The sequence below is a fragment of the Rhododendron vialii genome, chromosome 10a, assembly GCF_030253575.1.
Source record: "Rhododendron vialii isolate Sample 1 chromosome 10a, ASM3025357v1".
Lineage (NCBI taxonomy): Eukaryota > Viridiplantae > Streptophyta > Magnoliopsida > Ericales > Ericaceae > Rhododendron > Rhododendron vialii.
Window position 1 is genome coordinate 32135779 of NC_080566.1, and position 71611 is coordinate 32207389.

Sequence of the window (71611 nt, forward strand, 5' to 3'; positions counted from 1 at the left end):
ATCAATTAACTATATCCGCAATATGCTGTTCTCTGGAATTAAAAAAGAGTTGGAATGGGGAAAAACTGGGCCCCGTCGTGATTTTATGATGTTTAGCTAAGGGGCATGAAAAAGATAACAAGTGATTGTTCTTTAAGAGATCGTTTGTTCGAATTTCGAGAAGGCAAAATATTTCAAACATTTAGAGTCACTGAAGAGTTTGCCTGTTGGTAACTTTCGGATCAAGAATCAGTCGAGATACGCACAAATTGATGACTTCTAGTTATAAGAAAACTTAAATAAAAAAGAGAGATCACAATTGACCCCATGGTTTCTTGCAAATGAGCGAGTTTTTAGGTCTTAGACTGGGCATATGATTATTTTTAGCTTTGTTAAAACTATGATGTCGTTTTTTTTGTCCTTTTAGTTTTTGTAACAATTTCAAAAATTAATCAAATCTTTTTACCGTTCGAAAAAAAAAAAGAGTTTGCAAAATGAAATAGTTGTATGGATGAGGCCCCGTTCCAGAACACTTTTAAAAAAAATAAGTACTCATTTTATATTTTTAAACTCAAAAATAATGTAAATAAAAAATAAATTTTCAATTTTTTTTAAATTGTATAAAAGATCTCAATGAGATCTATCAAATAAAATCCATATTGATAGGAAAATTATTTGCGTAAGCACATTATTTTTAAGCTTGAAATTAACTTCTTAAAAAATAAGTACTTATTTTCCTTTTGGGAACGAAGCCTCAGATTCTCTTCAGAATTGTACCTCCATGATTACTAAAAATCAATATTTTCAAGAAAATAAATGTTCCTTCTCAATATTTTCAAGAAATTAAGTGTTCCTTCGATACAAAATTTGGAAGAGAGTCATCCATAGAACTATTTTATTTTAATTCTTGAAAATTTGAAATGGAGATATAATTCAATAAAATACTCTTCATTATTACAGCCCATAGAGAATCTAAGAAATTTGGAACGAAAATGTAAGATTCACGAATTTGAAAAGTCAAACGTCAATCATAATGCTTCCTATGTCCTTCACAACGTAATGCGTAACGAATTCCGTGACGTATTCCTATCCAATGATTTTAAAATGATTTTTCCATTTTCCTCGTTTGACTTTTCAAATTTCTTATGGTTTATCTATTTCACATGTTTAACCACGAAAATCAATGCTTTTGCCTTCACACACCTCTTACAAATTTCACTATTTCTCCGGCTTGAATCTCGTTCAATTCAACTTAAGGTCAAACATTTCATCTCTCCCTAGACCTCAGCCATCACAAGTATCTTTCTTCTCTCTCTTGGTATAGTTTAGTCTTTGTTAATTTTGTTTTTCTCTTATCTCTTCAGACCAACGACTTGTCATGATCTTTGAGAGTTTTTTCTCGGATAGTGATAATGCCAAAACTGTTTATTTTTTTTGTGCCAAAATTCCAAGGCATAAAAGTCTTATACAGTGCACATGTACAAACCTTTTGTGTACTAAAGTTTTGATACCAACAAAAACAGTTTTGACATTATCATTTCTCTTTTTTCTCTCGTTGATTTTCTTGAGAGTTAGTTTCGTCTTTGGACAAATATTTGTTTATAAATCGAATTTTTTCAGAGACGATATTGCTTCATAATGATATCCGTGCCAACAATGCTCTTACCCTACTTGATGTTTTTTGCTAGGCAACTCGTGGTGGCTTGTCAAATCTATAATTTTTGGAAGTTTATTGGCGCGTTTATACTTGATGGAGTTCATCGTCTTGGTATTTGTTGTCTTTTATCTTTGGTTAGCACATTACTTTATTTTTGAGACTGTTGATTCTAGGTATGAATGTACAGCACATTGCGAGTGTCATTGTTTGCCTCAGGCTTAACGTTGGGGTGAAAGACATCGATTGCCTTGTGTTTTCTTGTTTTATAATAGTTAGATGATTAGTTTGGCTTTATACAAGATATTTGCAATGAAGTCCGTTATGTGATTGCTGATGTGCTTATATTAATATAATCTTCTCCATTTTGTTTAAAAAAAATCTCGTTCAAGTCAAAAACATGTGCAATCCCATCAATCCCGCACAACTTTCCAGACAACTGAACGGAGCCTAAACCTAGTTTTTCCAATTCCCTAGCTAATACTAACTCCCTTCAACAATTATACAGACTATTTTCAACCCTATTTTTTTTTATTCCACCAAATTAAAATTCAACTTCACACTCACATTCGCCAAAACAAAACAATTAGTTAAAAAAGAAGTGTGGAAATAACAATCTCATTTAGAAAAAGGTTTGAGGAACAAAGAAGAAAACTGAATTTTTGGATTCAGTAGCTATATTGAGTATTATAACCATCATATCAAGGGTAAAGGCAATATCAAAAAGGAAGAATGAGAAAAGTTCTTGGACAATCCAGATTGGAATTAATCAAAATGGAGGAAAAGAAAGAAGTGGATTTTTTTTAAGTTATGAAGAGGGTTGGGGCCATAAGGGACTAATCTCTACGGCACACCGTATTTTGGATCAATTTCGTTTAGTAGCGACGGCGACAATGGTAAAAAGAATGGTGGCGGGCGGTGGCGGTGGATTCTTGGTGGCTCATAGCATATTGAATGGGGGTTGGCGAGTTGGGTAGTTGATAACGATGATGAGACTGTGATTAAAAGGAGAAATATCGCAATTTGAAGAGAAAGACTGGGTTTCATGGTTGAAGAAGGAGAGGTGTTCATTGGATGGGATTATGTTTGGAGAGAGAGGATTATGTGGTGGGATTATGTTAGTCCAAGTTAACAAAAATCCGTTGTCAATTTATATTTGACGAATTTCAACAGTATGGGACAATTGAATAACGGATCAATAGTTTAGGTGTTCAATTGAAGTTTAGCAAAATTTGAATTTCTATTAAAAATTGAGGTCGAAGTTTGGAAGGTATTTTAAAATTTTCGCATTCCATTTTTAATTGAGTAGTCAGCAAAACTCTAGGGGGCTTTCCCATCCCGAAAGGAAAGATAAATATAATAGTCAAGGGAGAAAGAGAGATCTGTGGTTTGCGTGCATGGTGTCTACACGCCGTGCTTTGAGCATGTGAGTTTGGAGTATCGAGAATGTACAACGGCTTTCGGGGCTCATCTTTGGGTCCCATTCAAATTATTCGAACCGTTTAATTTTTTTACAGATTTTAGGATCCTATATACTGAAGGAGAAATTGAAAAATTGAATCAACCACTTACACATGTTTAACTGAACTAATTTTTTGAAAGGGCAACTTTAAAAATAGTTTTAAAATTAATGAACGATTTGAATCATTCTTGTGGGACAGAAAAGTGGGCCTCGTAATCTGTTTGTACATTTTCGGTACCCAAATAGTTCGGCAACCTTAGCATGAGTGCATATACAAATATACATCTGGGAGTGGAGAAAGTGTACATCACGAGTTGGTAAAAAAAAAATTAAAAAATTGTATTGGCAAGTATAAGCCAAAAGACTAGGTAAACGGTGAGCGTGGCTTCATATCCAGTACTCCATCTGTCTTTTTTAAAATGAAAAAAAATGAAGCACAATCCCCGGCCGGGTCGTGCCCCTTTAATTAAAAAAAATAAAAAATCAAGCCAGGGAAGTTATTTTATTATCTGGGTCAACTCGAAATAAGTCCCTGTTCCAAAATACCTTCTTAAAAAATAATTACTTATTTCATATTTTTAAATTTAAAAATAATGTAAATGAAAATTAATTTTGAAATTTTTTTTACACCGTATAAAAAAATCTCAATGAAATCTATCAAATAAGATTCATATTGATAGAAAAATTATTTGGATAAGCACATGATTTTTGAGCTTGAAATTGTCTTCTTAAAAAATAAGTACTTAATTATTTCTCTTTCGGGAATGGGGCCTAAGAGAGATATTATAGATTAGGATTTTCTTGATTAAAAAAATAAATCGTGGTGGCCGGGCATTATTTGAGAGAGATATATATTTCCCATTCGATATACCAGAATACTATTCTATATATTCTCTGTGTGTGTGTAAATTTCTAAGATAAATTAACGAAAACTAACGCACTCTCTTTTATCCTTTTTTTTTTTTTTTGCCTTTACAAATCCATTTTGTTGAACATTTAAATTGGTTGTCATGATTTTGGAATTCATTTGTGGCGGTGGCCATTTCAAAAGTCATTAATACCTACATGACTCTTCAAATGCAGTGTGAGATGTAAAACCACATTTTGCTACCTCCAGATATTCTAACAATCCTTTTCTCTCTTCTCAATCTCATATTTATTCCGCTCCCTCCATTCCATTCCATATTGATGGTTCATTTTCAACACACGTGCCTTCAAGAAGTTGTCTATATTTTACGATCTATAATATTTTTACATGATTTTGTAAATTTTTTCTGATTAAAACTAATTGAAAACTATCAAACAAGATTCATATTGCATATGAAAATATTCTAAGTTAAAGCATATAGACAATTTTGTGAGAGGTCTCAAATAGTGAAAGTGGACACTTTGATATGGAACGGAGGAACAGCCTTACAACTAGGCCATTAAATGGACCTGATTAGGGCTTATTGGTTTGTTAGATTTTTTGGTGATCCCTTCCCCTTTTCTTTTAGTGTGTTTCCCTTGTCCTCTATATTCTTTTTCAGCTCCTTTCAAAAAAAATATTCTTTTTCAGCTGGATCTTAGCTAATCCATTCTAAAAAAAAAAAAAACTTGAACTTGCACAGGGCAATCCTAGTGTAGCCCAAAGCATATTCTGACGTAGAGTATGGAAAATGTGAACTAGTCATCCATTTGAAAGGTTGTACATGTTTAATAATCAAGATATTAATTTCTACGAAACCCATTTCTTGACTTGTAAATACAATATACCAACAGATATCCTTGTTTGTGTTAGAATTTGAAGACATTTTGACCCATAACAAACTAACAATAGTGAGGGAAAAATAGGGTAGTCCTATGGTACACACTCCTTATTAGGGGGTGTGCCATACGCACCATGATTTTAAATTCTTGGATTTAAAAGTGAATAACCGGACCACCCATTTATTAAATCAATTAATAAAATGAAAAAATGGTTTAGCGGTAATAGGTTATTCTCTCTTCCATGACTCTCTATCCCTCTCCCTCATTTGTAAACTACTGCAAATTATATAACATAACCATAATTGTTATGACAACACAAAAAATTGGCATTTTGTTACCACAATGTGTCGTATCATAAGAACATTTAGAATTGTGCATTTAATATACTTGATATAATACCAATTTCTCTGTTGTAACTGAATGTACGATTGACTTGCAACCGCGACACAATAATGACGATCAAAACCATTGATTTCGTTATATTTGTTGATTAAATAATCCACATAATTTTTTGGCTTGATAGGGTTTAGAAAGCCCTTTCATCGGCACCTGAATTCAATTGTAAAAGGATTTTTTTTGTCTAATTAAGGGTCTAATGATAAGTGATCAACTTCATTCTTGTATTTGGATACATTAAATTTTTTCGATTACGCAGTTATTGATATATAATTTTGGTGACAATGCTAAATATCGCATGACTTGATATTCTAACAGTTATGATCGATCATTCTAAAAATACTCGCTAACGACGTTTAGTTATGGTATGGTATTTTGCCGATTATAACTATCGTTAACTGAATATTCTGATTGAATTTTTTTATACAACACATTGTGGGTATAAAGAAGTTAATTTATGGTGTTGTCAGAACAAATTTAGTTATATTACTGAATTTATGGTTTTATATTTTGTGGATTATAACTATTGTTAACTGAACATTCCGATTGAATTTTTTTCATATGACACGTTGTGGGTATGAAAACGTCAATTTTTGGTATTGTCATAACAAATTTGGTTATATTACTGAATTTGTGGTATGTTATTTTGCTAATTATAACTATCGTTAATTGAACATTTCGATTGAATTTTTTAATACGACACGTTGTGAGTATGAAAACGTCAATTTATAGTGTTGTCATAACAAATTTGGTTATATTACTGAATTTGTGGTATTTTGGTCTTGTTACGGAATATTTTAATCAATTTCCTTTGCTACGACAGTTGTGGGCATGACAATTATGGCATTTTCAAAACAATTATGGTTTGTTATATAATTTGTAGTATTTAAATATGTTTTCTTTTGATACGACACGTTGTGGTAAGAAAATGACAATTTTAGGTGTTGTCATAACAAATTTGATTATTTTTCTGAATTTGTGGTATTTTACAAATGTATTTTGTTTGGGTATAACAATTATTGATTCTGGTACGACATATTTTGATTTTGTTACGGAATATCATACGTGTCAAAGAATTTTTGGTACGACTCATTGTGGTAAGATAATGTCAATTTATGGTGTTGTCATAACATTTGTGGGTATCATTATTTAATTTGTGATATTGTACACATATATTTGGTTAGGATATAAGTATTATGGTTTCTGGTATAAATAATTATGGTTATATAATAACAATATTTTTTAACTATGGGTAACCTACTAATGACCTGTTCAACAAGTAAATTTTAAAGTAGATGTTGTAACTAGCATAAAAAATATGAATTAGAAAACCAAAAATTGTCATAATAAAAATCACAAATTGTCATAATTTAGACATACGGTATACCCTGTGTAGCATAGTTTTGTCCGAAAAAATAAGTACCAAGGTTCAAAGACTTAGACCCTCGAAACCATCCAATTCTGATACTGTATTTTCCGAAGCATCCAACTCAAAACTAATTGGCCGTGGACGGTGAGGCCTTACGACTCTTATGTACCAAACTTCTTGTGGGGTAAGCCTCTAAATACCCGAAAAGAATTTTCACTACTTACAGAATAATTGTCAATTTGAAGTATTTTAGAAAGGTTTCCTATCGAAGGGTTTATGGCCTACGGAAGCCTTTGGTATCACCACAGCCCGTAATAGATGTTGGATACCTCCCCAACATCTCCACCCCTTCTTCAAACACCACCCCCATGCCCAAGTAAAAGTGAGCCTCAATGTGGCAATGGAAAGCCCAAACTCCCGGATTATCGGCCACAAACCTGAGAGCAGTCCACCCGTAAGGCTGAACAGACACGGTGTTCTTCATAATCGGATCAACAAGATTATACTTCTTTGGGTCACTATTGATGTCAAACTTGCCCTGCCCGTAGCCCATGACCCAGAAATCATGCCCGTGGAGATGCCAAGGGTGGGTCTCACTGTTGTTATCAGTCATTGTATTGGCATTTTGGAGAATGATATCCACTGTTGAGTTGAACTGCAACTTGTAGATTGAGCTGCTAGCAGTGGCATTGGTATTGTTTGGTTTACCGAAAATATCATAGTTCTGCGAATCATAGCCGTCTGGAGGAGGGGTTTGGTCGAAAACATGGTTCAATCTGTCCTTCACGGCGATTAGGTAAGGGGTATCGGGAAGGTTGTAGGAGATATTATTCACAGACCACCGGGTGTAACCGTTGATCGTGTTTTGAGTATTGAGCATGACTATGACGCGGTCCGACGTCTGAGGAGGAGGGAGGATGTAAACCTGTCGGGCCTTCATCGCCTCACCCTGGGCTAACCGTGGCGCCACATCATCCCAAGCTGGGCCGACGGGTGGAACCGTGGGAGGGGATCTTCTTGGGTGGTTCGGGTAGTAGTTGAAAATGGCTAACCCATTGGGAGTAGTACTCTTTCGGCCGACTACTTTTGAAACTGCCCAGTAGTTTCTTGTAGGGGCTTGATTCGCTTTTACCAAGACAGAATATGTTTCACCAGAGTAGATAAATAAATTTTTCACTACAAAAGGCTCAATATTGTGTCCATCTGCTTCAACAACAGTCATATTATGACCCTGCATTAGAAATACTATGTTAGTTATGATTTTTTTTTCGCTCTTGCTATTGTCAGCCCACAAGTACACTGGAAAACAAGAAAAACACGTAATTCTGTGTATTTTTTTACACTTTTTAATATACATTCGCACACTTATTATTGTCAGCCTATTGGGTTGATTTTAGAATTTTCCTCTTTTTTTTCAAGTTGATATATTATGAAGTATGAGTAGAGGTGGCAATATGATCCCATATTTTTTTAACCCGCCCAATCAGCTAACTTATAACCCAACCCAACCCAATCCGCCCGTAATATATAATAGGTTATTATGGGTTCAATCCGTATCAACCCATATTTACATTGGCTTAGGTGGGTTAAAAATAGGTTTAATATGGGCTGAAATTAAAAGACCCACATTTCTCTCCCTCTTCTTCTTTTTCTTCCTGGAAAGGAATTTTGAATTTTTTTTAGAAATTGTGGTCCATACCTTTACCAGCCAAACCATTTTTTTTTTGTCAAACAAAATGGAATCAGCCAAACCTTTACAAACCACATAGGCACACATACATTCAGTTATTCTCTTCACATTCAAGACAAAAAAAAAAATTGCATTTGTTAATTTTGCGTCAAATTTTTTTTTTATTTTTTGATTTGTCTCGTTGAGAGGAATCGAAAAATAAAAACTTCTGATCAAAATTCAGAATTATTTTAAATATTGACAAAAATAAGTCAAAAATTCTGTCTTTTTGGCTTATTTTTCTTTTTATTCAAAAAATTATGAGACTATGTTTCATATTCGATCATAATTTTTTTTCCCGATACCTCTCATTGAGACGAATCAATAAGTCAAAAAAGCTTGATGCAAAACAAATAAATGCCAAAAATATTGAATAAAAACAAAAAACTAGGAGAAAAGAAAATGAAAAAAAGAAGAAGAAGGACCGGTTGGATTGCTGGGACAAGTGGCAGATATGCATGAAAATTAGAATTTGAAAGCATTACTATTTGAACAGATTGAGGGAAAAAAAGAAAGCGCATTATCTTTTCTTTTTTGAATCTAAAATGTTGAATTCTCCCAATTTCCAATTTCTTCGAACCTGAAGGGGGTAGAAAACGGGACAGGTGGGGTTGAATGGTTTGATACCCTAAGAAATGGAAACGGATTGGGTTGGGTTTACCTAACCCATATTCAACCCGACTCATTTCAATATTACTTTTGATCCATATTTGACCCGCCCATATTCAATCCACGATCCGTTTCAATCCGTCCAAACCCGCTCATTTTTCACCTCTATGTATAAAGCAAAGAAAAGATGCATCTCCCAACAGTGAGATTTGAAACCCTAGCAACAAAGTTGCTCATGTAGTTTAAAAATGATGGAAATGTCCAGTTTGGTTAGTATTTAGAAAAATAACCTTTCAGATTTTTTTACCAAATCTTGTAAATAATTATTTCTCGTTGGCACATCACAAACATCTTTTTTTTTTTTTTGGCATAATCAGCTTTTGGATTTTTTTGGTTGCCACTTTGCAAAATAAAACCGCGAAGACAAGCTTCAAAATGTGTTATAGGATTGATTATTATAAAACGTATTCTAAAGCCAGTAAAGTAGTGAAGAGAACAAGGCATAAGTGTTACACAACAACCAAATGGAATACATAACTAACAAGTTACCTCAATTTCAAAACTAAGGGCAGCTAGAGATGTCAAGCTACCGATCCTCAGCCTATATGTCTTCTCCGGAACCACAGTAATAATATAAGGTGAGCATTCAGGATTTGTCGCGTTACAAAGGCCGACTTTTAATCCAGGAGTAGAACATTCAAACTTCCCTTTTCCATGTATCAAAAGCGACTGCAAGACAATAAAACACGTTAGCATCAACTTATAATAACGCACACAGTAACCTAGAAGACTCAAAAAAAAAAAAAATTTGTTGCAAAGAAATGTGTAGCGCGTTGTATACCTGAGATTCGTTAACCCAAACAAAGGGTATGGAAGAGAGTCCAGTGGCTAGTTCATAAGTGCTTTTGTGGTACCAATCGGTCAGAAGGATGCTTCTATCATGATCATAAGTATAGGGCTCTGATTCACCCGGTGGAAGCGATACCCGGATCATTCCGTTCAAACCGGCTTCTCTTTGCAGGCCGTAATGAGCATGGTAAAGATATGTTCCAGGCTGTAGAATATAAAAGATTGATTAAATGAAAATATCAAAACTATGCTCTCATGTTAGATATTTTGGCACTTTCCGGGGTTGTTCAAAACCTTCATTGGTGTCTTTATTATATCAACTCCATTTGATTGTAATGGGTAGGTTAATTAGGGGGTAGTTGCTCGCTCGATGCTCCTCCCATTATCTGCGCCAAATTGACCGGTACAAAATTGATCCAAGTTGACCGCTACGAAATTGATCCAATCACGTGAGAAGTAATTTGCATTAGCACATCATGCATATTTTTTCCAAGATCCGAAATTTTATTCCTGTGCGTTTCCCTTTCTTATAAAACTCTCCGAAAAATTTGTTTACCATATATATACATATGCACTCCGTATATCATTATCGTGACAATATCCTTTTCGTAGTATAAAAAATAAAGATCGCACGTTTGCCTTTTAAAAATTCGGTGATATTTTACTTTCCATTCATGCATCAGTAAAAGATTTTCGTTGGAAGGGAAAATAGTAGTATATAAATAGGGGTTTTCGTCACGGGGAGTTTTCACCACTGAGGAGTTTATTTTTTCGGCAGCAACCTTTTATTTTTACTACGTTCTTGCATCTAGAATTCTTCGAACGTTTTGGGTTTGTCTAAATCACGTTTCACATCATATTATTCATCCATTCATTGTTCATGATTTTTGGTGCCGTCTGCTGTTGTGGCCGAATCTTTTGGAGATTGATTCGGAGCCGGTTGAATCCGGAGATCGGGCGTGAAGTCCGTGGTGCATCTATTGGATCTTGAAGAAGCTCTGGGAGCATCGGAGATTGGCGAGAATAGGTAAAGGCTTGGGTAAGGTTTTTGCTATTTCGCAATATGTACTTCTTTTCGATTAATAGAATAAAGCAGTGGTATTAGGCCGTGGTTTTGGCTTAGGGTTATTTAGAACCCTAAGTTTTTCCACGTAAATCGTGCGTCTCTTGTTATAATTTTTATTCTACTGCAATACTTTATTTTTTGGTTTGGATTAATCAAGACTGTTAAATTTGGAAATTGGTAATTTTTATTAAAACTCCTATTCACCCCCCCTCTAGGAGTAGATTGAACGCTTCCGCATAATTTCAATTGGTATCAAAGCAGGTTGCTCTGTTTAGGTTTAACCACCTGAGTTTTATTCTGGGTATAATGGACATGAACACACCACGAGAAGGAGCCTCAAACTCGAGGCCACCCTTTTTCGACGGTAATGATTATCCGTATTGGAAAGCCCGTATGACCACGCATTTGAGTTCCCTAGGAGTTAGGGTTTGGAGATCTGTTAGGTACGGCTATGAGGCCCCTACCATAGAAGACACTACGACTAAACAAATGAGGGCTAAGGAGGACACTGAGTGGAATTCTGCTGACAATGAAAGTTTTGAGGCAAACTCTAAAGCTTTAGGAGCCATCTATGGAGCATTGAGTAAAACTGAATTTAGTCGTATTTCCGCGTGCACTACTGCAAAAGAGGCTTGGGATATTCTCCGAGTCACCCACGAGGGTACTAAGACTGTTAAAACTTCAAAACTCCAAATGCTTACAACACGTTTCGAAGATTTAAGAATGCAGGAAGATGAGACATTTGATAGTTTTGTCACTAAGTTGAGTGACATCGTTAATTCCTTCCACGCATTAGGAGAACCAATCCCTAATCTTAAAGTTTGTCGAAAAGTGCTTAGGTCACTTCCTGAGAGGTTTAGGGCTAAAGTAGTTGCGATCGAAGAAAGTGATAAAGTTGATGACATTCTTTTTGAGGAACTTGTAGGTAAACTTCAAACGTTTGAATTGAATCATCTCTCAAAGAAACCTACATTAAAGCCTAATAAAAGCATTGCTTTTAAATCTTCTAAAGAAGAATCTTTTGTGACACATGAGAGTGATGATGACCTTGACGAAGAAGAACTTGCTTTCTTTGCTAAAAAATTCAGAAAATTTGTCAAATTCCGTAAAAATAATAATTCTGGAAATTTTTCTTCTTCGACTAATGGGGGCAAGAATTTTAATTCTGGGGATAATGAAAAGAAATTTTCTATTGATAAATCCAAGAAACCCCAAGGTATACAATGTCACGAGTGTCATGGTTTTGGGCATGTTCAAGCAGAGTGTGCAAACACTCTTAAAAAGAAAGTGACCAAGGGTTATAAGGCTACGTGGGATGACGATAGTAATGACAGTAGTGATGGGGGTTCTGAAGCTCCTAGATATTCTGTGCTTGTTGCCAACATTAAGTCCCCCACGTCCCCCAAATCGGTTGATCTTTCTACAACTCTTAGCGATGATAGTAAGTATGTCTCGACTGACGAAGACTGTGAGAATAGTGATGATGATATAGATTCTATTCATGAGGCCTATAATCAATTGTTTAAAGAGGGTGTAAAATTGAAAAAGAAAAAGAAGGAACTCATGAGTGTCATCGAGAAAATTAGTGGTGAGAGGAACAAACTTAGTGATGACATTGAATCTAAGAACATCGAGCTTAAAGAATTAAAAACCTATACCGCTAATTTGAAAGACAAGTTTGCCAAAATAGAGAGAGAGCATGTGGATGCCTTAAAGGCTCTCGAAGGGTCTAAGGATAGGATTTTTGAATTGGAGCGTGACCTTAGGGAGGCCACTGAGGCCATAAAGCGTAATGAGTGTGGCGCAACTCGTATTGCCGAAATGACAAGTACGTTTAGAAATAGAAGCAGCTTAGGGTTTATTGATCCACCTTCATTGACACCTATGGCTAACAAGGTCACAAAGAACGAAATCAAGTTTGTGAAATCTGATATTGCAAAGAATGAGGTAGTGAGCGATAAACCTGAATCTTCTATTAAATCTCCCACCATCATTAAGAATGCTTACAACAGTAATCATGTTCCTGAAAAGAAAAATCTGTTTATTTGTCACTACTGTGGTGGTCAAGGTCACATTCGACCTTTTTGTTATACACTTAGAAGGGACAATCAGAGAACAAAGGGGAAACTGTTTGTAGCCCCAATTAATAAAAGTGTTTGGTATGGTCAACCCAATGTGGGAAAAGCTCAAGTTGTGTGTCAGTCTCCCACAAACATTAAGAATGAGAACTTTCAAAAGACATTGAGTCAGTTGGCGAATCAAACTTCTCACCTCGTCGAGGAAATCAAAAAGTTGTCAAATTTGGCTAATAACAATGGAGAGACTAATAGGATTGTTGAAAGACATATCACACACGGTCACACATCGCATGTGAACACCAAACCAAAGCAAACATGGAAGAGAGTCGCTGTCGTTTGTCATGTAGCACACACTGCTTTTCGGACACAAGATGCTTGCGCTTGGTACTTAGACAGTGGATGTTCTAGACACATGACCGGAAATAAATCTTTCTTTGCTAAGCTAGAGAAGTATAATGGTGGTTTTGTCACATTTGGCGATGGTAATACGGGTAAAATTGTAGGACAAGGCACCGTAAACGCACCCGGAATCCCTCTGATAGATAATGTGTTATATGTTGAGGGTTTAAAAGCTAACCTGTTAAGCATAGGGCAATTCTGTGATAATATGCATGAAGTAAATTTCTCTAAAGATAATTGCTCTATTATAGATGCTAAGGGTGTGTGTGTGGTTAAAGGTATTCGATCTTCGGATAATTGTTATTGTGTTGAAACTGCAAGGTCTAATGTGTGTCATCGAGTCTTGCTTGATGATGTAGAAATTTGGCACCAACGTTTAGGACACGTAAATTTTCCAGAATTGCATCGAATAACCAAGAACGAGATTGTGAGGGGAGTGCCCAAACTTGCCAATGGGCAAGGGCTTGTGTGTGGTGGTTGCATGAAGGGCAAACAAATAAAAAGCCCTCATAAAAAGACAAATTTAGTTGCAACCACAAAATGTTTAGAGTTACTTCACATGGACTTGATGGGACCCTCACGTACTGAAAGTTTAGGGGGCAAGCGATATATTCTGGTTATAGTTGACGATTTTTCTCGCTTCTCATGGATTGGTTTTCTTAGAGAAAAATCTGATGCTTATGCTTGTTTCAAAACTATTTGTCAACGTATTCAAAATGAGAAAGGGTACCCTATCACACGAGTCCGCAGTGATCATGGTCGTGAGTTTGAGAACTCCGACATTGAAAAATATTGTAATAAAAAGGGTATAAAGCACGAGTTCTCCGCACCTCGCACACCCCAACAAAATGGGGTTGTTGAAAGAAAGAATAGAACCCTTCAAGAGATGGCGAGAGTTATGCTTCATGCAAAGCGTGTCCCTAGAAACCTTTGGGCTGAAGCTATTAATACTGCGTGCTATACTATAAATAGAGTGTATGTTAGACCAGGGACTACTCTCACACCCTATGAAATTTGGAATGGTAAGAGGCCTTCAGTGAAGTATTTTAGGGTGTTCGGTAGTAACACTACAACAAAATCATGATGTCGAGGCAGTCAAAACTGCCCCAAAAAGAGACCTAATGGGGCATTTTAGCTATTGGGGCAAAATATGCAAGTGCCGCTTGTAACGGTGCAGCAATAGCTTTATGCGGCACTTTTACAAGCCTCAATAGTTCTTTTACCCGGCATACGAAAGTGCTTAGTAAACCATCATATTAAGGCAGTTTCTGGTGCATCGATAGATTATTGGATAGGAGTACTAACCATGGTTAATTATATATCGAGGCACTTTGAAGTGCAGGGACAGCTTAGTTTATGTGGCATTTATCAATGCCTTTGTAGCTTTGGTTATGCGGCACTTCTAACTGCCCCAAAAGAATCCTTTATTTAAAAAATAAATAAATTCCTTCTCCATGTTATATCCACGTTTCCAACAACATTGGCAATGTTATATGGATCACCATAAGCCACACTTTACATATCAACATAATACACCAACTAACTTTGAACATATGCATCAATAAGATCACCATATGCTAGGATACAAGAATAAAAATTCAATGAACTTGTCATTCAAATTGTACAAAAAGCTGTCCAACTCCTTGTCTTAACATATTAAACGAAAAAGGTTCTAACAAAACTTTTACAAGAATTCATGCCAAGTGACACAAGTAATACCAGCATATGAACAAAATGAAGTTGCAAAACAAGGTTGACAAATCCTTTCCCAGCAAGCCATCTCCATCGTCCAAAGCCTTAATTGGAAAAACAAGGACATACTTACCTAAGAATCTGTAGAAGTAAAGAGCTGAAGTAAATTTAAAAGTGGGAATCTGGAGAAAATAAAGAAGATGATCAAAGAATTCCAATCAAACACAGAGATGAGAGTTGCTTACCCAAAATCCATAGTTTCATGTGATACCTGTTTGAAATATAAGAACATCTTTAGATACAAAACAAATAATTTCACAATAGAGAACTTAAATACTCCAGAGAAACTAACTAGTCTAACTGTACAGGAACTGGGTATGTTATAGTGGACTTATTACTCACCATTAGCACTTTCAATAGAATTTGGTACTCTGTAGCCATGTATATGCACAAACTTCCCCTAGACATTGTTCAAATGATTCAAAGAAAGGGAAAAAAAAGTGATTGAACAACTCATGTGACACATTAAGGCCATAATCTTCAAATGAGTCAAACTAAAAATCCATATGATATGTGAATGAACTAAGTAATTCAAGACCAATTAAGCCAATTAGTCCAAGTACCAACTACAATTTTAGCAGTACACAAACATAGAAAACTACAATTTCAATGCTTAAAAAGTTGAAGCTGCAATTCCACACCAAATATCTATAGAGAGAAGAGAGACATTACCAAAATATAGTCCTCAATCAATTAAGTTTTCTCGCCTGAAAAATCGAAAAAGCTTTTTGGGCAAAAGAACTTTGTGACCATGCAACTTTTTCTGACTGTATGGCAATTACAGGGTGTGCAATGCACTGGCCCTTTAGGAAAGGCCAACACAATGAGCCTGTAGAGTGGTTTCATGCCTATCTAATTAATCAAGGCCTTAACTTTACCCCCGCAAAAAACCAAATGAATGCCACAAACGCTTGCACTGATCTTGTTACTTGGAATAGTTTAGCACTTAGCAAGAACAAAAGCAGAACCAGACAATAAAATTCAAAGAGATAAGCACTTGTGAGTTTGTCATTTACCTGGTTCATTAAGGGGCTAAACAATAGCCGCATCATCCATATATACTTCCTTCCTGCGGCTAATACGAATTAGGCTGTACATCGATTTGTCCTGTATTACGAATTGTTGGGGCCATCACCTATAACATGTTAATGAATAAAGCATAACACAAAGTTGAGGTATAAGAATATTCCAAAAACTGAAAGGAATCAGCAGTAATAAAGTAATAGAAAATATAAAAATCAACCGTTTGAAACAGCAAGAGAAAGCTACACAACTAAATGAGAATGTAACCATGCATCGCTCCTTGCAAAAGCAAAGAAGACAAGTATCTACTTCAGCAAACTCCTCCCACATACTAGAATTCTGCTTGAAGAAACTTTTTCTTTTGATTAATCACATCAACAAAGGATCTGACCACCACCAGCCATGCCCACCACTTCATCCACGCCGATCAACCTAAACCAATGGATTGAAACCAAAATTAAATTTTGTTTTGTTTTTTCCCAAACCAAACCCAGATTTGGTTCGACTTTTTCCGAACCAAACCCATACCAAAAATTACAAAGCAATTAAAAAAAACCCAAATTTCTGAGTATACCTTCAACGAAGAAGAGGAGATAGAGAGTAAATGTTCTGACCAATTTCAGTTCGATTATGATTGAAACTTCGACGACGATGATCGGAACTTCGACACTACGCCAGATCTACCTCGCCTTCGCCGTCTTAGCCACCCCTCAAGCTTTCGATTTTGAAACGGGAACTGGAACATACTAGTGCACATGAGAGAGAGAGAGAGAGAGAGAGAGAGAGAGAGAGAGAGATTACCAGTGGCAAAGACGGGGTGGGAATGACGACTGAAGTGACTGAACCCTAATTGAGCGGATATTTTCATGGGGGGGGGGGGGGGGGGGGGGGGGGGGGGGGGGGGGGAACACATAAACGACGCGGGAGAATGAAATTCCAATTTCCCTCCAACTCTCCAAGCTTTTGAGGCACACCGGAGTGACGTGTTTGATGAGTTGTAAAAACTGCCCTAATATACAAACCTTTTGGGGCACTAAAACCAGCCCTATCATATTAAAAGTAAAAAATAATAATTCAAAAATCTGCTATTAAGTTGGACTGCCCCATTAGGTTAACAAAATAAGGCACTTTCTAAGGGAATGCCTCGTCAAGTATTTGATAAGGCAGTTTTGTAAAAGTGCCCTTTAAAAAGTGCCCCAAAATCTCCTTTTTGTTGTAGTGTAAATGTCATATTTTGAGAGATAGTGAGTCCTTAGGCAAATTTGACTCAAAGAGTGACGATGGTATCTTTTTAGGGTATTCCAACACGAGCAGAGCTTTTAGAGTATATAATCTACGCACCTCTACCCTAGTTGAGTCGGCCAATGTAGTTGTTGATGATACCACTCTTGATCAGTCAGTCCCTCAGGTTAATGATGAGGATGAAGGGAGTTGGGAAATTTTTGAGGGGGAGTTTCAATCCAATGGTTTAGATGAGGGAGTTTCTTCTAAAGAGGTTGTTGACATTCCTACGGGTGTGGATGAGAGAGTTGAAAAAGATAGTGAGATTGAGGTAGATGAGCCTTTAGAAGATGAGGAGTTAGGTCAACACAACTTAGTTCCTTTCTCTGCCAAAGAACCCTCGGCTAGAGTAAAACTTAACCATCCCATTAGCCAAGTCATAGGAGAACCCAATGATGAGATGAAAACTAGGAGGCAAATTAGGAATGAGATCAATTATGTGTGTTTCACGTCCACATTAGAGCCAAAAAGGGTAGAAGAGGCCTTAGGAGATGACTATTGGATAGGAGCCATGCAAGAAGAACTACAACAATTTTTGAGGAATGATGTCTGGTACTTAGTACAGAGACCCTCTCACACTAACGTCATAGGCACTAAGTGGATATTTAAAAATAAAAAGGATGTAGATGGCATAGTTGTGCGTAATAAGGCTAGGTTAGTTGCCCAGGGGTACACCCAAATTGAGGGAATTGATTTCGATGATACCTTTGCCCCCGTAGCAAGAATGGAGTCAATAAGGTTACTTTTTGGCATTGCATCTCATTTTAATTTTAAATTATTTCAAATGGATGTTAAAAGTGCTTTTTTGAATGGTGATCTTAAGGAGGAGGTGTATGTGGAACAACCTAAAGGGTTTATTGACCCTTCATTTCCTGATCATGTGTACCGCCTTCGTAAGGCCCTTTATGGCCTTAAACAAGCCCCTCGAGCTTGGTATGAACGTTTAACCGATCATCTTTTAAATACCGGCTTTGTGAAAGGGGGAGTAGACCGAACCTTATTTCTGAAGAAAATTGAAAGTGACCTTTTAATTGCTCAAATATATGTTGATGATATTGTGTTCAGTTCCACAAATGAGCGGCATGCGAAACAATTTGGGGCACAAATGTCCCATGAGTTTCAAATGAGCCTAATGGGAGAATTGACTTACTTTCTAGGATTTCAAATTCGTCAGTTGAACGATGGGATATTTTTGTCCCAATCCACATATGCGAAAGAATTAGTCAAAAAATTTGGTTTGGAAGATTCCAAGAGTACTCGTACTCCCATGGGTTCCACCGTTAAAATTGCTAAAGATATTGAGGGCGCTAGTGTTGACTCCACGCTTTACCGTAGTATGATAGGAAGCTTATTATATCTTACTGCTAGTCGTCCTGATATTTCGTTTAGTGTTGGAGTGTGTGCCCGCTATCAATCTGACCCTAAAGAGTCTCACTTGATTGCTGTCAAGCGAATTATACGTTATGTTAAGGGCACCTCCACGCTTGGTCTTTGGTATCCTAAGGGTACTAATGTGGACTTAGCCGCATTTTCCGATGCCGATTGGGCTGGAAGCGCGGATGATAGGAAGAGTACCTCAGGTGGTTGTTTTTATTTGGGAAACTGCTTGGTTGCTTGGCATAGCAAGAAGCAGAATTGTGTTTCATTGTCCACTGCAGAGGCTGAATATATTGCCACTGGTAGTTGTTGCACCCAACTTTTATGGATGAAGCAAATGCTTCAAGACTACGGTCTATCTCAAGGTGTAATGACTATTTTTTGCGATAACACAAGTGCCATTAATATTTCTAAAAATCCAGTCCAACATTCTAGGACTAAACATATCGACATCCGTCATCATTTTATTCGTGATTTGGTTGAAGATGGGGTCGTGGCACTTGAGTTTATACCCACACAAGATCAAAAAGCGGATATTTTCACTAAGCCTTTAGATTCTCTTAGGTTTGAGTACCTTAGGAAATCTCTTGGTTTAATTTCTCTAGATTAGGTTGTGTGTGGGGTCACATGTCATCTCATATACTTGCTATAAATGTTTTTAATTTTGAGTTGTCATGTGTTGGTATGTACTTAGTAGTTTTTTTTTTCTCGATGTATTGTTTTGAGTCAATAAAAAATAAAAAAAAAATTATCGTGTGCGTGCTTGCAATGTTTTTGCGTGCTTGGGAATCATGTGATGTCTTGATATCAGTTTTACATATGTTTATGTCTTTGAGAGTTATGTATCGAATCAAATTTTCTATCATATCTCTCTGTTACATAGTGATGTTGTTCTCTGCTTTGGTAATAGAATCCCATGCTCACGTTTCTATGCACACAATCTCACTTGGAGCTAGTAAACTTACATTGTTTAAGTGGTCTCTATTGAGTCTCAGTTGAGTTTATCTTAACTCATCACTTTGATTGACCACATGTTCGTTGTTTACCTAGGGATGCTTTCCCTCATTCGACTCCTTATGAGATGGGCCGCCTATGGATTAGTGTGTAAAGCACCTCTAAGGTTTGGAAAAATCAAAATGAGACTTTCTTTTATTTCTTGTCTATTGCTTTAAAAAAAAAAAAAAAAAAGAAGAAGGAACAATACCCCTATTTAAAAAAAAGAGAGGGGGTTTATTTACATTTGTCTCTTCACCTTTGAGGTTATAGCTGCCTGGTCCTTTGCCCCACAAGGCTAGGTGTAAGTCGCTAATCTCGAGTCTAAAACAACCGATGAGGTTTGTGCTTAAGTTCCTATGTCCGAGCGTTTCTGGTTTGACTTCCTTGTGATAGTCTTGTTTAAACCTTTCTTGAGATAAGATTATAGCGCCCACTTAGTCCTTGATAAGTTTTTCTTGCTCCTCATGCACGGCGTTTACGCTTCACATTCATAGGCTTGAGCATGGTATCCTGTCCATTCTTTGATCTGCATCATTCTGCTTCATGAGTTGATACGGTCTTAAATTTTCATTCGATGCATTTCTTTTATAGCCATCTTGCCTATGTGATTCTTGTTATTGCATATCGTATGATTCTCTTGTATTCTTTCAGGTTGCATGTGTCTCACTCGGCTACATACTTTTTCCTTTGTTTTTCCGTGACAAAAAGGGGGAGAGTTTTTAGTTTTTATGGTCATGGGTTGGCGAGTAATGGAGAGTGATATGTGTCATTAAGTCTTGCATAAAGATAGATAATGTTTGAGTGCTTTGTTCATTTGGGGAGATACTTATAAGGAGAGATTTATTTTATTGATGAATCGCTGGTTAAGTTTTCATGCCTTTGGATATAATGTTGCTTTGTCATTTATTATTAAATTATGCCGACCTGTTCTACTTTTCGAAACATATATTTTGTCGCATAGTTTTTGTTGAGCAATCTTTGCAGGTATTGAAAGTGCAACTCAATCTTCATTGGATAGACCTAGTTTAGACTAGTGTTTGTCTCTTTAAATTGTATTTTTCCATTGTGTTTTAGTGCAGTTGGTTTTGTCCCGAAAATGCCAAAGGGGGAGATTGTTAGATATTTTGGCACTTTCCGGGGTTGTTCAAAACCTTCATTGGTGTCTTTATTATATCAACTCCATTTGATTGTAATGGGTAGGTTAATTAGGGGGTAGTTGCTCGCTCGATGCTCCTCCCATTATCTGCGCCAAATTGACCGGTACAAAATTGATCCAAGTTGACCGCTACGAAATTGATCCAATCACGTGAGAAGTAATTTGCATTAGCACATCATGCATATTTTTTCCAAGATCCGAAATTTTATTCCTGTGCGTTTCCCTTTCTTATAAAACTCTCCGAAAAATTTGTTTACCATATATATACATATGCACTCCGTATATCATTATCGTGACAATATCCTTTTCGTAGTATAAAAAATAAAGATCGCACGTTTGCCTTTTAAAAATTCGGTGATATTTTACTTTCCATTCATGCATCAGTAAAAGATTTTCGTTGGAAGGGAAAATAGTAGTATATAAATAGGGGTTTTCGTCACGGGGAGTTTTCACCACTGAGGAGTTTATTTTTTCGGCAGCAACCTTTTATTTTTACTACGTTCTTGCATCTAGAATTCTTCGAACGTTTTGGGTTTGTCTAAATCACGTTTCACATCATATTATTCATCCATTCATTGTTCGTGATTTTTGGTGCCGTCTGCTGTTGTGGCCGAATCTTTTGGAGATTGATTCGGAGCCGGTTGAATCCGGAGATCGGGCGTGAAGTCCGTGGTGCATCTATTGGATCTTGAAGAAGCTCTGGGAGCATTGGAGATTGGCGAGAATAGGTAAAGGCTTGGGTAAGGTTTTTGCTATTTCGCAATATGTACTTCTTTTCGATTAATAGAATAAAGCAGTGGTATTAGGCCGTGGTTTTGGCTTAGGGTTATTTAGAACCCTAAGTTTTTCCACGTAAATCGTGCGTCTCTTGTTATAATTTTTATTCTACTGCAATACTTTATTTTTTGGTTTGGATTAATCAAGACTGTTAAATTTGGAAATTGGTAATTTTTATTAAAACTCCTATTCACCCCCCCTCTAGGAGTAGATTGAACGCTTCCGCATAATTTCAACAGAATTTGAACGAGGGATCGATGATGAGAGTGTTATGAAAAACGATAGATTAGAGAAAATTCCATTTCAGAGATCGAAACAAATACACAAACGCTAGGGGTACCAACCAAGCCGTGTACATACGGCGTACATCACCTTTTGGGACCCGCTGCGGTCCTATATATGTTTGATCTGTTGATATCAGGCCCCGTTTCAGAACTGGTTTAAGAGCATCGGTGGAATAAGCAAATGTGAATAATCAAAACATGACACATTAGATTTTGATTATCCATTTAGAGGTTGCTAAAGTTAACAATGTCAAATCCCACATTTGTTATTTTTTGCCCATAATCAAAACCAATGGGCCCTCCAAACTTTTTCCCTTCATTTCATGCATGATTTTTGAAAAAGCGATTTTTGAAGGAAAAAAAAAACAGTTTATGTTTAGAAACAATTAAAAAAATAGTTTTTCGAAACAAAAAACAGTTTTCATCAAAAAACACACTTTGTTCACTTAAAAACTGTAAATACAATTTTGAGAAATTGAAAGAATTATATTTACACAAATAGTTTTGAAATTATAAAAACTATAAATATAGTTTTTTAAAAACCGATTTTGTGTAAAAAACAGTTTTCTATAAAAGAGTTTTGAAATTTCAAAAACAGATTTTTTAAAAACACACTTTATTTACTTATAGTTTTTAAAATTTTTGAAAAAATTATTTTTTGTAAAAAAAAAGTTTCTGAAAAAAAAAGAAAAAATAATCTGAAAGTTACATTTTTTTAAAATTATTTTTTGAAAACATTGCTAAGAGAGAGAGAGAGGGAGAGAGGGAGAGAGAGAGAGAAGATTTTTGTGTAATATTGGTGTACTTGATTGAGAGATAAAATTTGGTTATTGACAAAATATTGCTAGCTTTGATTATTGAAAAGCCAAAATTTGATGAGTTGTTAATAGGTTGTTAGGTTTGGTTATTCCAATGTGAGTATTTTTTTGATCCAACATTGCTAACTTCAACAATTTTTTGTTTTGCTTGTTCTACTGTGGATGCTCTAAAAACTTATTTTTTGTCTAATAATAAGGCATGTTCCACGAAATAGTGAATAATTACTTATTTTTTAAGAAGATAGTTTGAAGCTCAAAAATTATATGCTTACGCAAATAATTTTCCTATCAATATGGATCTTATTTGATAGATCTCATTGAGATTTTTAATACAGTGCAAAAAAAAATTTGAATTTTTTTTCCATTAATATTATTTTTGAGTTTAAAAATATAAAATAAGCTACTTATTTGGGTTTTATGGAACAACCCTTCTTATTTTTCTTTGAGAAGTTTCAAAATAAGTACTTATTTTTTAACAAGGTTTATAGAACGGAACCTCAGCTCATTCGAATATGTTTTATGTGCTCGATTCAATCTTCTAACTTTTTATTCAAAAGTTAGCCACCAATGTATCGAATCATTTGTGTAGAATTGGTAATAGGCCTCACATAGCGACGCACACCGGTACTAATAGTCAGAGGTTTGAAAATTAAACTGACCCTATCCACCACAAATTTGTAAACAAAGGTGTCTCCAGGCACAATTGGACATTGTGTCACCCCCGCTGTTCCATCAAACCATGGTGTTCCTTTCTGCAATCATTCACAAAATACATGTAAACCAAATCAGCCATACAACAAAAATGACTTCTGGTGATGAAACAATTCCACCGCTGAAGTATCAGATTTCGTCACCAAAAGTACCAGCGAGATAATGTTTCGTCGCCTATTCGACTTTCTGGACTTCTAAAGGGAAAAAGAAAAAAATGTAAGATATATGTATGTGTGTGTGTGTGTATATATATATATATATATATATATATATATATATATATATATATATATATATATATATATACCTGACGAATCCCGTGCCAATGAATTACGACATTCTCAGTCAGCAAGCTGTTCTTGAGCTCCACCACAACCGTATCGTTCACCCGGGCCTCGATCGTGGGCCCTGGGGTCTTCCCGTTAATGGTGATGGCCAGTTTCTTGTAACAGTCCTGAGACTTGTACTCGTACTTCACTTCCCACTTGAAATGCCGGATTCGTGCCTCTGCTGGAAATGGAACAGAGAGTAGAGATAGAGAGAGAAACAGAGCCATGATCAGCTCACGACCCATGTCTTGAAAATAAAATCAATCAAATCCTAAGCTGGAAAAAAGGGTGTGGAACTTAATTAAATGAAATGGGTGGGTCTTGATGTGAAATATATAGAAGTGCTTGATGTTTGAGTTTTGTTTTGATGTTTGGGAGGGTATTTGTACACATGTTTGTGTTTGTGTTTGGAGAAGGAATCAATTAATGGGATGGAGATTAATTGTAAGAATAGGGTAGGTAGAGCTGGGTAAATTTCTAGGTAAAGTGTCCACGGAGTGATCCATACGGTTCGCCTAGTGATTAAGGCCTGAGAGCTAAGGATTTTGTTTCATCCGAAGATCTCAGCTCCGAAACCTCTCGGATGCTTCTAACTCCAAAATCCGAAGATATTAGCTCTCCGAAACCTCTCAGATGCTATTAATTCCAAATGAGTTGGTCCATACGAAGCTTAAATCCAACTTTAATTTGGACCCCGCAAATGGTCAGTAAAATTGATCCCCTAAATTAATCGAGAAGCATGTAAGCTGTGGAGACAGAAGTTAATTAGCTAATTCAAGGATGATTCTTGGTGGGATTTTTCTATAGTTCGTTGTTTGCATATGTGAGAATATGGGTAGATTTTGAATTGTCCGACACTATAAACATTGACCTTTGAAATTTATCGGGTTTGGAACCTAATTACGTAACCTATTAAATGAGTAAAGTCTTTTTGGCAATGTGTTTGAAATCGATTGATAGATATGAATGCGAAAACTATTCTTTGTATCGTCGCGTGTCGTGATTTGTTCGATTTTTAAAGATAGAATTTTATGTACACAAATTTATATTAGAAAATGAGTGGAATCGTTTGATGGATATGAATACGAAAATCTCTATCTTTTTCGTTTGTGTTTCTCTACTTATTGTTTTCCGTGCATGTCGTGTGTCGTGATTTGTTCGATTTTTAAACAATACATGAGTTTGCGAGATGAACAATTCTACAGTACTTAAGTCTTAAAAATGTCTCAAAACGGTTGCTGAGACATTTGTCATTCAAATTCATATCCCAATATCTGTATTCAGTGCATTTTCCAACCTCGTTCCAATTGAAAGGTCAAGCTTGTCAAGTTGGTATTCTCATTTGTCTCTCCAGTGGAGGCGTGAGTTCGAGCCTCATAGGGGGCGTGTCCAGTGTCCAAGGCTATGGATAGCCTCTGAACCCCTTGTGAACTAACATATATACTAACTAACTAACCCTCAAATCCCGCTAATGTATAAAGGTGACAAAAAAAAAACTCGTTCAAAAATTGGTGCAAGATGTAGCGTAAAACCATTACAAAGGAGATCAAGAAATTTGACCCCGGGGTTTGGCCAAGTGATCGAGTATGAAAAAGTAATAAGTGTTCGTTCTTCACGATATCGCATGTTCAAATCTCATGGAGGCCAAACGTTCTATACCTTCCGGCCAATCGAAGATTTGCCGACCGGTCGTTAATTTCAAAACTCTGAAAATAATTGAGATCCGCGCAAACTGAACTGGACATCCGATTATTATTATTTAAAAAAAAAGGGAGACCACGTAAGCGGAGTAATGTTCGTATGATCAGCAAAATAGTAACACGCTAGTCTCTGGAATATAAAAGGAGCTGGAATTGGCAATAGCTGGGTCCCCATACACGTGGACATCTGATTTTCTAAGCTTCTAAAAAGGGAAAATTACCAAAATTAAAGTACTAGTATTAATTAATTCCTATCATGTCCTGCAACGTTATTACTAGTCATGGCAATGGGGTAGGGTTGGTTAAATTTTTGTGTAACTTTAAATAGGGAATGAGTTTGATTTTTGACCCTCTATCTCCAAAGCAGAAGGGAATACAGATATGGATTTGGTCTGAGTTTTGAGTAGGATGAGAATTTGGAAACACGACACGTTGACACGAATCGAATAACAAGAAAATAGAGGGTTCTAGTCGACTACTCTTTGTCAAGATCGTGAGTACAACATGACATAACGACATGAAAATTACACGGAACGGGTACATGCCGGTTGAACTCGCATAGCTCGAGCATATATGACATGGATAACCGTTTAGTTCTTCGCGTTGTCCCCATAGCCAAACAACACGTACGACTCGTACACGACTTACGCAACATCCCTTGTTCTGATTGGAGTTGCACGTTTTTCATTATTTTAGACCTAATATTTTAGTTTACGATTTGCATTGAAACTTATGCAACAGCTGTTAGATGAGTATTTTTTTTGTTATTTTCGAATTGATTGGACGTTAACAAAGTGAATTCCTAGTAAGAATCTTCGACAGATCGATGGTTCCGCATTTAAACCGTCCATGCATGGAGCCCTGAGCCCTCATTACTTTATAAAACTAAACTTTTTTTCAACACATATTTTGTTCAGATCTGTACATCAAAATCTGTAGCCACGGACTTCTCGAACTGCAAATCAAAAATTTGTTGTTAGATTTTTAGTTTCAGAAAGCCATTTTATCAACAATAAAAGCTAGGGAACTAATAACTTATTAATTCCCCAATTGCGCCGTTATCCTGAACTTGCACATGGCAGCAATCCTAGCAGTATACCAACAGATATCCTTATTCTGACAGAGTATTTCTCGTTGAAATTGTTCATGTGGAAAATGTGAAAAAGTCATCCATTTGAAAGGTTGTACAAGCTAATCAAGATATTTCTAGGCAACCCATTTCTTGACTTGTAAAAAGAATAAACCAACAGATATCCTTATTTGTGTTAGAATTTGAAGACATTTTGACCCGGAACAAACTAACAATAGTGAGGGAAAAACAAGCAGCACGAAAAGAAGGACCGAAGGCTCGACCCCTGAAACCACCCAATTCTGATGCTGTATTTTCCGAAGCACCCAACTCAAAACTAATTGGCTGTGGAGGTAAGGCCTTATGACTCTTATGTACCAAACTCGTAGTGGGGTAAGCCTCTGAATACCCGAAAAGAATTTTCACTACTTACAGAATAATTGTCAATTTGAAGTATTTTAGAATGGTTTCCTATTGAAGGGTTTATGGCCTACGGTAGCCTTTGGTATCACCACAGCCCGTAATAGATGTTGGATACCTCCCCAACATCTCCACCCCTTCTTCAAACACCACCCCCATGCCCAAGTAAAAGTGAGCCTCAATGTGGCAATGAAAAGCCCAAACTCCCGGATTATCGGCCACAAACCTGAGAGCAGTCCACCCGTAAGGCTGAACAGACACGGTGTTCTTCATAATCGGGTCAACAAGATTGTACTTCTTTGGATCACTATTGATGTCAAACTTGCCCTGCCCGTAGCCCATGACCCAGAAATCATGCCCGTGGAGATGCCAAGGGTGGGTCTCACTGTTGTCAGCATTCATTGTATTGGCATTTTGGAGAATGATATCCACTGTTGAGTTGAACTGCAACTTGTAGATTGAGCTGCTAGCAGTGGCATTGGTATTGTTTGGTTTACCGAAAATATCATAGTTCTGCGAATCATAGCCATCCGGAGGTGGGGTTTGGTCGAAAACATGGTTCAATCTGTCCTTCACGGCGATTAGGTAAGGGGTATCGGGAAGGTTGTAGGAGATATTATTCACAGACCACCGGGTGTAACCGTTGATCGTGTTTTGAGTATTGAGCATGACTATGACGCGGTCCGATGTCTGAGGAGGAGGGAGGATGTAACCCTGTCGGGCCTTCATCGCCTCACCCTGGGCTAACCTTGGTGCCACGTCATTCCAAGCTGGACCGACGGGTGGAACCGTGGGAGGGGATCTCCTGGGATGGTTCGGGTAGTAATTGAAAATGGCTAACCCATTGGGAGTTGTGCTGTTTCGGCTCACTACTTTTGAAACTGCCCAGTAGTTTCTTGTAGGGGCTTGATCCGCTTTTATCAGGACAGAATATGTTTCACCAGAGTAGATAAACAAATTTTTTACTACAAAAGGCTCAACATTGTGTCCATCTGCTTCAACAACAGTCATAGTATGACCCTGCATTAGAAATACTATGCGTTAGTTATGAATTTTGTTTTTTCAAGTGGATATATTATAGAATATATATATACGCGAAGGAAAGTTGCATCCCGCAACAATGAGATTTAAAACCCTAGCAACAAAGTTGTTAATGTATTTTAATTTAAAAATGATGGAAATATCCAGTTTGGTTACTAGTAGTATTTAGAAAAATAACATTTCAGACCTTTTTACCAAAAATTTTCAATAATTATTTCTCGTTGGCACATCACAACGATCTTTTCTTTTTCTTTTTTGGAATAATCAGCTTTCCTGATTTGGATTTTTTTGGTTGCCATTTTCTTAGAAATGGATTGTTTGTCAAAATAAAACCTCGAAAACAAGCTTCAAAATGTGTTATAGGATTGATTATTATAAAACGTATTCTAAAAATAAATTAACTAAGTCTAACACAACAACCAAATGGGATACATAATTAACAAGTTACCTCAATTTCAAAACTAAGGGCAGCTAGAGATGTCAAGCTACTGATCCTCAGCCTATATGTCTTCCCCGGAACCACAGTAATAACATAGGGTGAGCATTCAGGATTTGTCGCATTACAAAGGCCGGCTTTTAATCCAGGAGTAGAACAGTCGAACTTCCCTTTTCCATGTATCAAAAGTGACTACAAGACAATAAAACGCGTTAGCATTAATAATGCACACAGTAACCTTGAAGACTCAAAAAAAAAAAAAAAATTGTTGCAAAGAAAGTATATATGTTGCGCGTTATATACCTGAGGTTCGCCAACCCAAACAAAGGGTAAGGAAGAGAGTCCGGTGGCTTGTTCATAAGTGCTTTGGTGGTACCAATCGGTCAGGAGGATGCTTCTATCATGATCATAAGTATAGGGCTCTGATTCACCCGGTGGAAGCGATACCCGGATCATTCCGTTCAAACCGGCTTCTCTTTGCAGGCCGTAATGTCCGTGGTAAAGATATGTTCCAGGCTGTTGAATATAATCGATTGATTAAGTGAAACTATCAAAACTATGCTCTCAGAATTTGAATGAGGGATGAGAGTGTTATGAAAAACACTAGAACGGAGAAAACTCCATTTCAGAGATTGAAACTAACACAAATGCTAGGGGTACCGATCAAACTGTGCCTATGTACACGGCTTGGTCGGTACTAATAGTCAGTGGTAAGAAAATTAAGCTTACTCTATCCACCACAAATTTGTAAACAAAGGTATCTCCAGGCACAATTGGACATTGAGTCACCCCCGCTGTTCCATCAAACCAAGGTGTTCCTTTCTGCAATCGATCACAAAATACATGTAACCAAATCAGCCGTCACGTCACCTCAAACAATCAAGATTGTAGATTCGCAATGACTAAGACCCGTTTGGTTATCGTTTCTTATTTGCTTATTTTTTGTCGGAAGCAACACACAAATAAGTGAAATATTTAGATATAGAATAAGCAAATACGCTAGCAGATATTGGCTATCACATGGGGCCTAAGTCCTATTTTCTTCTCCTTACCAATTATTTTTTTGGATTAACCATTCGTTTTAACAAGAAAAATTTGAAAAGTAAAAAAACTATGACCATAACCAAAAAAGAAAAATCATTAAAGACGAAAGAAATACGAAACGGCTGTTTTTCGTCTAAAGTGTCATTTTTTATGAACTTTTTACAACATCAACCCACATTTTTATACTTTTCTAATTTCTCTCATCAAAACGAATGATTAATCACAAAAATTATGACAAAAAACTTAGCCAAAAGTTATGAAATACCGAAAATAAGTTTACAAGAATGCGCCCTCATTTGAAGTGTGACCCGCGTACGTCACACACGTGCCGAATTCGAGCCATTAAACACTTCAGGATTTCACTTGTGTGTATCCAAGACCACTACCACCAAAAATACCTTTTGGTGGTGAAACGATTCCATCGCTTAAGTATCAGATTTCGTCACCAAAAGTACCAGCGAGGAAATGTTCCATCGCCACGTTTCGTAGTCTATTCGACTTTCTGGACTTCTAAAGAGAAAATGAAAATGTACGATCATATATATATATATATACCTGACGAATCCCGTGCCAATGAATGGCAACATTCTCAGTCAACAAGCTGTTCTTGAGCTCCACTACAACCGTATCGTTCACCCGGGCCTCAATCGTCGGCCCAGGTGTCCGTCCGTTAATGGTGATGGCCAGTTTCTTGTAACAGTCCTGAGACTTGTACTCGTACTTCACTTCCCACTTGTAATGCCGGATTCCTGCTGCCTCTGCTGCAAATGGAACAGCGAGTAGAGATAGAGAGAGAAACAGAGCCATGATCAGCTCACGACCCATGTTTTGAAAATAAAATCAATCAAATCCTAAACTGGCAAAAAGGGTGTGGCCGGAAAAATGGGTGGGTCTTGATGCGAAATATATAGAAGTGCTTGATGTTTGAGTTTTGTTTTGATGTTTGGGAGGGTATTTATACACATGTTTGTGTAGGCTGCAGGTAGAAGTTTATGTTTGGAGAAGGAGTCAATTAATTGGATATGGAGATTGTAAGAATAGGGTGGGTAGCGCGGGGGAAATTTCTAGGTAAAGCATCGACAAAGCGATCCGCAAGGTTAGCCAAGTGATCAAAGACTGAAACTTAAGAATTTGTTTTCTCCAAAGATCTCAAATCCAAAACCTCTCAAATGCTACTAACTTTAAAATCCGAAGAAATCAGCTCTTTGAAACTTTTCAGATGCTATTAACTCCAAATGAGTTGGTCCATCAGGACTTTTGCAAGTGGACAGTAGAATTGGTCTCTTAAATTAATTGAGGTGCACGTAAGCTGGTCCGACCACCTAAAATACTATAAAACAAAAAGGTGATGAGGTGACAGAAAGGGGATTAGGTGAGTCGAGCGTGAATATTTAGGGAAGTTCATGGAAGGGTCTTGGGGTGGGATTTCTCTATATTGTCAAATTCAGCTAGCCTCTAGTGGAGAGGTTCAAAGGGGAGATTAGTAGACCGTTTGATATATATATATTTTTTTGCACATGGGAATGAGAGAATATGCTGACTTTGAATTGTCCGACAATTTGTATTCGAAATGTGTTTGGAATCGTTTGATGAATATGAATTTATGTTACTGTTGGAACTCACGTGAATCGAACTGTTATGAATATATCTATTCGGAGTCATGCACACGATACTGTGCAGACTTTCTGCTTGGCAATCGTAATAGGTATATTGACCAATTCATTGGTTTTTTAGAAACTAATGTAATGGTTTGTGGAAAAGTGTAATGTGACTGAGCATTTGTAAGAGTTCGATAAATTAATTAAAAGATTTGTCCGATCGTTAATTTAAGAACTCCGGTTATAATTAAAATGCGTACAAGCTGAGCTGGACATGAAAAAAAAAAAAGAAAAAAAAAGAAAAAGACCATGCACGTAACTACGTAAGTGGAGTAAAATATTCGTATGATCATCAGCAAAATAACACGCTAGTCTCTGAAACACAGAAGGAGCAGGAATTGGCAATATAGAGCTGGGTCCCCATACACGTGAAGATCTGATTTTTCTAAGTTTCTAAAAACTATTACTATTTAATTAATTCCTCTCATGTCCTGCAACGTTACAGCTGCTAGTCATGGCAATGGGGACCGTAGGGTTGGTTGGTTTAAGTTATGGGTGAGATTCAATTCCTAAATATGTAATCGTATCTTAATTTTTGTCTAACTTTAAATAAGGAATGAGTTTGATTTTTGATGGATTTGGTCTGAGTTTTGCATAGGATGAGAACTTGTAACACGACATGATTGACACGACTCGGGTAACAAGAAAATGGAGGGTTGTAGTTGATTACTTTGACATGAACATGAGTATGACATAACATAAGGACAAGAAAATTAAACAGAATGAATACGGGGCCGGTTAAACTCGTGTAGCTCGAGCACATGACGGGAATAACCGTTTAGTTGTTCACGTTGTACCCCATAACCAAACGACACGACTCATACGCGACTTACACAACATCCCTGATTCCGGTTGGAGCTATTTTTCATTATTTTAGACCGAATATTTTAGTTTATGATTTGCATTGAAACTTATGCATAGCTGTTAGATATTTTTCTTGTTATTTTTTTCGCAAGAATTTTCGACGGATCGATAGTTTTGTGTCTAAACCGTCTTTGCATGGAGCCCTGAGCCATCATTACTTTATGAAACTCAGCTTGCATGAAACTTTTTTTTAACACATATTTGTTCAAATCTGTACATCAAAATCTGTAGCCACAAGACTTCTCGAACTACAAATCACAAAGCTGTTAGATTTTTAGTTTCAGAAAGCATTTTTCCAATAAAAGCTACGGAACTAATAACTTTTTTTTTTTATCGGCAATTTTTTATTATTAAACTCCGCAATATTACAAAAATTAAAAGAACAAGGACAATTGAAAATTATAAGGGAACTAATAACTTATTTGTTCTTTTCTGTAACCTTTGCTTAGTTCCCCAATTGCTTGCATAATCTCCTCACACAATGTTATACTACCATTTTCATATGGTTATTAATTGCCCGAGCCCCGAGGGGCGTTTTGGCGGATAAAAAAATAAATGGTTATTAATTTGTAAAACGAGATTAATATAGCCTATCTTCCCCTTGACTCATTATAAGTTATTTTATATGATTCTGCCCGTGTTTACTTAAACGGGTCCAGTGGAATGGGATGCTGCCAAACACCCATTGTTAAGCGGTCGATCCAATCGTTTATTTCAGCGATTGACGGCTCAGATCTTGACCAAGCAATTAACTATTTAAATCTGTATGCATTTAGATTCAATCCGAGCTATTCATACTGAGATGAACGCCCGGATGTCGCTCAACACCAATTTAACAGGGGTGCTTGGCAGCATACCCGGATCCGGTCCCATTACATGTGATTCACTGACAAATAATATGGGTTGACACCTACCGGATCCCAAAAAAAACAAAAAACAAAAAGAACAAGATTACAAGAAAATATGGGTTGACAACTTGACACCGACAGTAGTCGGCCATGGTATTTTAATACTGAAGATAGTAATATTTAAACATGCACAAGTACAAAATACACGGTTTGAGGCGGACGCAGAATTTATACACAGTGGACAAGGGTGGAGCTATGTTGCGGTCTAGGGGCCCCGGTCCCCCGACCTCGAGTTCTGAGTGTCCGAATTTTAAAATTTTTATTTTGTATATATCTGATTTTGAATATTATACGTAATATTATTCGTGTATAACCACTTATAATCTTAATAATTTTGGTTTGATTTGATAAAAAAATAGTTATTTTATATTCTCATTTCTCAATTTATTTTACAAATAAAAAATAAGCACGTGACAGTTGAAGTAGCCTAAAAAAATAAAATGATTGGTATATTTTAACATCATTAGGCTAGAATCATTTAAATATATATATAGAAATATAATGTATTGAAAAGCAAAAATCTGATAATATAATAAGTACACGTTCTGATAAAAAATATATGTCTATTAAGCCGGCCTCCTGGAGTCCTAATCTTGGCTCTACCACTGATAGTGGGAGTTGTACCAGTGTATTTTACATTGACAAAAATATATATTTTAGGTTTAGATATATATTACTACTTGGTAGATCTAAGTTTGTGTATAATTATACGTACATAGCAATCATTTTATTTTACTGACTTTTGCTTTGTTTGGTTCTCTTTTTGAAAAGCATTTTTCAAAAGATTCTCCTTACTTCCAATCATTTCTTTTTTTATCTCTTTCCACTTATTATCCCTACTACTTTTACAAAAAAAATTTCAAAAAGTGTTCCAACCAAAGCATAGAAATTGTTGATAACTTAGAATTACAAGGAGTTTTGTCCAATCGAATTATTTATTTCATTCAAAGAACTCGCAGTGACCAATCTTATTGAAAACTTTTCTTAATTAACCTGAATGAAAAAATTAATTAATTAGTAGTATCATTAAAAAGAATATTTGGAGTTGCGGCACGCCCTTCCGTCCGCCCCTCCATAGGTCCGTCGTTTAGTATTAACCTGAATTCTGATTTTTGTTTTTCAAGTTTGGATATAAATTAAAATTCAGAGAATCTATAAATATACTATAGGAATGTAGTTGAAGTCAAAAGGCTCCCAACCCTTAATCCTAAATTCATAGAATTTAGAGTTTTTTTAATAAAAAAAAAATGAAAGAGAGAAAAAACTGGGAGTGGAGAGAGAGAGAGAGAGAGAGAGAGAGAGAGAGAGAGAGAGAGAGAGAGAGAGAGAGAGAGAGAGAGAGAGAGAGAGAGAGAGAGAGAGGGAACGTGGGAGTGGGGGAGGGGAAGAGAGAGAGGAAAAATTTATTCTATGTTCCAACGCTCATGTTGTTCTTGAGGGACAGCATGCACCCCGGATTCCTTTTCTATCAATTAGCGCCATTCTCGTTCGATGCACAAGACAAAATATTTGTGTGATTCTGCTACAAAATATTGAGCTCACACAAAATTTGTCGTTTGTCCTGTGCATCGAACGGAAACGACGCTAGTACATCTAGAGAGATTCGTTGGTTAACGGATGGTAAGGTCCACTAATACAAAAAAAAAAAATTTGATAAGACCACAAATCAAAGACTGATTCATGGCTTCTGTGCTGGTCATTGTTTGAAACGTTTCTCTACGATTAAGTCCTCGTTTACTAGCACTTATAATTTAACTTATTTGCTTAAAAAAGTAAATGAAAAATGTTTGTTACCAATTATATGAATAATCACTTATTTGACCCAAAAAAGCTACTATATGATTTTAAGCTATAATTTGAAGTTTGTTCTTTTTGCTTATTTTAAGACGTTAGAACATGAATGGACAAAAGAATCATAAAGTGAATAGTTATTTTTACTCAAATTTGAAGGACAGGCTAGACAATTTGTATATAAAAGCAAGCAGGTTAAACTTTTTTTACAACTTATAAACTACGGGTGGTTCCGGGGACCCTTAAAAAAATCTCTAAAAAAATCCTTCAAAGTTTCCGATCGAATTGTGATGATCCGAGCCGCTCAATGTAATCAGAACGTGATTTTAAAGGTATCCTCAAGAAATTAGCAAAAAAAATGACCGGAAAGAGCTTCATCCGAACAGTTTTTTATTGAACGGTTCAATAAAAAAAATGCTCAAATCAAGCCCTTCTCGATTATTTTTTTTTGCCAATTTCTCGCGAGCACCCTTAAAATCACGTTCTGAACACATTGAGCGGCTCGAATCATCAAAATTTGATCGGAAATTATGAGATTAAGATTTGGGGATTTTTTTAGGGGTCTTCGGAATCGCCCCGTGTAAACTATTTTTATAATCTAAAAAGCTAACTTATAGGTGTTAGCAAACAGAGCCTAAATAAAGAAGACAACCGGTGCACTCTTGTGCTGTTGGGATTGGGAATATTCAGCCCCACGGATCTGCCGCGGATTGAGTAGACTGGATTTAGTCATGTGTTTGGATTTCCATATGGATTAATTCGTACAAAACCAGGAGGTAATGTGGAAAATGGTGGGCTACTTGATATGGTGCATTAGACGCATTCTCGAGATAGATATGTAATAATATGTCAACCAACTACGCGACTACTTCCATGTTCACAAATCTAGAATCAATAATTATACACGGTCGGTTGTTGGATCAGATGTGGAATTCTTGTAGTCTTGTTGGGAGACTCGATCACGTCTTGTAAGAAGATCTACGTTCGAATCTATGCATGTTTAGGGTTACATGTAAATTGAATTTCATGAAGTGAAAACCAAGAATTTGCCTATGAGGTTAATCACGTGAAGCAATTAACGGGAGACAATTTTGAGATTAAATACGATATGCGATGCCACAATCACGTGTGGTGATTTAATTTGAAGTAGATGCATTGGCGGGCCAAAGGTGTGGGGCGGGATCACGACACCCTCAAACTTTTGAAATAATTTAATTTAATCCGGCCAATTTAAAGTTTTAGTATTGGTCCTTTCAAAATATTGATAATTTAATTTACCCATTTTGAAGTTTATTTATTTACCTTAGTCCCTGCAAATTCTAAACATTTTACATTTGACCTTTTCTTTGTGAAAACAGACACATGTTCTCTAGACTAGGGCGTTTTTTTGCTTTCCAATTCAACGGGAACAATTAATAAAAAAACTGGAAGATATCAATCGACATGTGCATTCCAACGGCAAGTGTTTATTCAAGTTGAATAGTATTATATTTCATTGTTTTTTCAAGTTATTCCCTCCTTCCCGATTTGTTTGCTCAACATTCTATTTTAGACTCTCTTAAACTGTTTATTCACTTTCGAAAATAGAAGGTAAGTTTGGAAATATGTACGCACACTTTCAAAGGCTTTGACTCAATAAATTGAGAGATTTCCCGTAGTGATCAAGCAAATTAGGACGGGAGGAGCATCTGTTTATTTATCAAAATTGTTTATGTAGTTGGTGGTTCTAAAACAGTGTATAAAGGAGGCTTAGACTTTTATTTACACCACCTTAGTTCGGGGGAAATTTATTTTTTATGTAACACGGTTTTTCAACTGCAACTACATACTTAGGTCCCGTTCTGCTAAGGTTCTTATTTTTCAAGTACTTATTTATTACTTTACAAGACAGCTTATTCTCTCACAATACATCACTCTTCATTCAAAAAAAATAAACACTTATTTATTTTAGTCAATGCCCTTAATTAGGCCTAGTTTAATACTATAGTTTATAACTGAAATATCCAAAATATCTAGTAAGAAACCTGTTGGCTTGGCAGTCAAGGCTTAAGACTTGGGTTAATTGAGGGACTGGAGGAGCGTGTTGTGCATGGCAAATCGCCTTCGCTCCGGTCCCACTCCGATGATCGGAATCGTTCACTTCGTAGAGCTCGTCGTGTAGAACAATTGTACCAAAAATTAGCTTGATCAGATATCATTAAGTGCATCATCTAAACATTATTATCTTGAAACGAATGGATCCAAAACACTAGATAAAATCCACTATTTTTTTGGTACACTTAATAATTTCAAGATAATAAAGTTCGGATGAGACATTTAATGATATCCGATCGAGCTAATTTCTGGTACATGACGAGCTCTATGAGTGAACGATTCCGATCATCAAAGCGAGACAAGAGCGACGGCGCTCCTCCAGTCCTTAATTGAGGTGTACGCAAACTAGTCTGGACATCAGAGTTATAAATATAAATAAACATATACTCCCTCCGTTCCAAATTGAGAGTCCCTTATTCTATTTTGGGATGTTTCAAAATGATTGTCCCTTTCCAAAAATAAAAGTGGAAATTTGATAAAATTCCAAAAGTGTCCCTCTTATTTGAATACATATGGTGCAAAATAGGTAGAGTATAGGGGTAATAGTGAAAAGTAGGTGTAATAATTTTATGTCTCCTAAAAAAATTGGAATTCCAAACGACTCTCGTTCAGGAACGGAGGGAGTATACAGTTAGCGGAATAATAGAAGAAAAATTAGAAAACATCATTTTCCACGTGAAGGTTTGGTACGTGGGATTCTGTTTTTTAATTTAGAGTTCACATGGATCCTACTTCGAAAACCACTCGGTTTGACAAGTCTTTGTTCCAACTTTAGGGCGTGTGATAGTTGAACCAATTAAAAGGCACAAGGTTCAATTTATTGTAATTAATTCGTAAAGGTCATCCACATAGGGTTTGACATGTGATTGATGCGTTTCCGCGTCCTTATTAAAAAAAAATAAAAAATTAGCGTTTTTTTAATTTTGTGCAAGCTTTTATGTATTTGGATGAACTATTCGAATCATCGTCGTAGGCACAATAGTGACCGGAACCGCTCATTCCATAGTCTTGCTGAGAACAATGTATGGGTAACAAAATTAGCTTAATCGAATACCAGATGAACATACGATCAATCTGTATTAAAGTAATTGATTTTGGCACTCCAATATTTTTCTGTTAATTACTAGTAATCAAAATACATGTAACATGAACATTATAAGACAAATACTAGAGTGTGGTTATCAATACCTGGAGTGTCAAAATTATTTGGATCCCTTTGCCTAAAATAAGCTGAGTGAATTGGTGAGTACCTACCCGACCCATATAGATAACCCAAATGTTAAGGTCTTCTTATGCAACGGAGGGTTCTGGGATTTGGGCGTTTGTAGCGTCCGAGTAATTTTTTGTTCAATATAAACACGAGATTGTCTGTTTTCAAAAATAAAAAATACTAGCAATGGAGATGCTGCTGATGGAGGACTTTGATTGACCGCATATGGTTGGCGGGTTCCACATTCATTTATTATTCTGATTCTGATTACAACTTGGAAGGATGAAGAGAACGTGGAGGGACGACTAGTACTATTGAAAAAGATAGTAAAATTAACTATGTTTTGGCCTTTGGGATAATGTTAACTGCAGATTTAGGTTTGGTGCTTAGAGCATCTACAGTGAAATAATCAAAAAGGAACAATTAAAAAATTTTGATTATCTATTTAAGAGGTTGTTAAGGTTAGCAATGTAGAAATACACAATGGTACAATTAAAATTGAATAACCAAAACTTGCCACATCGCCTTTTTAACTTATAAAAATTTAGAAATTGTGGCATAGAAACAATTTTTTTTTAAAATAGTTTTCAAACTAATAAAAATAGGTTATTAGAAAAAGAGAAAATAGTTTTTTGAAAAATTTGATTAAAAAAAAACAGTTTTCGGGAAAAAGTTAAAAAAAACAGTTTTTTAATATAAAAAGTTTTTTTTTTTCAAAAGAACGGTTTTTGAAAAAAAGTTTTAATAAAAAAACTGTTTTGAAATAAAACTGTTCAAAAAAAATTGGAAAAAACAGTTTTAAGGGAAAAAAACTATTTTTGCAATAAAATAAAAACTGTTTTTAAAAGTATTTTTGTTATAAACATGTTAAAAATGAAGAAAGAAGGTTTATGTGTAATGATAGTGTATTTGATTGAGGAAATGTAAAGACAATTAAATTTGATTATTGGCAAAATGTTGGTAGTTTTGATTATCCAAAGGCCAAAATTTGATGAGTTACTAAGATGTTTCTAAGTTTGATTATTCCAATGTGAGCTCTTTTAATTTGAACAAATGTTGCTAACCTTATAAATCTTTTTATTTTGATTATACCACTGTGGATACTCTTATGCTGGGTTTGTATGGGTAGACTTTATTGCTATAGTTCTTGGTTTTTTTTGGTTTCTTCCTCGTGGATTTAATTACATAATCGTTCAGCAAGATCTTCCGTCCTCAATTCTCGGCCTAGGCTCACTTTCTTGATATTTGTTAGATTTTTTTTGGAGGGTTTCAATCTAAAATCATTTCGCGATAGGTGAAGTAACCTCTAGATTATATTAACAAAGCTTGAATAGTTTAGATGAGCGATATGAGATAAAGTCTAACACTCCCCTTCAGTGGCGGACTTATTCAGGGGCACGTGCCCCCACACCCTCCCATACTATTTTTTTTGACTAAGGTTTTCTCTTGTTTGATTTAGGGGTGCAAAATATAGTTCGCACAATTATGGATCTTTTTCTGATGATCCAAGATGTATATAACGTAGAGATTGTGAAATAAATTTTTTTTTTCGATCCACAAATTGTCAAATAATTTGTCCACACAAAAAATGAAGTTGATCGAACACTGATAACAACATTTTATTTGTGCGAAAAATGGTTAGACCGTGTATTTTTTATGAATAAAAGTATTTCGATGGAGTTGTTTCAGTTCAAAGTCTAATCAATATAGATTTTTTAATGGACAATTTATATGACGAGCCCTATCATATGAACAGTTCGGATTGACGAGGGGAGATGTACTTGTGGACGAATTGCATTTACAATAAATCTAGGTCCTTTTATTAAGTTAGGAAGTATGAAAAACAGAGTGCTTAAGAAGAACAGATCATGAAAATAAAATTTTGAAAAACGTATTTCGCCACTACACTACTCAAATGAAAAAAATCTACTACAGAATACATATGTGTGGATATGTTTAAAATTGGAATGGTGTATGATTGCAGTTGACGATGAAATTTTTTAAAGTAATGAATGATTATGTGCCCCCACTATATATAATTCCTGGGTCCGCCACTGCTCCCCCTCATGTGCAGCCCAGATGCACATGAAGGTGCAAATTGAGCTGACCGGAAGATTTTGCTTCAGGCGACAGAGACTTGACCACGAGAAATGAGACCATCCAAAACGTAGCTCTGATACTGATACCATTTTAGGTTTTTTTATTTTATTGGAGGGTTCCAACCTAAAACCAATTGGTTATAGGTGGAGTAACCTCTAAATTATATAACCAAGCTTGGTTGGCTTAGATGAGTGATGTGAGAGTCTAACAATCCTCTTCCTCAAAAATTTTAATAACTGATAATAATTTCGAAAGACACTTTTGCATTTACGATTGCGTACGTGCATAGTGTTACATAGAGCTAGTGAGACAAATTCTACTATGACAACGGCCGATCCAGCATGATGTTCATATGACCTGCCTTGTAAGCAGAACCCCTTAACCCCAACCGGGGGACTATCCTTGTTACAAGTTGCCATCATTCCAAACAACTCAACATATGATCAAACCTAAATCACACAATGCGCGAGCGCAAACGTCAAAGAGTCTTTCAAAACTCTACCAAACAACTAGAATTTGTGAGTATGGAGATTGAGAGAACGAGCGCAGAGCGAGGAATGAGTGCAGGAGCGAAGACCATTTTAAAGAATACGTAACTAAGGATCGAACTGATCACCTATTATTAGATGATGACTTCTGGCTAGTGGTGAAAGGTCAACTAAGAACGTTATGTGTCTGGTTCTTGGTGTTGGAAATTGACTAGAATTCCTAAATTGACTAGGATTCCTTTTCCTATTTGGTTTAGGTTTATTTAGTGTTTTCTTATAAATAGGGACCTTGGGGGTTCCTAGGGTTATGGTCTTTTGTTCAAGGGCTTAGATATTAGGGTTTTGTTTATGCTCTTAGGGTTCCACCAAGGGTTTGTGTCTCCCTTTTGGGTTCCACCAGAGATTTGTCCCTAGATATCTGTTTGGTGCTTCAATTAGAGTTACGGGTATAGCCGGCTCTTTGTTTCTCTCCCCGTTTATAGTGAATCCTCTTGCTCTTTTCCCCGTGGAGTACGTTCTTGCTTTGTGCTTGAACGGAACCACGTATATCCTTGTGTTCTTGTTTATCGCTTGTTGATTTATTATATTCTCAATTTCGTGTTCGGCACAACAAATTGGTATCAGAGCTCCGGGTTTCAATCCGAGGCTTTTGTTTTCTGTTGCGTATTGTGCAATTGGTGATCGTTTCAATGGCGACTCGTTTCGAAATTGCGAAGTTCGATGGGCAGAGCACTAGCTTCAGTTTATGGCGTATTAAGATGAAGGCTTTGCTTGTTCAACAAGGATTACACAAGACTTTGTTAGGAAAATTGAATAAGCCTGTTGATATGCAGGATAGTGTGTTTGAGGATCTCGATGCGAAGGCGCTCAGTTCGATTCAGTTGTGTTTAGCCGATGATGTGCTTCGCGAGGTCGGGGAGGAGGATACTACTGCCGGTATTTGGTTGAAGTTGGAAAGCATCTATATGACGAAGTCTCTTACCAACCGGTTGTATTTGAAGCAGCGCCTTTATACGTTTCGTATGAGGGAAGGTACGCCCGTAAAAGACCATCTAGATGAGTTAAATCGAATTATTATGGATTTAAAAAATATTGATGTTGTGATTGATGATGAAGATCAAGCCCTTATTGTGTTATGTTCTTTGCCTACATCTTATGAGCATTTTGTTACTACCCTACTTTACGGGAGGGATACGATTTCCATGGAGGACGTTAAGTCTAGTTTGTATTCGAAAGAATTGAGAAAAAAAGTATCCGGTGAGGGTGGTGATTTTGTTGCTCAGGGTTTGATGGTGCAAGGAAGAACTTCTGAGAGGGATTATGGCAGTAGAGGGGTTTCTGGCTCTCGTTCCACAAATCAGGAAGTAAAGTGTTTTTACTGTAGGAAATATGGGCACATGGTGAGAAATTGTCCTAGGTTGAAAAATAAGGATAATTTTGAAGAGAAGGTTGTTGCTGGTATTGTTGAAGAAGATTCCGACGATTCACTTATGGTTCTTTCTGTGAGTGTCGGTGATGTCTGTTCGAATAACGAATGGATTCTGGACTCCGGATGTTCTTACCACATGTGTCCGAATAAAGATTGGTTCGATACTTATGAATCGGTCAGCTGTGGTACAGTTCTTATGGGGAATAACATGTCCTGTAGAATTGTTGGGATTGGAACAATTAAAGTCAGAATGCATGATGGGTTTGTGAGGACGTTGTTTGGTGTTCGACATATACCAGATTTGAAGAGGAACCTTATCTCTTTGGGTACTCTTGACTCTTTGGGTTGGAAGCATACCGCTGAAGGTGGAGTCTTGAGGGTTTTGAAGGGTGCTCGTGTTTTGATGAAGGGTCGAAAATCGAATAACCTCTATGTGCTTGATGGTAGTACGATTGTGGGTGCTACATCTTTGGGTTCTTCATCGGTGAATTCGAGGTTGACTCAGTGTTGGGTTTTTAACTCTGTGGTAGAGTCGGTAATTAACTCCGTGTGGAGTTTGAGCAGATCTTCGAGTGCATTCGGGAGGGATGCGTTGGGTGGGAGGTGCCCGTTGGAAGATAGAGGCTCAATTTGGAGGCATGTGCGGCTGAGTTTCCTGAGTCGCGTTTACAAGGTCAAGCAGGTGTGCTTGAGCCTTACTCGTTTGTGCCGTTGGTGATGGCCCCGTGGGGGGGCTTTTGGGGGAGATGAGCGATTAAAGGAGAGGATTGCCTATAGTGTTGAATTCGATGGAATTCAAGTCAAGGTGGAGATTTGTTGGAAATTGACTAGAATTCCTAAATTGACTAGGATTCCTTTTCCTATTTGGTTTAGGTTTATTTAGTGTTTTCTTATAAATAGGGACCTTGGGGGTTCCTAGGGTTATGGTCTTTTGTTCAAGGGCTTAGATATTAGGGTTTTGTTTATGCTCTTAGGGTTCCACCAAGGGTTTGTGTCTCCCTTTTGGGTTCCACCAGAGATTTGTCCCTAGATATCTGTTTGGTGCTTCAATTAGAGTTACGGGTATAGCCGGCTCTTTGTTTCTCTCCCCGTTTATAGTGAATCCTCTTGCTCTTTTCCCCGTGGAGTACGTTCTTGCTTTGTGCTTGAACGGAACCACGTATATCCTTGTGTTCTTGTTTATCGCTTGTTGATTTATTATATTCTCAATTTCGTGTTCGGCACAACACTTGGCAATCTCTATCGCAGTAGAGCATAGATGCCCATTGACCGAAGTAAAGAGCCCAATGGGCTAGGGTGGCCCATGTAGCCTTACCAAGCCTAGCTAGGGAAAACTCCGAACATAATACTCAGATCGTTTTAAAAAGTAAAATCTTGTGTATTGTGGTGGTGAAGTGCCATTGACTCCATGGGTTGTTTTCGGCACAAGAAGGTCCACATAACATTGGTCACATAATTTTCCGGTAAGATTTATCGTTCCGTTTTCAAATTTTGTTTTTATGCGCGTGCTCTCAATACTCGATCTGACGAATTTAAGTAGCTTAGAGTGTTATCAAAAGACGCTTTAATGATGCGCTCCACTCATGCTCACTCACGCACACATACGTAAAAACCATTAAACTTCATGAAATTTACAAGTTCATTGCTTGTATTGATTGGCCTTATTTATATGGCAAGTCAGTCACTCATGTAACTGCATTTATTTTATCTAATTTGTTAGAACTGTGGCTTATATGTTAAGTATAAAGAGATGCGAAGGAGTTCCAGAAAGAATGCCAGATGCCAGAGCGTAACGAAGCGGAACAAGTGGAGCGAAGCACAATGAGTGGAGCGTAGCGGAGTGACGGCTTCTGACCCATCACCGATGATCCAGTGAAACTAGACGCCCAGGCGTTCTGTAATTTGGGGGTGCAGACCAAATCCGGTTAGGGTTAGAATAGAGTAGGTATAAATACTCTATGTTGTAAACCCTATTCCATACTGTGATAATAAAGAATAGCAGCCGCTCTTGCTCCAGTAAACGTACCCGATTTTAGGAAACCACGTATATCTCTGTGTTGATTTCTTTATTGTTTATACTCGTTTATCATGCTTAGGTGTTTGATGATCCTAACACAATTCATGTAATTGTTATTGCTAACAATTACTTCATCTGTCCCTTTTTAAGTGTCTCAGTTTGACTTTCACGCAATTTTAAGAGTCAACATAATTATACCTCCAAAATATTACTTTTCATACTTATCTTTTATGGAGATATCATCATTATACTTTTACTCATCAACTTTTCAAAAGAAAATCTACTTTTAGGGGTAAAATAGAAAATGTACCAACTTTTACCCACTAATTTTCGACTAAGGTTTTCTCTTGTTTGATTTAGGGGAGCAAAATATAGTTCGCACAATTATGGATCTTTTTCTGATGATCCAAGACGTATATAACATAGAGATTGTCAAATAATTTGTCCACACAAAAAATCAAGTTGATCGGACACTGATAACAACATTTTATTTGTGCGAAAAATGGTTAGACCGTGTATTTTTTTTGAATAAAAGTATTTCGATGGAGTTGTTTCAGTTTAAAGTCTAATCAATATCGATTTTTTAATGGACAATTTATATGACGAGCCCTATCATATGAACGGTTTTGATTGATAAAGGGAGATGTACTTGTTGACGAATTGCACTTACAGGAAATCTGGGTCCTTCTATTAAGTTAGGAAGTATGAAAAACAAAGTGCTTAAGAAGAACAGAACATGAAAATAAAATTTTGAAAAACGTATTTCGCCACTTCACTACTCAAATGAAAAAATCTACCAGAGAATACATATGTGTGGATATGTTTAAAATTGGAATGGTGATTTTAAAGTAATGAATAATTATGTGCCTCCACTACATATAATTCATGGGGTCCGCCACTGCTCCTCCTCACGTGCAGCCCAGATGCACGTGAAGGTGCGAATTGAGCTGACCGGAAGATTTTGCTTTGGGCGACAGAGACTTGACCTCGAGAAGTGAGGCCATCTAAGACCTAGCTCTGATACTAATACTGTGTTAGATTTTTTTTTTGGAGGGTTCTAATCTAAAATCAATTGGCTATAAGTGGAGTAACATCTAGATTATATTAACCAAGTTTGGTTGGCTTAGATGAGTGATGTGTGAGTCTAACAATCCTCGCTCTCGAAAATTTTAATAACTGATAATAATTTCGAAAGACACTTATGCATTTGCGATTGCGTACGCACATAGTGTTACTTAGAGCTAGTGAGACGAATTCTACAATGACAACGGCGGATCCAGCGTGATGTTCATATGACCTGCCTTGTAAGCAGAACCCCTTAACCCCAACAGGGGGTCTATCCTTGTTACAAGTTTCCATCATTCCAAACAACTCAACATGTGATCCAACCTAAGTCACACAATGCGCAAGCGCTAACGTCAAAGAGTCTTTCAAAACTCCACCAAACAATTAGAATTCGTGAGTACGGAGATTGCGAGCGCGAGCGCAGAGCGAGGAATGAGTGCAGGAGCGAAGACCATTTTATAGAATATGTAACTAAGGATCGAACTAATCACCTGTTATTAGTTGACTTCTAGCCAGGGGTGTGCACGGGTCGGACGGGTCGGTTTTGACCCCGATCATGTCGGATAACAATATTTTAGTCCCGCAAACCGAACCGAACAGGTGTAAGAACCGTCCGCGAGCCTGATTTTTTAAGTCGGGTTGGGTCCGACCCCACGGGAAAGTAACGCACCAACCCGAACTGAAAATTGATTTTTAACAGAAAGTAAACCCGCACCCGTCCGAACCCCATGTTCGACCCGTTTGAAACCCTTCGTCGGGTCGGATTGGTCGGGTTCTGGGTTTTTTGCCCGCCCCTGCTTCTGGCTAGTGGTGAAAGGTCAACTAAGAACGTTATGTGTCTGGTTCTTGGCAATCTCCATCGCAGTAGAGCATCGATGCCCATTGACCGAAGTAAAGAGCCCAATGGGCTAGGGTGGCCCATGTAGCCTTAACCAAGCCTAGCTAGGGAAAACTCCAAACATAATAGGCTCAGATCGTTTTTTTTTTTTGCCACAGCGATATACATCAGCGAGAGTTAGTGGGGATGTTAGAGTTAGCACGGAGAGACCAGAAGCTATCCATAGCTCTAGCCCCCTAAAGGGCCTACCCCTGTGGGGCTCGAACCCAAAACCTTCTACAAAGGAGAGGCAATGACTGACCAACCGCACTAAGCAGTGATTGTCAGGCTCAGATCGTTTTAAAAAGTAAAATCTTGTGTCTTGTGGTGGTGCAGTACCATTGACTCCATGGGTTGTTTTCGGCACAAGAAGGTCCACATAACATTGATCACATAATTTTCCGGTAAGATTTATCGTTCTATTTTCAAATTTTGTTTTTATGCGCGTGCTCTCAATACTCGATCTAACGAATTTAAGTAGCTTAGAGTGTTATCAAAAGACGCTTTAATGATGCGCTCCACTCATGCTCACTCACGCACACATACATAAAAACCATTAAACTTCATGAAATTTACAAGTTCATTGCTTGTATTGATTGTCCTTATTTATATGGCTAAGTCAACCATGGAACTGCCTTTTTTTTATCCAATTCATGAAATTGTTATTGCTAACAATTACTCCCTCCGTCCCTTTTTAAGTGTTACAGTTTGACTTTCACACAGTTTTAAGAGTCAACATAATTGTAACTCCAAAATATTATTTTCCATACTTACTATTTATGGAGACATCATTATCACACTTTTACTTATCAACTTTTCAAAAGGGAATTTACTTTTAGGAGCAAAATAGAAAATATACCAACTAATTTTACAAAAGGACGATTATTTAGGGACAACCAAAATGGAATACATGACACTTAAAAAAAGGAACGGAGGGAGTACAAATTTGTTGTTGGACCTTTTTTTTTTTTTTTTCCAATCGATAGAAGAGATCATTTACATCGTATCATATATGAAGTACAAAGTACAAACTAGGAATACTACATCAATTGCAAGAGTTAACGGGACAACCAAGCCCAACAATTCAACCAATATAAGAAATAAACTGATTATATGGTAGAAACAAAGAAAAAAAAGGAAAAGCCCTTGTAAAGAAAGAACACCCACATACAGGTGGATAGATTTTAACTCTTGACCTTAAGTATGATGCAATAGTCCTAGCCAACTAATCTAGTCCCAATTGGTTGAACCTTATTTCACTGCCCCTTGTTTATGAAGTTTTCTTTTTCCTGGCTTTCAAGCTTAAAATTGCAATTAAAAGTAGGAATTGGGTCCTTTCCCATCCCTCAAAGATCGTGCTATCCAGTGTCTTAGTGGGCTCTTTCTAGACCCACTTTAGGCAAATATCGTTCAGTTTTATAGACCTCATATAACAAGGATCGTTTAGTTTTTAGACCTCATTATTTGTTTTTTAGACCTCATCTTAAACAACAGCTACACCAAAAGTATGTTGGTTCCGATCCAGTGTTGAAACACGTTTCTTCATGATCAATATATCTTGAAATCATTTCAAATGATAGCTAATCAACATGATATTTGCCATGACTAATGTTCTTCACAAGGTCTGAGAACTGAAAGGTTTTGATTATCTAAGTGTGCCAAAAAATGGGCAAATAGAACCGTCCAATCCAATTCCTTAAGTATATTGTTGGAGAGTTTTTATGCTCCATTTATTATCGTCATTGCTGGGGTTCACACATACTGTAATTGCCTCCCTTCATTTTTCAGAAATACTAGTGAGTAGGCATCGTGTGAACACGATAATAACATGCCCGGTAAATTTTCATGGTCTATTTTTTATTGGCGAGTAGAGATGCGATGAGTTATATTAATATATGTGTTAAGCTTGATGGTTTTCATGTAGATGCATGATGAATTATGTTAATGTATGTGTTAAAGTAGTTTAGGCAAATTATATAGTCCAAAAGATTTCCCTTTTTGCTTTGTAGCGCTTGGTTCCCCCATTCAGCAATGGTGTAAGAGTATAAAAATGGCGAAATCAATGTTGTAAGATACCACAAATGAGCGAAGCTTCACTCAAACAGAATGCTGCATAAATATAACCAACCGTTCAACTTTTTATCTCTTCTACAAGTTTCTCATTTGTCTCTTGAATTGTTGGGATTCAGCTCGCAGCTGGTTCACAACTCGGATGCTGTCTCCAAGTATGGCCAACTTGTCATTTTTGGGAGGTCTCCCAAGTTCCAATAAAGAGTTCAATTCTACAAACCTGCAAAACAGACATCATTCATCATTTTAAAATCCCTAGAGAGAGCTACAATGCAAGAACTCTGTATAAGAGGGCATGAAAAAACATGGCTAACATACATAGCACAACTGAATATGAGTCATAACAGCCTAAGTCAACAAGGAAGCTTGAGGACACGCGAACACTCACGAGTTGAGCACAACAAATAGGTCATACATAACAGCAAACCTTTATGCATGAAATATAACTTCCATAATACCATCAAACTGAAGTTTCAACATGAAATAGGAACTCTGTAAAAGCAAATAAGTGAAACTCCATGGTTGTTACGAGACAAATAAACTAAAGATGCAAAATGCAAATGTAACATTTGCCCAAAAAATTAAATCCAATTAATAGTCAGACAAAACTTAGATGATAAATTCTCTCAAGTCTTACGACAGGATATGCACCAGCTGTCAAATGGGTCATGAACTGATCCCATGCCACCAATCACGACAAAAAAAAAAAAAAAAACATAACTACTAATTAAGTAAATGCTTGACGATCATGATTGGAATGAATCTACGGAAAAAAAACCTACATCACAACGGTGTAATCGCCTTCTACAATAAAATCCCTTGGAAGAGGCTTTCATAGTTTCATGTATGTAGGTTCTTTGTGGGCAATTTGATACTAACTTCATGCCCACCTAAAGCCTATATAATACTGTATGTTCATATTTACAGCAGAAACACACCTTAAGCGCACTGCCAAGAATCAGGACATTTGAGTCTAAAAGCTTCCATCTCATTCCCTCCAAAGGAAATCATATCCGAATTTATTGAAAATTCTTGGTGTTCTAAAAACCTGTATTCTCTGTCTCCTTTCCACATACTCATGAACCAAGAATACTGGAATAACTCCAGAAACATCACCTATGGACAGATATCCAATATGAAACATTCCAATAAGGCAATCACTACTTCAGAAAACAAAATGGCCACATTTGGTTGTCATTTCATTTTCAAGAATTCAAAAGTATCTCTTCAATGCTTCGATAAAAATTGGTCCTTTTATCAGAATCTCAACGAAAAACAAGTTTTGAGAAAAGTCACCAGAGCTGATTTTGGAAATACCAATAAAGTAGAGCGGTGCCTATAGACTTCTAAGTATCAGTACAATACTACTGAAGAAAGAAAAAAAAAAAGGGCTACACAAGGCCCAAGAGTGTAATCCCCTTCTTGAATAAAATCTCTTGGAAGAAGCTTTCCATGTATGTAGTATCTTTATGGGCAATCTCATGCTAACTTCATGCCCACCTACAGCCCACAAAAATGATGTCTGTCCATATTTACAGCAGATACATGCCATAAACGCACTGCCAAGAATTAGGACATTAATGTTTACAAATCTCCATCTAATTCACTTTCAAAGGACATGGTATCCGAACTCGTTTTAGAATACATAGTCTTCTCCTACCAAGCTGTATTAACTTTATCTCCTTTCCGTGCACTCATTAACCAAGAATAATGCAACAACTCCAGAAGAGACATCACCAATGGCAAGATGTCAAATATGAAACATACCAACACCTTCTTGAGAAAACACAATGCCCTTGTTTGGTTGCCGTTTCCAATACCAATAATTCAAAAACATATCTTAAATGCTTTCATAAAGATTGATCCTTTTTCAGAATCTCACAGGTAAACAAGTATTTTAGAACAGCCATCGGAACCGGTTTCGGAAATAGCAACAAAATAGTGCTCATACTTCTACGTTCAAAGTATCAGATCAATACTATTGAAGCGATGCCAAATATTACTCGTGCAACTATCCGTGTTAAACCATATATCTACTACCTGTTTGTAGCTATCCTGTAAAATCTCAATCCATATGTTCCTTTCAGCGGAAATGGATTCATACAAGTCAAACCCAACTTAACAACACCAAGTTACACGAGCCAATAACCAAAACCTACAAATATTACAGATTAGCATCCAAAGCACATCAAACCAAGAAACGAAAACATAAAATCGAGATCCGAGCACGAGAGGGAATTTGGAGTAAAAAGGCATCAGAAAACCCTAGATCCGGGGGAGGAGAGAGAAAGAATCGACCTTGAGAGAGACAGAAGAGGGAGGAGCTCCGGCACTGCCACCGCCATGTTGACGAAGGAGGGGAAGATCTGAAGAAAGAGGAATCGAAACGGGGTCCCTCGATTGCCACCTCCACCAGGTCTCAAGCTCAGTACAGTTCCCTTGGTTGTTAGCGATAATCTCGATGCGGTCTTGTTCTGTTGGGATTTGTCCCACATTGGTTAATTATCTCCTCCAATACTAGTATATAAGCCTGGGCGGCCTCTCCACTCTTTGCCAATTGGTTTGGAGTTGGATGCTTTAACATGGTATCAAAGCTAGAATTTCGGAGGCTTTTCCCCTTTGTCTGTGCCATAGTTGCACTTTCTTTCATTGTGGTCCGTGTGTTCCGGATCCTTTGTTTACCTCTCCACGTGCGAGTCAGGGGTCGCACGTGCGGGGGAGTGTTGGGATTTGTCCCACATTGGTTAATTATCTCCTCCAATACTAGTATATAAGCCTGGGCGGCCTCTCCACTCTTTGCCAATTGGTTTGGAGTTGGATGCTTTAACATGTTCCAAACTCCAACGCACAAGTACATCGTTCCGAGATCTATTACAATCGATGGTCCTCTCCCTTATCGGCCATAGCTTCTACTACTTGGCTGGAGAGAGAGAGAGAGAGAGAGAGAGAGAGAGAGAGAGAGAGAGAGAGAGAGAGAGAGAGAGAGAGAGAGATGCTTGTCTGCTTGAGTATGTGATGGAGAGAGAGACGTGAAGGAGCAGGCAAGCGTGTTCACTGTAGGGATAATAGTGAGAACAGGCTCTCTCTCTCTCTCTCTCTCTCTCTCTCTCTCTCTCTCTCTCTCTCTCTCTCTCTCTCTCTCTCTCTCTCTCTCTCTCCCTCCCCCTGATTGCTGACCTCCTCTGTCCTTTCGCACTCTCTCTCTCACCTTTGTCTAGGGCGTTCAATGAGGAAGACGAAGAACCAAAAGAGATGAGAGAGGGACGTGACCAGATATGACGAGAGATGAGAGAGGGAAGTGAGGTTTCTGACCTGATCCGCTCACTGCTATCCCCCCCCTCCCCCCTCTTCTCTCTCTGAAAGTGACGTGAGAGGAAGAGGGTAAGATGTACACGCATCTTTCTATACGAAACTTGAAAAGCCCTAAAATACCCCTGCTCAAATTTAAAATACCATGCACAAAAAAACAAAAAAAAAAAGGCTTTTCTGTAGGACACAAACGGAATTGTAAAGAAGACAGAAAACTTAGTAAAGTAATTTGGAAATAAACTAAACAGTGCATGAATGGTACCTGGTTCCCACCATTAAAACTGACGATAAGACTGAACTACCCCCACCCTATAACTTCATTCTACACAGCCGAAGGACTTAATTGGAAAAATCAACCAAAATTGTCCAAATGGATATTAAGACTCAACATCTTCATTCTACCCCCACCCTATAATTCTGCATGGATGTGCAGAATTATTCAAAGTATAATGACTATCTCATAATACTCCTATCTCATAACGAAATAGAAGAAAGAAATGTACCATCAAATGGTTTTGCAAACCATAGCTCACTGGATAGTGGACAATTCACATAGCATACCACAAAAGTTCGTTGTAATGCAATTGCACTGATATAAATCTACTTTCGTGTCTCATAAATACTGATGCATTTTTTTACACAACATCCCCCTAGGCTGTAACCATTTTCTGTTAATGAACAAGGGTCCTAATCGTTTCCATTTTTGTTTTTCTTCTGCACTATCTTGTATCTTCGTAGGCCCAAGTCATTTTATGGCCTTATCAACTTATGAGGCGCCAATGGGCTCTAGCCCAGTTGGCATCTCCTGGTTCTCCCCTTTTGGGAGACCAGGGTTCAAGCCCCGTCATGGGTGTTTGTGGTTTCAGGGCTATGGACAACCTTGTGGACTAACTTACTAACTTCCCCTATCACCCGCTGATGTATAATGCGTGGCAAAAAAAAAAAAAAACAACTTATGAGGCTCTTATGATCAAAACAACCAAAAAAATGCAAACTTATGAGGTTTTGTTCGAGAGTTCTTACTAATGGGCCATATCACCCATAGTCTGTTCTGACTAGCCCATTAAGTAATGACCAGTATAGTGCTCACAACCTTACTGTCAACCAAATTCATCCCATACAAAAGAACTGGTATACCCCATCAATGTACCTTCAAGGGCCTCAAGTAAGCATGAAACAACAAAGAAATTAACGAAAACGATTAAGAAACTGATCATCATCTCAAGCCAACCCAATTCCAAAAAAACATGACATTAATGATGAATCAACGATGAGAAAGGCACTTTAACAGAGAAAATACCTTACACACGAGTACAAGAAATAATACCACCAACGAGCCACATCATGCCAAAAGCACAACATTTCATGATGGATCTCACCAGAAATGCATGCTTTGAGTAAGCTATCAAGAGGTATCCAACAGACTAAAATCGTGTATTGAATGTATGGATTTGTAATATCCACTCAGCAAAGTGTAAACCATCAAATGGTATCCGGGAGACTATATGCTCAACCTATATATTCAACTTAAAACTGCGGGAGGACCAAGATCACATAAACTACTCAAAACTTAGGGATTGGAGTTTCGAATAGAACTACAGTATCCAAGCAACCAAGCAAGGTATAAGCAAATATGGACAACTAGGGCAAGCTCCACTTCTTACTCTATATTCCTTTCCCCTTTCTTCATCAGTGTAAATACACCAGTGGATATGGATAGAATGTTTATACATCTTTACCCTGCTAAACCATAACCATGTAATACGCCCATTGACCACACATGGTACCCAAACAGCTAAAAAATTCACTTCGGACCGTAGAAAACCTTAACGCACACCCCAAAGACAGGATTACATGATGTTGAGACTAAACTTAGTCTTTTTGAGAGTTTTTTTTTTTTTTTTGAAGTCTTTTCGAAAGTTTAGTTGGATGTTTGCAGATAACCTAGGTTGCAATAATGTCTAGCTGCTGAACAATTAGTTATGTAATCCACAAAACTTGAATGAATCAACTTCTTGTCGTGAAACGAAATGGCTTCACTTTTACAGGAAGCAAAATTGGAGGTGTAGGTACAGAACTCATCAATATCATGGTCATTACATTTCATAATCAGTCTAATGTTATCGACTTGCAGTCCACAACAATACACAACAAAATTCATCTCATGCTAAAGAAATTATATACCCCAACCATTTAGGCAAAAGCAAGCATGAAACAACAACAAAGAAAGTGAAAATGAAAAACGATTAAGACAAGGTCGCTGCCCAAATCCAAATGAAACTGACATTAACAAGTAATCAAACAATGAGGCAATGAGAAAGGCACTTAATAGCAAAAATACCTCACACACGAGTACAAGACGTATCAAAATCATCTGGAGCGACTCGAGCAATCCAATTACTAAGCGTCCGCTTAATATCCGAGTGGTTAATATAAGCCAATTCATACATGCTGCACAAATTCACCACGAGTGTTTCGTTCAAAGCCACGGTTGGCACCCTCTCCAATGCGCTCTCCAACACGCTGATGGAACCCGACAACTCCCTCAAGTACATCAAGCATATAGCCTTGTTATTCACTGCCACCACATCGGACCCATCCCTCTCGATACACTCCTCGTACTCCCTCACCGCTGACAGGTAATCCTTCCCGACCAAATAAACCAGCGCCTTGTTCCTACTCGCGAGGTTCCTGAACTCCACCTCCTCGCCCATCTTCTCCTTCACCAATCCCTCAACCTCATCAAACGCCCCCTTCGCCCCTTCCAGATCCCCAAGCTGCAACTTAACATAACCTAGTTTCGACAACAAAACTGCGTCCCTACCCTCAAATTCTCCGCTCCGACCAACCATTCTTTCAATCAAATCCAAACACACACCAAACTCCTTGTGACTCAAATGCTGACTTATTATGGAATTAATCACGAAAACCTCGCGCTTCCTCCACAACTCAGCGGAAACAGCGGATGAGGACGCGTTAAGATCTTTTAATTTGGTGGTCACAAAGTCTAGGAGAGTGTACAATCGATCTAGGGTTTCGCCGCGCTGACCGAGCTTTTCGGGGAGGATGGCGTGGATCCAGCGGAGGGCGAAGGGGACGAAGGAACCGGAGCGGCCGGGGTATAGGTCGGGGTAGAATTGGAAGGTGTAGTGCGGGGAGTCGAGGTGGTGGTGGAGGGTTGAGTCGAGCTCGGCCTGGGCGTCGGCGTAGCGGGGGAGCTTGGTGAGGGCGAGGGCGTTGTAGGAGAGGTAGGTGAGGTGGTGGTGGGGGAGGGGGAGGAGAGAGAGTTTTCTGGCGCGGGAGACCTTGTCGAGGATGGAGCGGTAGGAGCCGCGGGAAGCGAGGTCGTGGAGGGAGGAGAGCTCCGGGCAGAGGTCGTTGAGGGTGCTGAATTGGCTGGTGAGAGGGTCGTCGGCGGTGGTGGAGGAGGAGAGAGGTGGTGGATCGGCGGTGGTTAGGGTTTCCGGTGAGTCAACGGGGTCCATTTTGAGCGGTGGTGGAGGGGGCTATTGTGCGCGGGCGGGTATTTGATTGTGAAGGAATTTACATTATGGATCATGAATTAACGATGTAGGCATGATGGGCTCTGGGTCATAAGGCCCATTAGTAACAAGCTCTTGTAGTTGTACACTTTATTTTAATTATTTTTGTTCGTTTTGTGTGTTTTGTTCATTTTTTTTTAATAATTTTTTGTTATATTTGCATTACATTTTTTGGATAATCATCCGTCTCGATAAGAGGAGTCTAAAAAATAAAAAATTATATGACCAAAAATAAAAACAAAAACAAAAATTCACTAAAGACGAAAAAAATATCAAACAACTGTTTTTTTTTTCCTGGTCTTAAATGAACTTTTTTTTAACATTAGTACATAATTTTTGAAGATTTACGACGAAAAACTAAACAAAAAGTTACGAAAAATAAAAAAAAAAATCAAAATAAGTTCTGAACAAATAAATTTACAAGAACACAACCTAAATTTCAGAAAAAATGCGATCTAACGTGAGATATGAGATATAACATGAAATACGAGTATGTGCTTTCAGTAAGTCTCTCAAACCATATATAATTTAAATTACCCTTCAACTGTCTCTTTAATAGTAATAGGGAAATGGAATGCCTCTTGTTTTTCAATGAGAGTGATTTTCACACTTCCCAAGCTATTTACTAACCACATTTCTCTTTTTGTTTCTCGTGTGTGAACTTACCAAAATGTCCTTAAACTTTGTACAAAAATCGTTTCATTTGGACAACAACAAAAATGAGATACTCCATTGAAAAGTGAAAGGGTGTTTTGGTAACTTTGCAGCAAAAGAGAGATGGAGGGCCTGGCTTGACTTATAGCTCCTATCCTTGAGTTGCATCCAGGGGCGGGACCCATCATAGGGCACATTGGGTCACGTGCCGCCACGACCTTAAAAAAAAAAAAATTTGCGGTTTTGTATATATATAATTTATGTTGAATGCATGTAAGTAGTTTGTTGGTTTTAACCAAGAGGTGTTGGGTTTGAAACTTACCCCATGCACACCTGCTGGTTTTTTTTGCCTTTTTCCTGCTAGTTTCCAGCTATGCAGTTTTGTGGAGCTTTGTGTGTGTTTTTTTTGCCTTTTTTTCCAAAAGGCAGTAGAAAATGTGTGTTTTTTTTTTTTTCAAAAGACAGTAGAAAATAGTGCGTACCTTATTTTTTATACTATTCATGGGTTCGAGTCTACCCCACATTACATTTGTATACTTTTTGTCCCCAAAACTGTAATAATAGAGTTAGTAATAAAAAAAATAGATGATGAACATGTGATAATGTTGTTTTAATGCATTTAGTCAATGTGAGTAAGTTTGTCTAAGTAGCTAATTATTAAAATACATATATACTTTAAAATTGTTAATTTATCATGAATGCTAAAATTATTTTGGAGTAAATGTGATTAACTGTAACTCGTATATTACGGTTACAAAAAAAATTGTTGTCCCCGCTGTGTCAAATTCCTGGGTCCGCCACTGGTTGCATCTCCCTCTTTCTGTAACTTCGTGGTTTTAAGATGTGTAGTATCTTGATGGATTTGTTGACACTCGAAGCTTCAGTGTTTTTTCATTGCAGTAAATTCAAAAAGAAAGTCCTGCATGGGAAATTGCTCGGCTTGCAGAAGAAACAACGTGCTTGTGAAGTGTGACGTACCCGATACCCGAGTTCGACACTTCATCTGGACCAGTGATTTGAAAAGCGCGACTAGGCGGCATAAGTGAGGCGCGAGTGGCAAAGCGCATGCTTCGCGTGGGAGTAAGCTCAACTCGCATGAAGCGCGCTTATCCATCAACTGATTCAACTCTAAGAAATATTGTATTGAATCAGAGCCACCCTTTTTTGAAGTCTATCAAGCACTAAATGGCATCAAAAGGATCAAATTATAGCTTTTACTAATATCCAAAGCGCTTTTGAAAAAAGCCGCAAGACTTTTGTCCATGGGTGATTTTGGATGGTTTCTTGGCGTGCATAACTCCCCATATTAGAAGCCCTCTATTACACCTCAAGTTTCTAAAGCTTACCATTCAAAAGTTAGGTTTTTTTTTATCAAGGACGGAGCCAGGAAGGTGGTCATGCCCTGCAAAAAAAAAAACTGTACCATTATATTTTTTTAAAAATTTTCTATAAAGCATATAAGCTCGCCCCCTCTAGTATTTTGGGGAAAAAAAAAAATCAAATAGTAGTAACCTTTGAAATTCAAGGATACCAACATTAATTTCTAAAGGTTAAGTGTTAAAATATACTAACAAAATATAAAATTTGAGGGTTAACATTGTGATCAATACTCAATTAATGAACTCCCACTTTTCTCCCAAAAAAATTCTCAATGTTTTAGAGGGGTATCAAACGTTCTCTCTCTCTCTCTCTCTCTCAACACAAAATCTCCAATCGGTATCACTTTGAAGGTAGTTTCAAGAAAATAGGAATAGATTGAGGAGAAGCAATTTTTGAAACCCTAAGTAATCTTGGTCAAATCGAAGTTGAAAGTATGTTTTTGCCTAATTGTGATAAGTGATAACTGTAACACCCTTTTTAATTGAGGTGCTTAAATGTTATATTTAATAACTTAAGGGCTAAAGTGCAATTTTTTTTTTAAATTTGTGCATGTGTGCCGTGTGTGTGTGCTGATGTGTTGTGTGTGTGTGGGTTTCTTTAAAACAAAGAAAAGAGAAAGAAAAAAAAACAGAAAGGAAACCCATCAGGGAGTTGTTCCAACGTGGAGAGAGAGAGAGAGAGAGGGAGAGAGAGAGAGAGACGGTGGAAAGAAGAGGTGGAAGAGTGATTGAAACCTCAATTCAGTAGGTAATTTTCATTCCCTTTTTGCTTAAATTCGTGTATAACAAATGAATATGCATAACTGTGTTTTGAGCAGAATTGAATCTGTCCTGTTTTTGATGAATATTTCTTGTTGACATACCGATCATGTTATTTTCTGATAATTTTACTGTAGGTGCCTCTGTGAGTTTAGTTTATGCTGTAAAAATTTCAGAATTTTCTGAATAGTATGGAAAAGGATAAAAATCTTGAACCGGGCTGCAGTCAGATTCGCGTCTGGGCAGACAGCCCAGACACATGTTGGAAAAACGGGCATAACTTCTTGCTCGGGTACCGGTTTTACGCACCGTTTCTTGATTCCGAAACTAGACTCGCATATCTTTCTGAATATGTATGGGTTGTGTCGTGGTTCTTTCTAGATTATAGCAGTTTTTGAATTAAAGTTCAGGTTTTGGTGATTCTGGAATTCTGGGCAGGTTTTGTAGCTGTGTTCTTAATCAATTTTGTCATAGTTAAATGTACTTATTGACTATGGGTTCTCATGAGTCTTAAACATTGATCAGTTGGTGAAGTTTTGATGTTGAAATTATTGGAAAAGATTGAGTATATGATTTTTAATGAGTATTTGATCGCAGACTGTTCTGCTGGAACTGTGATTTCTGTTTCCGACGTGTAACTTTATTTGGGCATATCTTAGTCATTCGGAGTCCAATTTGGGCAAATTTTATATCTAGATTGATGTACTAGAAGTCTTCTTGCTAGTGGTGGTGGTCTTGTAGGATTCTTTGAAACCTATAGAATTTTTATAGTCAGAAATCGATCAGTGGTTCTGTTGATAATGTGTGAAATTGTGGAATTCTTGGTTTTGGGTACGAATTGGTGAATTTACTTTTGTTCGGCATACGTTAAATAGTTGAATTCATGCAGAACATTGTTAATGCATTTGTTAAAGCCTTAAAAGTATTTCTATACTAAAATGTTTGGCTTGTGGATAGGTGACGAGTCGGTGAATCAAGGAGCACCGAAACCATAGTTGTACTTTCTTTTGGAGTACGAGGTGAGTGTTTGATTCATAGATGTTGTTCTATATTGAACTGAACTTGAATGTTGGCTTAGTGCCCGGTGATTGGCTTTATGCCATATGGCTTTATGCCATATGGCTTTATGCCTTAAACTATTGGCTGTGTGCCCGGTGATTGGCTTAATGCCAAAAGGCTTAATGCCTTAAATTATTGGCTTTGTGCCCGGTGTTGCTTTTAATTACTTGGTTCGCTGTTTGACTGGTTGAGATATATCTTTTAGCTGTACCTTTAATATGGAATTGCATCCATGTCTCATAACACTCCTGGATTCCATTTTGGAATCCAGTTTTGCAGGCGTTGTAGATATCCACTGCTGATCGTCGTGGGGTTGTACGCTCGCTTAGGGTAGCACGTCGGGAAGGCTGGACTAGTTTTGGCAAAATTTTGTAGATAGGGATGTAGTTGCAGCCTATGTTTAAATTTGGTTTATTGTATAGTTTAATGCTTTCTTAAGACTTCCGCTGTGTTTGTAAGAACGTTAAGTTTTGCGTTATCAATAAAATGGTTGTTGGATAATTTAGTTGCTAAAACTTGAGTTATAGAAATGGGTTGGTGGTTGATGTTGCACCCTCACGTCGGTTTAGGCTCATTTGAGTGCTGGCCCGGGGTGGGGTGTGACAGCTTGGTATCAGAGCCTAGGCTTATCTAGATTCTGAGAGTCGTTGAGCGAGTGGCGATCTAGCAGTGGATTTAGGAGTCGATCATATTTTGTCGAGTAGTTTAGTGTTGGTTTATCTAACATGATAAAATAGTGTATGTTGTTGCTGTTGTCAAATTGAATTGCAACAGGCAAGGAAAATGGAAGAAGAAGCCTCTTCCCATCCTGAGCAAGCGGATCCGGCTGCTAGGGCTGCACCGGCAGGAGTTCTGGTAGGGGCTAGGGATATCGATAGACTATTGGCGGCTTTAGCACAGTATGCTGAACGACAAGTTGCACCTCCGGTTAATCCTCCGGTTAATCAGAATGTTGGATTACTAGAGAAATTCAAGAAGCTGTATCCAACGGAGTTTGAGGGTACTTTTAAACCTCAAGAGGCAGAGGATTGGTTAAAAACGGTTGAGAGAGTTCTAACAGCTATGGGAGTAACTGATGAACAAAAGGTGACTTTAGCAACCTTCACCTTGAAAGGGCAAGCTTTATTATGGTGGGAGGGAAGTCAGAGGTTGTTGTCAGCCCCATTACCAGGTATTCAGCCACCAGTGCCACAAGTAATCACATGGGCTAGATTTGTGAAGGCTTTTAATGATCGTTACTGTCCTGTGACGTATCGTTTCCAGCAGGAAGCAGATTTTATTAATCTTAAACAGGGGAGTATGTCGGTGGCCGAATATGAAGCCAAGTTTAATGCTCTTTCAGCCTATGCTACGGATATGGTGAATATTGAAGAAAAGAAGGGTAGACGGTTCAGAGGTGGGTTGGAGGATAATGTTCGAACCAGAATGACAATTTATAAAGAAAAAGGCTATGCGGATTTGATTGAAACAACAAAGATGATTGGCAAGGATGTTGAAGAGTTGTTTAGTAAACGAGAACAATCAAAAAAAGGGTAAATTTGAGGCGAGGCAGGCTAGCCAGGGGGGAAAATCAAGCGATTTTCATAGAGGTGGATGAGAATTTCAACATTTGAAAGGCCAGGGTGAGGGAAAACAGCAAGGTAGTCAAAGCTATGAGGCAAGTAAGCCAAGTTTTGGCAAGGGGAGTAGTTCAAGTGGACGTGGAACTCCTTTTAAGTGTTATCGGTGTGGGTCGCCCGATCATCGCATGAGAGATTGTCCGGAATCGGGGAAAGGGTTTAAATGTTTTAGATGTGGGGAAATGGGGCATATTGCAACTCATTGCACGAAACCACAAGGTTCAGGTGCATCTTCTATTGGCAGTGTTCCGGTTGGCCGTGGAATGAATGTTGGTAGGCCTGTTGGTCGGGGTGGTGGAACAGGTGGATCTACAGCACCGAGGAGAGTGTTCGCCATGACACGACAAAATGTCCAGGCAACTCCAAACGTGGTAACATGTACTTTAATGGTTTGTGGTGTTAATGCACAAATTTTAATTGATCCTGGTTCTACGCATTCTTTTGTGTCGAACTTGTTCAGTGTGCATTTGAATAAGCATTATGTGTTATTAGACACTGCTTTAGCGATATCTACTCCCGTTGGAGAAGTGGTGATAGTTGGGGTATCTTTTCCCAAGTGTGTGGTGAATATGTGTGATAGAAATCTAGAAGTTGATTTGATTCCTCTAGTAATGTCTGATTTTGATGTTATTCTAGGAATGGATTTCTTATCTACACATCATGCATCTTTAGATTGCTTTAATAAAGAAGTTGTCTTTAAAATACCGGGTGAGTCGGAAATTAAATTCTGTGGTGATAGACAGACTTCTGTAACTGGTATGTTATCTGCTCTTAAAGCTGTTAGTATGTTAAGGAAGGGATGTCAGGGGTATTTGGCCTATGTTGTTGACACGGAGAAGAAACCGTTAGAGTTATCGGATATACCAATTGTGAGGGAGTTTCCGGATGTCTTTCCAGATGAATTACCAGGAATTGTGCTTGATAGAGAGGTAGAATTTACTATTGACGTGATACCGGGAACGAATCCTATTTCTATTCCACCGTATCGAATGGCACCAGCTGAGTTGCTAGAATTAAAAATTCAATTGAAAGATTTACTTGACAAAGGGTTTATTCGATCAAGTATCTCACCATGGGGTGCACCAGTTTTATTTGTGAAGAAGAAAGATGGTACTATGAGTATGTGCATTGATTACAGGCAGCTGAATAAGGTGACGATACGGAATAAGTACCCGTTGCCAAGAATTGATGATTTGTTTGATCAGTTGCAGGGAGCGACCGTCTTTTCAAAAATTGATTTAAGATCGGGATACCATCAGGTTAAGGTAAAGGATAGTGATGTCTCCAAAATGGCTTTTCGAACGAGGTATGGCCATTATGAGTTTCTTGTTATGCCTTTCGGAGTGACTAATGCTCCAGCGGTATTTATGGATCTCATGAATAGGGTGTTTGAGCCGTATCTAGATTTGTTTGTCATTGTGTTTATTGACGATATTCTGATCTATTCCCGAACTAAGGAGGATCATGAGCAACATTTGAGAATTGCATTGCAGACTTTACAAGATAAGCAATTGTATGGTAAATTGAGCAAATGCGAATTTTGGCTTGAAAGTGTTGCATTTCTGGGACATATGATCTCTAGAGATGGCATTTGTGTGGATCCAAAGAAGGTGGAGGCAGTAGTGAATTGGGAAAGGCCAACTAATGTTTCTGAAATCCGAAGTTTCCTTGGTCTAGCAGGATATTATCGGAGATTTATTCAGGGTTTTTCTTCTATTGCCTTGCCTATGACCAAATTGACTAGAAAAGATGTAAAGTTTGTGTGGTCTAATGAATGTGAAGATAGTTTTCAGGAATTGAAGTCTCGGTTGGTATCTGCACCGGTATTGACTATTCCGAAGGGTACCGAGGATATGGTGATTTACACTGATGCTTCCCATCAAGGTTTGGGTTGTGTTCTTATGCAACGAGGTAAGGTTATTGCTTTTGCTTCGAGGCAGTTGAAAAATCATGAACATAATTACCCTACGCACGATTTGGAGCTAGCGGCTGTTGTATTTGCACTTAAATTGTGGAGGCATTATTTATATGGCGTGACTTGTGAAATCTATTCCGATCATCAAAGTCTTAAGTATTTGTTTACGCAGAAGGAGTTGAATTTGAGACAAAGAAGGTGGATGGAATTAATTAAAGATTATGATTGCTCTATTCACTATCATCCAGGGAAAGCGAATGTGGTTGCTGATGCTTTAAGTCGGAAAACAGCAGCGAGAATGGCTTGTATCCAGTGTTCAAGAGTTGTAAATTTTACTGAGTTGAAACAGATGGGTATGGAGCTTTCTTTGAATAGTAGTGATATTTTGTTGGCACAGTTCAGTGTTCGGCCCTTATTTGTGAACCGTATTCGGGATGGACAACGTGATGATCCATATATGGAAGAAATCAGAAAGAAGGTAGTTAAAGGTAAAATTTTTGGATTCAATATTCGAGAGGATGGTATGCTTTTGTATGGACATAGAATGTGTGTTCCAGATGATGCAGCTCTAAAAAGAGAAATCTTGGAGGAGGCGCACAGTTCAGCTTATGCTATGCATCCAGGAAGTACGAAGTTGTATCGTGACTTGAGGGAGTTTTATTGGTGGGTTGGCATGAAGAGAGAGATTGCAGAATTTGTTGCTAGTTGCTTGACATGTCAGCGAGTGAAAGTTGAGCATCAAAGACCGGCGGGTCTGTTGCAGAATCTTCCTATACCGGAGTGGAAATGGGAACATATAACAATGGATTTTGTGACAGGGCTACCGCGTTCTAAGGGAGGTTATGATTCGATTTGGGTTATTGTGGATCGATTGACAAAGACAGCTCATTTCCTACCTGTCAAGACCACATACTCTACAGATAAGTATGCTCAAATTTACGTCAGTGGGATTGTTAGATTGCATGGAGCGCCTTTGTCTATTGTTAGTGACAGGGATCCAAAGTTTACGTCTAGATTTTGGATGAGTTTGCAACGAGCTATGGGTACTTCACTGAAATTTAGTACAGCTTTTCATCCTCAAACTGATGGGCAATCTGAACGGACCATTCAGACTTTGGAAGATATGCTGAGGGCGTGTGTTCTTGATTTTAAGGGCAGCTGGGATGAATATTTGCCGTTGATTGAGTTTCCCTACAATAATAGTTATCACAGCAGCATTGGCATGCCACCGTATGAGGCTTTATATGGCAGGAGGTGCAGGACACCAATTTGTTGGAACGATGTTGGTGAGAGACAGATGTTGGCTCAGCAAATGGAGCAATTAGGTGAGGATCGGAGGCTAGGTCCTGAAATGGTTAAACAAACCGTTGATGGAGTTCAAATTATAAGGAAGCGTTTAAAAATTGCCCAAGATCGTCAAAAGAGCTATGCTGATAAACGAAGAAGAGATTTGGAATTTGAGGTGGGTGACCGTGTATTCATTCGTGTATCGCCTTGGAAAGGGGTTGTTCGCTTCAAAGGAAAGAAGAAATTGGCACCGAGGTACATTGGGCCGTATGAGATTACTGGGAGAGTAGGGGCAACAGCTTATCGATTGGCTTTGCCGACGGAATTGGCACGGTTGCATGATGTATTCCATGTTTCGATGTTGAGGAAGTATGTGCCAGATTCGACACACGTGCTAAATGATTCAGAACCGATGGAACTAAAGGAGAATTTGACCTATGTGGAGGAACCAATTCGGATTTTGGAGCGAGGGGAACATGTCCTTCGTTCAAAAGTAATACCGTTGGTGAAAGTCCAATGGCGTAATCATTCAGAGCGGGAAGCTACGTGGGAGACGGAGGAGTCTATGCGAAAGAGCTATCCGCATTTGTTTGAATGAGGTAAGTAATTTCGGGGATGAAATTTCCTAAGAGGGGAAGGGTGTAACACCCTTTTTAATTGAGGTGCTTAAATGTTATATTTAATAACTTAAGGGCTAAAGTGCAATTTTTTTTTTAAATTTGTGCATGTGTGCCGTGTGTGTGTGCTGATGTGTTGTGTGTGTGTGGGTTTCTTTAAAACAAAGAAAAGAGAAAGAAAAAAAAAACAGAAAGGAAACCCATCAGGGAGTTGTTCCAACGTGGAGAGAGAGAGAGAGAGAGAGAGAGGGAGAGAGAGAGAGAGACGGTGGAAAGAAGAGGTGGAAGAGTGATTGAAACCTCAATTCAGTAGGTAATTTTCATTCCCTTTTTGCTTAAATTCGTGTATAACAAATGAATATGCATAACTGTGTTTTGAGCAGAATTGAATCTGTCCTGTTTTTGATGAATATTTCTTGTTGACATACCGATCATGTTATTTTCTGATAATATTACTGTAGGTGCCTCTGTGAGTTTAGTTTATGCTGTAAAAATTTCAGAATTTTCTGAATAGTATGGAAAAGGATAAAAATCTTGAACCGGGCTGCAGTCAGATTCGCGTCTGGGCAGACAGCCCAGACACATGTTGGAAAAACGGGCATAACTTCTTGCTCGGGTACCGGTTTTACGCACCGTTTCTTGATTCCGAAACTAGACTCGCATATCTTTCTGAATATGTATGGGTTGTGTCGTGGTTCTTTCTAGATTATAGCAGTTTTTGAATTAAAGTTCAGGTTTTGGTGATTCTGGAATTCTGGGCAGGTTTTGTAGCTGTGTTCTTAATCAATTTTGTCATAGTTAAATGTACTTATTGACTATGGGTTCTCATGAGTCTTAAACATTGATCAGTTGGTGAAGTTTTGATGTTGAAATTATTGGAAAAGATTGAGTATATGATTTTTAATGAGTATTTGATCGCAGACTGTTCTGCTGGAACTGTGATTTCTGTTTCCGACGTGTAACTTTATTTGGGCATATCTTAGTCATTCGGAGTCCAATTTGGGCAAATTTTATATCTAGATTGATGTACTAGAAGTCTTCTTGCTAGTGGTGGTGGTCTTGTAGGATTCTTTGAAACCTATAGAATTTTTATAGTCAGAAATCGATCAGTGGTTCTGTTGATAATGTGTGAAATTGTGGAATTCTTGGTTTTGGGTACGAATTGGTGAATTTACTTTTGTTCGGCATACGTTAAATAGTTGAATTCATGCAGAACATTGTTAATGCATTTGTTAAAGCCTTAAAAGTATTTCTATACTAAAATGTTTGGCTTGTGGATAGGTGACGAGTCGGTGAATCAAGGAGCACCGAAACCATAGTTGTACTTTCTTTTGGAGTACGAGGTGAGTGTTTGATTCATAGATGTTGTTCTATATTGAACTGAACTTGAATGTTGGCTTAGTGCCCGGTGATTGGCTTTATGCCATATGGCTTTATGCCATATGGCTTTATGCCTTAAACTATTGGCTGTGTGCCCGGTGATTGGCTTAATGCCAAAAGGCTTAATGCCTTAAATTATTGGCTTTGTGCCCGGTGTTGCTTTTAATTACTTGGTTCGCTGTTTGACTGGTTGAGATATATCTTTTAGCTGTACCTTTAATATGGAATTGCATCCATGTCTCATAACACTCCTGGATTCCATTTTGGAATCCAGTTTTGCAGGCGTTGTAGATATCCACTGCTGATCGTCGTGGGGTTGTACGCTTGCTTAGGGTAGCACGTCGGGAAGGCTGGACTAGTTTTGGCAAAATTTTGTAGATAGGGATGTAGTTGCAGCCTATGTTTAAATTTGGTTTATTGTATAGTTTAATGCTTTCTTAAGACTTCCGCTGTGTTTGTAAGAACGTTAAGTTTTGCGTTATCAATAAAATGGTTGTTGGATAATTTAGTTGCTAAAACTTGAGTTATAGAAATGGGTTGGTGGTTGATGTTGCACCCTCACGTCGGTTTAGGCTCATTTGAGTGCTGGCCCGGGGTGGGGTGTGACAATAACTGTTGATTGTTGTATCAATTTTCAATATTGCTAGTTTTTGGTTATGGTAGATTGTTTAGAAAAACAATGCTAGCTCTGTCCATTTGTGAAGTGTTGCTATTTTGTACTTTTTTGAGTTATAATGTATTTTCGTTATTATGCATGTTTATTTTTATTTTCATATCGCGCATACATGGTTGCTCCTATATAGTGAAATTCTTGACTCCGTCCTTATTTTTGATGGATGCATAGTTGCTAGTGTTTCATATATGGTCATTTGAATGTCATGCATGATTATATATGATTATCGACGCAGGTTCTAACTTTTAGGACTTCAAAGTATGGCACTTGTCTTATAATGTACAGTATATTGTTTTCAAGGTATGCACCCAGCACTATTTATCAGCATTACCCCTTAATTAGAACATCTCCAACCCATCTCCAATGCTCTGTTTGCTTCTTTTTTTGAAAATTATTTTTCAAAAGATTCATCCTACTTTCAATTATTTCTCCTTTATCTATCTCCACTTATTACCTCTGCTACTTTTTGTTAAAAAAAATTTCAAAAAGTGTTCCAAACAAAGCATAAAACTCCAAAATGAAGAATGTAGGTAACAACATATTGGAGGGAAATTTTGTAATTTATTTCCATTTTTTGCACTTTATGAGATAATCTAGGAGGGACCTATCATACTTTTAGAGATTTTATCTCCAAAATGGGAGTACTAGGTTCCATATTTGGAGAACCAAAGGTAATTTGGAGACCCAAGTATCTAAAAATGACGATGGGTCGACCCTCTTAGATTCTCTCATAAAATACAAAAAGTAGGAATAAAATACAAAATCTTTCTATAATATGTCACATCCATTCTCCATTTTAGAGTTTTAGAGATGGGTTGGTGAAGTCACAGGATTAGCAAGACATATACAGCATTCAAATAAAAGTACTCCAGAAGAATAATCACAGAGCAGCAAATATCAGCACTTCATTCAAAACTCAGCAGTTCAACCAGCTCAAACAAACACAACAGACACGTACGACTGACTGCCAAGGACATGTACACCCGTGCTGAAGCAATGCTGCAATAGAGCCAGAGGCAATAGCAGAGAAGCCACACATAAGCAACTGATCAAGATTGCACCATCAAATCACACACCCCTCACACCAGCTGAAGCATTCACCCAATTTATTCCAGAACCTCTTTTTTAAGGAGACTCCGGCCACTTTCGTAGCCCCCGTCGATGATAGAACCCTCTCCAAGACACAACACCAAAACAGAATCCCCAGCTTCCTAGAGATAACGGTCGGCATAATTAACCTCAGAAATGGCAAGCTACCAACAGAATTGTGAGGGCAATACATTACACCATTAGAAAGCAACAGCACTAACACTATATATATGCTTCACAAAACCTGCACCGGCCGGTTCCAGTGATGCAAAAACTCCGGTACCAATTTGAGTTCCAAAAGATCAGAATAGGGACTCCATCAATATATGGACTCCTGTTGTCCAAAATGTGAACTTGAGTTTAATAGATATAGCCATATCCTCCTAGTTTACTTCCAACCCTTTGGAGTATTACTCATAACAGATTTTATCAAATTTAGTCCTCCCCCAAATAACAAAAAAAAAAAAAACCCTCCATTTTCGTCCGGCCAATTTCCCTTTGAACTTGTCAATAACTGCTTTCATTTCTTGAGTAGCCTCGCACTTCCTCCTAATGGCATCTCCAATTATAAGAATTTGAGCACATTCCTCATTGGCTCATTGTAACGGACGCCCTCTCAGACGAAGCCAGGCCTTTTGTTGGGCTTGTATCATGGGTCTTTTTCGGCCACCGGTCCTCTAGCCAGCCAAACTTTCGGCCCAAATGTTTTTTTATTTTTTGTTGGAATTAGATCGATGCTCCACACCTTTGACCACAACAGACGTACCTTCTTGTTCGAAATTAGGGTTGTGAATCGCCATTGGCATAGTATTTGATTATCTTTTACTCGAGATAACGTCAGTATGATCGTCAAGGGCGGTTCCACTCTGTCATGAAGGGGGTCATTTGAACTCCCTCGGTTCAATAGGTGTACTAAAATAATGTATTTTTTCAAATATATTCTGATTTTTTCTCTAATGTTGTCAACACTAAATCATACATATGTAGCCAAAAGTAAATAAATATTTGTGAGTAAATGCATAATATAGCTCACCAAAACGAATTAAATTAAGCCCTATAAATTTTCAACCAAAATAAATAAGTTCATTTTATAAAAGACTTTGTATGCAAAAATATTTCTTCATGCTTTTGTCACTACTAATTAAATTAGAATTCAGGAGCCGCCCTTGATCTTTCTAGAACCATTACACAACAAGCTGGGCTTAGCCCACGAGTCGGTTGGTTGGTTGGTCCGAGATTGGAATTCCCCACATAATTTACATCCTCAAGAACATGACTAGTTTCTTCCACAACTCAATTCTGCCCTTTTGGCAAACCAGCCCACCTCGAACTCGACAAAGCTCGGCTCAGCTCGTTTGCAATCCTACGGCCACATGCGGGTGGAGAGATTCGAACTCGTATCCTTCGAGAAATGCTATATACACTACACAAAATCACTACATCATTCACTATATTTTTTCTAGAGCCCACTCAGGATTTCACAAAAATATATAAACAAAAAATCCAAAAATTTTAAAATAATGTTTATGAGGTCCTGTAAAAAATCAGCTCTAACTGATATCAATAAATATTATTTGTGGATTTGTATGTCCGAAATTACGCAATTAAGCATTTTTGCTCCTACAAATCTAGAAATAATACTTACCGATACCCGTTAGATTGAGTTGATTTTTTACAGGGCCCCCTAAAATATTATTTTAAAATTTATGGATATTTTTCTATATTTTTTGTGGGATCCGAAATGAGCCCCATAAAAAATGTAGTGGATGGTGTAGTGGTTTAGTGTAGTGTACCTAGACTTATTTTAAAATTTTTGGATATTTTTTTTTGTATTTTTTTGAAATCCTGAGTGGGCTCTACAAAAAATGTAGTCAATGATGTAGTGATTTTGAATAGTGTATGTAGCATCTCTCATTCCTCCTATTGAGATGCAAGAGTCCTGACCAACTAATTAGCTAGTCTCAATTAATTGGTCTATTGTGTTTAATGATGGAAAAATTGTAGAGGTTAACTGAACAAAAATAAGATCTGAAAAAATCAATTGATGAAGGGGACTTTCCATATGTATGTCAAGGAGGTCCATTTCAGCGGACCAACCCAAACCAATCACCAAACAAAATTCCAAATGAATCTCTTTCTACCTTAAATTAGGAACCCCACAGAAATTGACATATGCCCAAGGTTCCCCCGGCAATTTCTCAAACCTAAACTAAATGCATCTGAAAAATGACCGTTGGCGGTGATTGCTTTCTCAAATTTTTGGGGACTATTGGTTCGTCTGGACGAGAAAAATCATAAAAGTAAAAAATTAATACTTTTACCCGAATTTTTGAAAATATTCAAAATTTAGCACTTTTAGCCCAAGTTTTTTTTTGAACTAGGTCTTAGTTACGAAAGCACGAGCAAAATTGGCCCGAGACACCTTGTATTACCGAAAAAAAATATTGCAGAACCAGAATCTTTACCTAGGAGAGCCCAACTTGAGAGAAATATATATGTGTGTGTGCAAATTTAAAAATGCACACCTCTACATATTTTTTTCCCGCATCAAATTTATATCTATATAATATGACAGGGTGGTTTTTGAATTCCTAAATTGTCTCCTATATTTTGGACCCTAAGATTGGTACACATTTTTTCGACGGCTGAGATTACATGGTAGAAGGGCTAACGCTATATTTGGAAAGGATGATACAATTATAATTCCTACCTTCTATCTAGCTAGCCGAAAATACGGAAAGGATGATACAATGATTTTGGAAAGTCATCACCTAAACGGTTTAGGCGAAACCTATATGGGTATTCCCATGCGCGGGATTTTGGAAACGGCAATTAGTTGTATATGTATTCCATTGATTGGCCAATGGATTTTGGAAACGGTAGTTAGCTGTATATGTATTCCATTGATTTTGGAAATGGCAAATTTTTTTTTTTTAAAAATTGTCAATTTCATATCAGAGCCGGGAGGCAATACAGATTCCATCAAATGATACAAGAATGAACCAAAACTACCAAAACTTCGATACAGGCACCCCCTGCAGAAGCAAGACCGATGAAACTGTCAATACAGATTCCATAATTTCCATTGATTTAACTGTATATGTATTCCATTGATTGGCCAATGTAATTAATTAATCAAATTTGCTTTGAATGTTTGAAATAATTTTTTTAGGTTAATAAATACGTAATTTATGGGATAATTGTCTCAAAACTGGAATTTTTTTTGAAGGGATCCTTTTAATTAAGGCATGATTTGTATATTGTGGAATGAATGAAACCTAATAAAACATTTACGGTAGAAATGAGTAAGTTGACCTTTCTAATTTCTTTTTACATAATAGCCAAAACAAAAAAATCCTTTTACGTTAATTTAGATCCCAATTAAGATTTTCAAATTTAAAGTTTAAAAAACATCACATTTATGGACATTAAAACTCAAGTGTTCTTTAATTCTCTTGATTGCATTTCTCGGTATCAATTTTTCAGCAAACTCCCTGTAAGTGTTCAAGTTTTTTTTCTTCAAAGCCATTAGATTTCAATGTAGAATCATTGTTGTCCAACATTTCAACGTTTGGTTCGCTCATATATTGGATCACTTTCCTAATCATTCACATCCACTTATTTGAAGTTTTCTTCTGTTTTGTTCTTCTCATATTTTGATTTTTGACAATTGAGTTGGTGGGTGTGTAATGGCTTTGAACAGGCTACATTTGGTCATCAATGGCAATTTTTTCCACTTTATTGGATAGCATTATTTTTTCCACTTTTGGTTTTGTTGATGTGGTTTTGATCAACTTCTGTTCCGTGGAGTTTTGATCTTGAAGGTGGCACCATGACACATCTACGACTTTAGTGGTAAGCACAAATTAAATTATTGCATATTGTATTGCTAATTCCTTCAACTTTTCTTCTTCTTCTTCTTCTTCCTCTTTTTCTTTATGAAAATGACTTTTGGTTCATTTTGGGTTTCAATTCATGAGAAAATGGTACCGATGATTAACGGTTGTTTTACTTATCTTTTATTATTTTTGCATTGGTCTCGATAGGTTTAGTCGGAACCCTAATTGTTTGTTTGATTTTTTTGGAAGAAACTTGCATGTATCGAACTCTTAAAATACAAAATGCAACAGCCCAATAAAATCATTTATTTGGACATGCAAGAAAACAAATAAGACTAATTACGTAATTAATTTAGAGCTGACATT

The 71611-nt window shown here is 37.5% G+C and overlaps 4 protein-coding genes, 2 long non-coding RNA genes and 2 other non-coding genes across 9 annotated transcripts; 2 read left to right on the forward strand and 6 right to left on the reverse strand.

Annotated features, from left to right (window-relative positions):
• Positions 1-6686: 6686 nt before the first annotated feature.
• LOC131302439 (L-ascorbate oxidase-like) lies at positions 6687-24256 on the reverse strand. 2 transcript variants are annotated; one of them, XM_058329097.1, is made up of 5 exons: positions 23822-24253; positions 23463-23555; positions 9789-10001; positions 9497-9676; positions 6687-7840 (listed from the first exon to the last, which is right to left on the reverse strand). In XM_058329097.1, exons 1-5 carry the CDS (start codon positions 24086-24088, stop codon positions 6884-6886), a joined length of 1710 nt encoding a protein of 569 aa, XP_058185080.1. In that variant the 5' UTR covers positions 24089-24253; the 3' UTR covers positions 6687-6883. The 2 variants fall into 2 exon arrangements, with proteins under 2 accessions (XP_058185080.1, XP_058185081.1); XM_058329098.1 differs by lacking the exon at positions 23463-23555 and having other exon boundaries at positions 23822-24256.
• Positions 14411-16901, reverse strand: LOC131302440 (uncharacterized). Its single transcript, XR_009191744.1, has 3 exons — positions 16108-16901; positions 15277-15491; positions 14411-15135 (listed from the first exon to the last, which is right to left on the reverse strand). It is a non-coding gene; the product is annotated as an uncharacterized LOC131302440 (long non-coding RNA).
• A 2520-nt stretch (positions 24257-26776) lies between the features above and the next one.
• LOC131302441 (L-ascorbate oxidase-like) lies at positions 26777-30474 on the reverse strand. Its single transcript, XM_058329100.1, has 5 exons — positions 30109-30474; positions 29239-29331; positions 28813-29025; positions 28522-28701; positions 26777-28052 (listed from the first exon to the last, which is right to left on the reverse strand). Exons 1-5 carry the CDS (start codon positions 30376-30378, stop codon positions 27096-27098), a joined length of 1713 nt encoding a protein of 570 aa, XP_058185083.1. The 5' UTR covers positions 30379-30474; the 3' UTR covers positions 26777-27095.
• Positions 30475-48105: 17631 nt separating this feature from the next.
• LOC131302442 (uncharacterized) lies at positions 48106-55006 on the reverse strand. The gene is made up of 2 exons (XM_058329101.1): positions 53775-55006; positions 48106-48344 (listed from the first exon to the last, which is right to left on the reverse strand). The coding sequence occupies exon 1, from the start codon at positions 54916-54918 to the stop codon at positions 53776-53778; it is 1143 nt and encodes a 380-aa protein (XP_058185084.1). The 5' UTR covers positions 54919-55006; the 3' UTR covers positions 48106-48344; position 53775.
• LOC131305803 (small nucleolar RNA snoR103) lies at positions 48965-49069 on the reverse strand. The gene has a single exon (XR_009193361.1). It is a non-coding gene; the product is annotated as a small nucleolar RNA snoR103 (small nucleolar RNA).
• LOC131305804 (small nucleolar RNA snoR103) lies at positions 49575-49680 on the reverse strand. The gene has a single exon (XR_009193362.1). It is a non-coding gene; the product is annotated as a small nucleolar RNA snoR103 (small nucleolar RNA).
• A 2638-nt stretch (positions 55007-57644) lies between the features above and the next one.
• LOC131303129 (uncharacterized) lies at positions 57645-60920 on the forward strand. Its single transcript, XM_058329921.1, has 5 exons — positions 57645-57756; positions 58725-58786; positions 59601-60333; positions 60443-60816; positions 60906-60920. The coding sequence occupies exons 3-5, from the start codon at positions 59610-59612 to the stop codon at positions 60918-60920; spliced, it is 1113 nt and encodes a 370-aa protein (XP_058185904.1). The 5' UTR covers positions 57645-57756; positions 58725-58786; positions 59601-59609.
• A 3545-nt stretch (positions 60921-64465) lies between these two features.
• On the forward strand, positions 64466-66148 carry LOC131302443 (uncharacterized). Its single transcript, XR_009191745.1, has 3 exons — positions 64466-64577; positions 65546-65607; positions 65919-66148. It is a non-coding gene; the product is annotated as an uncharacterized LOC131302443 (long non-coding RNA).
• Positions 66149-71611: the final 5463 nt, after the last annotated feature.

Excerpts from the sequence above, each read along its gene's own strand:
- LOC131302442 (XM_058329101.1), bottom strand. The coding sequence starts at position 54,918 with ATGGACCCCGTTGACTCACCGGAAACCCTAACCACCGCCGATCCACCA.
- LOC131302439 (XM_058329097.1), bottom strand. The coding sequence starts at position 24,088 with ATGGGTCGTGAGCTGATCATGGCTCTGTTTCTCTCTCTATCTCTACTC. Across the intron at positions 23,556-23,821 it reads ATTGGCACGGGATTCGTCAG|AAAGGAACACCATGGTTTGA; the intron begins GTATATATATAT and ends GAATGATTGCAG. Across the intron at positions 9,677-9,788 it reads TTTGGGTTAACGAATCTCAG|TCGCTTTTGATACATGGAAA; the intron begins GTATACAACGCG and ends ATTGTCTTGCAG.
- LOC131302441 (XM_058329100.1), bottom strand. The coding sequence starts at position 30,378 with ATGGGTCGTGAGCTGATCATGGCTCTGTTTCTCTCTCTATCTCTACTC. Across the intron at positions 29,332-30,108 it reads ATTGGCACGGGATTCGTCAG|AAAGGAACACCTTGGTTTGA; the intron begins GTATATATATAT and ends GATCGATTGCAG. Across the intron at positions 28,053-28,521 it reads CCCTTAGTTTTGAAATTGAG|GGTCATACTATGACTGTTGT; the intron begins GTAACTTGTTAA and ends TTTCTAATGCAG.
- LOC131303129 (XM_058329921.1), top strand. The coding sequence starts at position 59,610 with ATGGAAGAAGAAGCCTCTTCCCATCCTGAGCAAGCGGATCCGGCTGCT. Across the intron at positions 60,334-60,442 it reads GGATGTTGAAGAGTTGTTTA|GCCAGGGTGAGGGAAAACAG; the intron begins GTAAACGAGAAC and ends AACATTTGAAAG.